Consider the following 72089-nt stretch of genomic DNA (forward strand, 5'->3'; position numbering starts at 1 on the left):
ATCCACGTCAAATCCTTGCCAGTTAAGATTTTGTTTTTCCTTACCCCATTGATCGGCTTCATATATATTTTACGTGTCGTAAATGCCCTTGTAAATATCATGATTGACAAAAGTGGACACGTGGTGACATGGGAGGGTTGAAGTGAAAGATTTGCTGTGTCAAGAATCAATTCGACAAGATATACGTCGCTATCAAGTAGGGCAGTAATCGAATGGTGGACAAATAATTCAACAAAACCAGAATCAGTTAAACTGGATATCTTGGGTAGGACCATACCAAATCTACCTTACTAAATAAAGCCTTCCAACTTGGGTCCCACGGACAACCCACCTTAAGTGCATTCTACGAGTCAATAGAAAGTCTTCTTGATAGGGAGTGTTTGGTTACCGATTTTAGTCGTACACCTCTTCATTGAGTTTGACACTTTTAACAATGTTAGCAAACACACCCCTAACCTATCATCTAATTGCAATTGTTTGATGAGAGAGCCTATCAACAACCATATTATTCTCTGCTACATAGGTCTGTCCATGGTAATAAACATTTTCTCTAAATTCTTCTTCTTTTTTTTAATATGAGATTTAATGATAATAATTTGATTTTATGAATTTTTATTAAATATATTTTTTTTTATATAATTTTTATCCCTTATCGATTTAACCCGTACTTCAATTTTATGAATATGGCCCATCTAATAATGTTGAGGCATCTGGCCTTCAAACCAAAATATCTCACCTAAGTCTCCTGTATATACGCAATACCCCAACCAACCACACATATCAAATAAAATTAGATAAATCTCTATGAGTAATCGTTAAAGAGGTTTGATCTCAAGACCTTTCCCTATTTTAAGAGAGGCCCAGGCCACTACACTTCAATTCGTTATATGTAATTTAATATTATAAATAAAAAATAAAAAATATATGCTTACTACTATAAATCAAGTTTATTCTAGAATAACAGATCACAAACTTGAATTCAAACCGATCAACAAATTATAAATGCTCTCAGGTATCATTAATTCATATAATAATATTGGACTTTGAGATAATTTTTGCCCCACAGAAAAATTATTCACGGATGTAATAGAATTCCGATAACCGATTCCACAAAATCTAATTAGGGTAATTTTGCAAATTGACAATATCCTAAATACACTTGAGTGCCTGTTATCGTTGGCTCCAAACTCGTGGATTGACTTTTATGTGAGCAAAATAAATATCTTGGACTTTAGCACTTGACGTCCATTTCAAGTTGCATTCTATTTTCTTTATGTATTATCAAAATAAAATAAAATAAAATAAATGGAACACAGACTGTAAATGCAGCCTACAAACAAGTTAGCTACACAAGTGTCACAAAAAAGTGGGAACTACGGGGGTCCTATAAAGCAGGGGTGATCGTGACCACACCTTTGCATTCTTTTTTGTGAAAAAATATAATTAAAAAAAAAAAAAAAAGCTCCTCGTTTGCTTTTAAAGTTTAAAGGATGGTATTTTAGGTAAAATTAGAACAAATGGCTTGACCGTTGAGGGGGAGACAACAAAAACAGAAGCTTTTATAGACAGAGAAAGAGAGGACAGCACAGAGACAGAGTGCCAGCAGCGGATGCAAATAGTAAAATTGATCTGCAGCAAACAAAACCCACTCATCCATATTTACTTACATCCACTCTTGTTTATGGTAAAATGGTAAAAATATGCCACACAAACCTGACGAATATCACTAGTAAAAAACCTGAATCACTCGTCCCAAACCCTCAACCTCAATTTAGTACTTTTTGTTTTAACAGTTATAATATTGTTGTTGGGGTAAATCTGAGGGTCAAACTTTTCAAATTCAATACGATTTTACAGTATTTACTATTCATTGGGTCTCACCTTCCCAAAGCTTTCTTAACCATATGATCTATTACATATGAGTGGTTAAAGAGTGGATAAATAATGGTTTTTAAATTCAAAGTTGATTGGGATGGGTCAAAATTGATTCATGGCCACTAAATGTGTTGAGTTTAGTCCCACATCAAATACAAATTGTCTTATCTCTCTCCTTCTAAGATCTTGGGCCTCTCCACTCATTACTAATTAATTTTGAGTTGGAACCTCCAAATTTATCAAAATGGGTTTTTGATTTTTATTTTTTTATTATTATTAAGCTAGGGTTGAAGGGACCCCTCTCTAATAATCGACGAGAATAATTACAACATACATCCTCTAATCAAATTTCTCATCAATTATAAAAGAACATTAATGATATGTTTGGATTGAGAGAAATGGAAAGATGAGAAGATAAAATAAATGAGTTTCTCTTAGTTGGATTGTTAAGTGGGAGAGAGAAGATAAAAAATTAGAGATAAGAGAAAAAAAAGTGATCGAGTTTTCTTTCCAAAAGTTGAGAGAAACATAGGGAAACCCTTTAAAAATATTTTATAATTCCAACTCTGCCCTTAAATTTTTTTTAAGACATTTTAAATTTCAAAGCTATCCCAATTTCTCTCTTACCAATTCAAACATGGTATAAAGAAATTGAGTTTCTCTTCTCTTCTATCTACTTCTCTCAATCAAAACATAATGTAAAAGAATCTTCCACCATGACTCCTTAAGCATGGTAAATAATCTATAATTCTATTTGCCTCACGCAAAAGATTTGAAAGTTCAAGAAAAGAATGTTGAAGCAATACTCTAATTCTCTTTCACCATTTGGACATACTTCAATGGATTTTCAACTATTAGTCGGTCACTAACTTGGTGGATCTCAAATTTGAGTTGATTCATCTAGGTTTTCACAGATTCAAATAAGTCAATCAATCCATTCCCTTGAAGATATTTGAATGTTGTGAAGAGAAAATTGCAATTATTGAAAGAGATGATAATGAGCAAAATGACAACTAGCAATGTCATTGCATCAATATTAATAGCGATCATGAGTGCATATTATGGGATTATTATCACCAACTGCAACATCTTTCGATGTTTCAAGTATTGTGACTCTTGATAAGCATAGGCCAATTTAGCAAGAATTAATCCAACTATCTAGTCTATAAAAACAAGTTAGAAAATTTATATTTTCTTTAGGAGTCGTGATAATCTGACTACCCCAAGTGGCACACTCAATCAAATTTCTTGACGTGACAAGTCTAGAAATCATAGATATGTACGCATCAGGATACACAATTCCCTCAAGATACACATTTTTATGGGAAAATGCAATTTTGTATCCCGAGGCGTACAGATCTACGATTACCAAACCTGTGACGTCAAGAGAGTCGATTGAGTGTGCCACATGGGGTAGTCAGATTATCACGATTCTTTATTTAACAATAGTAATGAGTTGTTGGATTTACACCTATAGCTTTGTTAGTTTGACAAATTGCAAAACAACTTTGAGCTCGTGAATTCTAGTGTGTTTTACCTATTTAAAAAAAAAAATCAACATTAACGAGTCAAAGGCTCACCAAAAGCAACTTAGGCTCGAGATCTTGAGAAGGTGACCTGAGATATACCTATGTGAAAGGCAATCAAACAACCATAACAATAATGATAGAAGAGAAATGTTACCACTCTTACAAAGAGCGAAGCTAGTAAGGAGCTCGTGGGAGCAATTGCCCCCACCAAACTTTCTGGGGTGGTTTTATATATCCTTTAATTTGATATACCCTTGTATTTTCCATTAATTACATGTCCCATCTATCCCTACACTATCACCTCTCTCCATTTTTAAACCCCCTCTCACTTTCATTTTTTTGAAGATGATGTTGTCTCTTGATTTGGGCCTCCTCTCGTACACTAATTGGAAATGACCTAAAAGTCATTTTTTTTCAATTTCTTACTAAAAATCTCTAAATTTCTTTTCAAAATCATTCGTCTTTAAACTCTTTAATTATATCATTAACTACAATTTGCCCCTACTACAGGAAAATTCTGACTCCTCCCCTTACTATCCTTATACACTAACTCTCATATTAAGGATTGGGTCTTGGATACATGTATAAAACCTAATATTATTATTATAACATCCATTGATCCATATTTACAAGTGGAGGTCGTGACGTCACACGTAGATAACAGTTTAGATAATTCAACTTTTGAATTATTGAGATCTTATTGATCATCCTTACAAAAATCAACCGGCTATGAATGTTATCCATAAGAGCCCCCACAAACATTCGTAGCGATCCAAATTTAGAAAACTTGGCTTTGATACTATACAACCGGTTGCCAAAAGATGATTAATTGTGTTCCAATCATTGATAAGCAGCCTTCCATGCATGTACAGCACGTGTACCATTATATAGGGTGTATACAACTTAGGAGTACGTTATATCTACGGTTTTCCATTAGTAATTATCATTTAAAATGGCAGGGAGAGCTTTTAAAATTATTTAGGAGAGTGATGCAGAATTCCTGAAAAGTAGGAGAAGCTATCACTTTGTAATTATTTAAGGGAGTGATGACACGTGTACATCATCAGCATTCTCCAGCGACAGTTACTTTATGAGAACTCTTATCCACTCTTTGTTTCCCTTAGTGAGACAGTATAAATATGAAAACTCAAACAGAAAAAAAAAAAAAAAAAAAAAAAAAAAAAAGAGGGAAAGGGGACCATTTAAATGAAGTAGTTAGGGCAAACTGATCTTATTTGGTAATTTTGGTAAGTCATTCTTACAAAAAGCTATCCATTCTTGTCGGTTATTAAAAAAGAAAAAGAGAAAAAATGAAATGGATCCGGATTGGTAGACCCATGAAAAAGACTAATAAAATACAAATGAAGACAATAATACGTACACTAATGCCAGGGTGATATTGGGATTTACGATTCTCACATTTTTGACGTGGAGGTGTGCACATAACTATAGATACTAATAAAAGCATCTACGGTTATGTGTGCACCTCATCCCCATGTCAGAAATGTGAGAATCTCAGTAAATCCAAATGTCACCCCCAGTACGACTCTAATACATATTCTACCCCCATTAATGAGTGTCGCGGTCCCCAACCCTAATGAAATACTAACTTTTCTTTTGAGTAATAATGAATCACTTGGAAAATTAGGTAATTGATTTAATTGTATAGAATTTTTAAACGACTCAATAGACATATTTGAAAATAATTTATTTTGGGTATAAGTTGAAAAAGTATTATGGTGAAATTAGAACTCCGATGGAATATGCACTTTGTATTTAATATTATTCTTTTGAAGACGACCTATACGTTTTATGGAACTGAATGTTGGTCCATCAAATAGAAAACATATGTATTAATTAATTGAAAAATTAGAAAAAAATAATAATAATATTAAACAAGTATGAAGAAAAGAATGTAGAAGTAACCACAGTCGATAACAAATTAAGAAAAAGTGAATTGAAGTTATTTAGTCACTTGAAAGGTGGATTACGATGCAATTAAAAGGGGTGAATAAATTAAAAATATTAAAAAAGATGAGATGAAGATAAATATATATACATATAGTGAGAGTGGAAATGAAAATACCTTGTAAAAGACATGTTTTTTTAGAAAAAAAACTGAGATACGATCAAGATAAACTCAACTAATCGAAATAATTGGTATTATAGTTTGATAATAATGAAGATGGTTATTTCTTTTAAGTATCATTTCCTTTTAAATCACAAACAAATGTGTTAAAAGGAATTCAAAGGATAATGATTATTAAGATTATTGTGGGTTGGTCATTGACATGAGATAGATAGGAACAACAACCACTGGGTGTTTGGTCGATTTTTTAATGATTAGTAATTAATTGGTTGAGGGGAATTTTGAACCCAAATCATGATATCAACTAAGAATACCACTTAGTTCGGTTTGAGGCCAAACTCAATTTTATGGGTTGCCAATATTCTATAAATTTAAAGTAACATATTTTTAATGAAAAAATAAACATATAATAAATATAAAATTTCATACAATAAAGCATTATTCTATTCATAAAAAGTCATTAATTTATCTATAAAAAATCATTAATCTATATCCTAACTCCTAAAATAATACATATATAAGTCGTATTCGACAACCAATATTTTTCTTATACGGGTTAAAAGTTTTGGATTAAGCTAATTTTTTTTTTGTTGAGGATGATCTGTATGGTGAGGAGATCATCCTTACAACAAAAAAAAAAAAAAAAAAATCAGCTCAATCTAAAACTTCTAACCCAAATGGTTTATAAGTTGAAGAATTGTGAACTATCAATTTTGACTGTTAATTTGTAAATAACTTTTGATGGGGTTAGAAATTTCAGAATGAGTCAATTTTTTGTCAATCACAATAGAGATCATCTTTACAAAAAATCAGGCCAATCTAAAAAATTTAACCCATATAGAACAAATTTTAGCTTCCTAATGTTGGCTGTCGAACTTGATCATATATATTACATAATGTTTCAGTTCTTGATTTGGTTCGAATCTATACAAGCTCAATCCGAAAACCAAACCAAATTGATCGATTTTCGATTTTCTTAACTCGAAACAAAACTACAACTTGTTCCAAACCATCCCAAAGCTATCAGTTTGGTTCAATTATCGATTTGAACCAGACCAAATTACACCCCTAATATCAACACTCACATACTTTAAGTAAGTTGGAATTAGGATTCTTATTTCTCTTTCTTTCGTCTCCCTTCACTCAATTGTCGCAGTACCAGCCAAGGATGATCAACTTTCTTCTCACAAGTTTGATCACCTCTCTCACTATCATTAATTTCAGTGCACAATGACCAAACAACCAACTAATTGATTTAGGTAACAGTTGGAGCCATCTATGAATCATTGTATTGCATTTATTCACTTAATGCTTTCTCACAACAATTGTAAGATACACCTAAGACAAGCTAGCGTATTTTGCTCATGCGATTCTTTAATGTTCCCCTCAAATTCAAAGCGATCAACAATCTCGATGAGTTGGATAAAGGAGTTGGTCCGACGGCCCCTACTATATAGGAACTTGATCATAAAGTTACTTTGGACAAACATATAGTTAGCTTCAACTCTTAGGGTCCATGATGAGATGGGACTTCTAAAGGTAAAAGAAGATGAGTTGTTGTTTTTTTCTTTTAAATTAAAAAAAAAAAAAAAAAAAAAATTGATTTGAAGTAAAACAAGAGGGAAAATGCCAGTAAGGAGAACCAAAAAGTAGAGCCATCTAAGCCCTGTGAAACCCTATATTTGCAGGGAGGAAGCATGTCCAAACTTTCCAGAGTACAAATCTCACAAGATATGTCCATCAATGCTTGGTCATGCTGTGGGTCCTTAAAATCACAGGTTTTCTCACTTTACAGAGAAGAAAAAAACAACTGATGAGAGTTCTTGGCATAAAAGGGGAAGTGAAGTTATGTGGGACCCACTTACAGCTCTCTTCTTGTTGTCACCCATGAAGATAAAAGGTCAAACAATTCCATTAAATGTCAATGGGGGATGCTTTTAACAGAGGGACTGGATGGTGACCACGTGTATAGTCACATTACCTTAAGTTTAGGTGCACCACACATATATGCAACCCTTGGGGGCCCACTTCTAGGAATGGCAATAATATTGGCTGAAAGATTTCAATGAACCCCAACCACCCCTTACGGTATGTTTGGATTTGAAAGAAATGGAGAATAAAAAAAAAAAGTCTCTCTCATTTCTCTAGTTTACATTATAAAACTGAGGAGGGGAAAATGAGTAATTTTTTTCCCTCTTCAAATCGGAGAGAAATGAAGGGAAAAAAAAAAAAAAAAACCTTATAATTATATAAAAACACTAAAAATTACAATTTTACCCTTTTTTCTCTTCACACTAAAGTTTTTTTTTTATTGTTAAACCAAAATAGATGGAAAGAAATTGGATTTATTCTATTTTCTTTTCTTTAAATGAGTTTATTTTTTTTAATCTTCATTTCTCTCAACCCAAACATGGCGTTAGTTTTTAGGACTGAGCCAAGTTTGAATCAACTTGAATGAGTCAAAATGGACTCGAAGACACCGAATGGTTTTCTACTGCCACAATTGATTGGGACCCCTTGAGTCGGTCAAGAGCTAGTTCAAATCACAGTTTTATTTATTTTTCTGAATTTTTTTGCTTTGTGACCAATGATTTGAGGAATGTGATCTAGGTTTTTTCTTCATTTCAAGTTTTAGTTTGTTTATTTGGAACGATTCATAGCTATTACAAAAATCATCAATGATCCTAAAAAGCTAAGTATCAAATGAATAGCCCCAATTTTTTTCATTTAAAATCAAAAATTTTAAGTTTTAAGTATATTTGAAGTCATTGTAATAGTGTGAGGATGATCTCCAAGATATGAAAGAAATATATCGTATGGTTGGATTGTCCAAAATACTCTTTATATGGGCTTAGAAGTCTAATTTATTTATTTTTTTGTGCACAAGATCCAGATCCACCAATCACATGAGCCGTGTAGTATTGAATGACATCTCTAATTCACAAAATTACCCTCATTAGGCTTGACATGGTTCACAGTGGAGGGCCTCTGAGCACTTGTGACGAAAATGTGTGGAAATTTTTTTTTTTCCCTCAAAAGACCTAAAATGGTGAAGTAATACAATTTTTAATTAAAGAAACAAAGGTGCAAAATAATATATATATATATATATATATATATTTTTTTTTTTAAAGATAAGAAATTCTTAAAATTGAAAAGAAAAAATTGATTTTAATAGGATTTAAGTATAAAGATATGCATAAAAAAAAATAAAAAAATAAAAAAACTTACTTTCATATATACATCCATTTAAATATGTCTGTAGAACCCAAACGGTTTTTCCTATGTTAATGTGCCAAGCCTAGAACTTAACATAGACTATGTTGATGGGCTACGGTTAGGGGCAATTAGATAAGGACAAGTAGTAGGGAGTCTAAGTGAGAATTCTTTTGAGGGGTCTTAGTGTAATTAGGTAGATCGAAGGGTAGAGGTAGTCATTTTCAAAAAACCTAACCAAAGAGAAATTGTCAGGGATGTCCCAACCAATACCAAAGGCTAGTTGGGCCGGCACGTGGGAAGAATTCTTCTCTCACTTTTTTTAAGTCATTGTAAAAATTCGAAATTTAAACTCTTTCCTCTCCTTGTGCTTATGTGGCATTTAATTATTGGCTAGTGGGTAAGAAATTAATAGATAAAATGTCCACGTTGGCATTATTTATATTATTTGTGTTTTTTTTTTCTTTTAAATCTCAATCATTAGATGGGATTATAGTCTAACGGTTACTATAAACTTTTCATTGTAATCCTATAAATAATAATGTATGGAAACTATAGGTAAAAACAACTACCTCACTTCCCAACTCTAATATTGATTCTTGCAAAAAGTCTTTAAGGTCTGTTCTTTACAGAAGCCAGCTCTAGTTCCAGAAGCTGGTTTCTAGAAGAAGTAGAAGTCAGGAGCTTGAAAAGCCATATTCAACAGAAGCTTGTTCGTTACAGAAGCACAGAAGTCAGAAAAGCCTGTTCGTTTTATAGCTTTTTATTGTTGGATTCTAATAAAATTACCAGAATACCCTTCATGTTGATAATGCACCCAGAATGCACAAAAAATGACTAGAATATAATAAATATAGAATTACACTAATATATATATATATATAGGGTCCCGTTCAGCACCCTAAGTTTTACCACACACTTTAACAAACGTGTTTTGTCTTACATGGGTTAGAAATTTTGGAATGGGCTGATTTTTGGTGAGGATGATCTCTATGGTAAGGAGATCATCCTCACCAAAAATCAGCTCATTCCAAAACTTCTAACCCCATCAAAAATGATTTATAAAAAATGGACGGTCCACGATTTTTCAACGTGTAAACATGGGGCTAAACATTTCGGCATGGGCTGATTTTTGGGGAGGATGATCTTCTAATCATAGAGATCATCCTCACCAAAAATAAGCCCATTCCAAAACTTCTAACCCATGTAGGACAAAAAACGTTTGTTAAAGTGTGTGGTAAAACTTAGGGTGCTGAACATTCCCATATATATATATATATATATATAAATTATTAAAATAATTATTTTCAATTTAAATAAATGTATAAATTTTATGATTTTATTGAAATTTCGGCAACATCTCCTCATAAAAATTAACATATGAAAATTTTCTGATAAAGAAAATACCTGCATAATATATAATCTGATATCTACATAACATCCTATATACACAAATCCAACATCCACATAACATCCCATACACAATCTAATATCCACATAACATCCACATACACATTAACATTCAAACAAATACATATTATACAGAAATCAAAAGTGTTACAATGTCATACAAATAGAGAAAAATAATTTTCATTATAATAATCCAAAGAGTCCATGCTTACATGGGTTTATCTTGATCTTTAATTTAGGAATTAAATACCGGGAGATAGCGAACCCACGTATTTTCCAAGATAGCTATATTTGAGAACAATTGATAAGCTAGAGATAGTATTATATCAACTAAAATTTTACATAAGGATAACAAAAATGAGAATATTCAGATGAATGAGTTGGGAAAAGTACTAAGAAAAACAAATAAAATATGAATATATTTAATGAAATTTAGGAATGCCTCCAATAGGAGATAAAATAAGATAATCAACTGAGATGGTTTGGCATATACAAAGATGACTAATAACAACACTAGTGAGATGCAACATTTTAGTGCAAGATCAAACTATTATAATTGTAAATTGTGCATCACCAATGGATGTGGTACAATTTAAACATATTCACACTAACCTATTTCTTTCTATGTAGGGGTAAAATAAAAGATCTCAACTGTGAATGAATTGATTATTCGCTTGCTCCAGTTTTTCCACTGTACAAGGCTAAGCAAAATTATTTAATGTCAAAGAGATAAGAGTAGAAGCTATTACTTTTATTCCGATTCAAAACAGGCGAGGTTCATTTACAAACCATTTTTCATATAAACCACTAAAGTATTTGGCTCACCAAGATCTGAAATCTGTCTAGCAAAATAGTCTCTATTTCCCAACAGTGGAGATGAAAAAAGTGCATTTACCCAATACTTATTCTATAAAAGATCCAACAGGTAGCTATCGAGTGAAGAATTGAAATATGTGATATCCAATGCATAATACTATAACAAAACAAGGATATTACTACAATGGCCAAAAGAACCAATGGCTTATATTCATGGTTTCCAATCTCGTTCGAGACCGAGATGACTCGAGCGAATGAGATGGATAGATGTGGCATCTCAAGTCTCAACAGTGTGGAATCTTGCGAGATAAATGAGATGACTTGCAAGAGATTTTCAAAATCTTGTCCAAGCAAATAGAACTCAGACGAGTCAACCTGGAATTTCTATATTTTAATTAAAACAATCATTTTTTTAGAATTTAAATACATATTATCTAAATAAATATGATCTTATGTCTAAACATTTTCTAATCAACAAATTTTATAAAAAAATTATAATTATTTGCATATAAACATATGTATATGAATATATAATGGTAAACCGAGTTTATTGGTTAATCTTGTTCGAGACAACTTGGTCTAGTCCACAAGCAAGATGAGACGTCAAACCGAATTTTAAAACTATGCTTATATTTCAGGATAACTAATCTATGAAGAAGAATGACATGTTTGCCATGTACACCAAAGTCTTCAATCTTATTGAGAGGGATAGTCTGATACTCCGAAACAGGCTCATCATAAGGCTTATACCCCTCAGGGTAAGTCCAAAATGCTCCAATTTCTACTTTTTCCAGCAGATACTGTTCTTGTTGGATCAATAACAACTGCCATTAATGACCTATTAATGTCATAGGCTAGTGACACCCTTCATGTAACCCAAAAGAATTATTGTAATTCCTCTAGAAATTCCCCTCATATAAAATTGGGTTAGAACCCCACAATCAAAACCAACTACAATGATTCCATAACTTTCCTATAAAGGTTGTGTCTAGCTCTTCCCAAATCTCTACAACAATTTTCTTACAAGGTTTTTTATTTTTAAGTTTGATTTTCTTAATCCTTGTACCAATCATAGACTTGAGGCGCAGAAACAACAAAACAGAGAAGAGAACTCTACTTAAATACCAAAAAAAAAAAAAAAAAAAAAAAAAAAAAAAAAAAACAGAGGAGAAGAAATCCATAATTGAAAATTCATGAAAGAGAAGTAAAATGGAGAAGGTTTCTACAAATTAACATCAAATAAAGGAAAAATAACAAAATCAAAATCAAAACCAAAACACAGGAAGGAACGAGAGAGAGATCGAAATGTCGAGCTGTGCATGTGGCATACCTGTAGTTTTTGTGAAAATACCGACTTTTGAAGCACAAACGAACAGCCTCTCTGGTTCTAGGGTTTGTGGAGTGAGAGCTTCAATGGTGGATGACGACGAAAACTCTTTCAATTTCGTTAAGTGCACAGAGCTTCGTATCTTTTGGTTATAAAACCTAGAAGGCTTGGGGAAGAAGAAGAGATCACAGAGAGGTTGGGACTGCAACGAGAGAAACGCAGAAGGGGTTTACATTCGTTGAAAGTCGATGACGAAAGAGGGTTTAGGTTTTACTTTCGTTGAAAATTGAAATAAAGATGGAGGGTATATTGGTCATTATACCTAAGTCGTTTTCAGTAACGGGCTTTGCGCAGAAGCAAAATTACGAAGCCCACTTTACACGACTCTAAATAAAAGCTACTTTTGGGCTCTTGTTGATTTTCGTGGGAGCCGAAAAAACTCAAACGAACGATGTTTAACTAGTTTTTTTGGCTCAAAAGCTAAAGAAGCAAAAAGAGCTCGCTTCTGAAGCTCAAACGAACAGCCCCTTAATTTGTGAGATTTTCCTACCCCAGTGCTCGAGTTAACAGGAATAAATCAAAGGGGGATTTCATAATTAATCTAAAAGTTAAATGTAGTTCATCTCTGTCCTCATTTCTATCTTTATAGTTGAAGAGAATTTTGATCTCTTTAGGTAACTTCTGCTGAACATCTTGTGATTTGATCCTTATTCCTTATAAAATTAAAATCTTTCTACCCCGTATATAATTCTAATTCTTTTTAATTCCTTATACTTTTAATCTTAATCTGGGAATTGATTGTAATTATAATCCTAATTAACCTAGAGATTCTTCCATTGGCACCCAAACTTTTACTTATTACACCCCAATTAAAAAAACAGATCAATCAATAATAAGTCTAAGTTGGGTTGTGAATAGAAACCCTCACTATATTTTTAGACTTCTATATCTTAGATTTGAGATTTTATATGTGCCCAATCCTAATTGTAAACAGCTGTTGAAATTGTTTCAATGTGTCATAACTCTTTGTAATGTTGAAATAATAACTAGAATTAAACTTTTGCAATGTTTGAATGATGTATTTTAATCTTAGAGTGATAAATAATTTAAGAAATTGGGGTGTAAAAAGAAAAGGTTGGGGTGCTAATAGCAGCTCTATAAGGAAAGTTATTTTAATTTTTGTGAATAGAAAAATTACGGCACATGACATACACATTGGAAGATAGAGCAACCGTTAAATAAAGAAAACTATTTTTACTAATAATAAAAAATAAAAATAAAAAAATCTATAACAGAATCCCGAATGGACCAATCACAACATGTCACATATATTTAAAACATCCTAACATTGGTCATTTTGTAAATTGTGAATACTCTTAGTACATGTGGCATCCTACAATTGGTCAATCCAAATTTATGAATTCATAGATTGGTTTCTTGTATAAACTTTTTCTCCCAAATACGTAGTAAATTTAAATCAGGCAGGACACGTAGCAAATTATATCCAACAGTGTGCGGGAATGTGGTAACAAGAAACAACTCCATGTCTCCTTTGTTATCATATTTTTCAGCATTTTTGAGACTTCTATTGGTATTGGAACAGCTAGTGCGTGTGATAGTCAATAATTCTTGCAAATTACAAGAGTTTGTGCGTTTGGAAGAGAGACTCAAGCAATTTGTCGACTCACTAACACTAAACTTCCTTATTTTGACGTATTTCAACTTTCACCTTAACAGTCTGAATGGTGTGCTCCTACAACAACATACTTTTATCTATGTGGCATGTTTTTATTGGAATTTGAACACATGAGACTTTGTACTACATGGAAATCGGCTTGTGTAAGAATCCTAAGTGTTATAAACTCTTATCATAACATACCATGTAGACACGTATTGTATAGGAACGAGAATGGTATACCATTCTGGATCCTGAATCTACTTCAATCCTTAACTTGAACTACCACTGTTATGTTCCACTAGTATTTTTAGAAAAAAACAGTTTCCTTGCCAACTTAGGGAGATTTCAAATCTTATTAAGGGTAATTGAGCTCAAATGGATTAGCAGATTGGCAAATCCAACACCACATCCCTCTAGATTTCTTGATAAAACTGAGATCCAAAAACACATTAAAAAAAAAAAAAAATTCCTTTTGTTCTTAATCCAAGGTTTTGAAAATCAATACTCATTTGTATGGTAATGATATCAATAAATCATACTTTAATTAAGCTTTTGTAAGACATTATGTCACAAATAACTTTTAGTGGAATTTCTTTATATCATAAGGAAATAAAAGATGATTTTATCGAAAGAAATGAAGAAAATTCTCATTGTTTTCATTATATAGATAATTAATTAATATAATTTATATTAATATGTTAAATATCGAAAAGGCCTCATTTAGAGTTTTCGCCTCAGGCCACAACTCGTATCAAGCTGGGCCTGCTTGTCTTCCCAAAATAGACCTGTCAATTTCAGGGGGAATTTCATTAACTCAAATATTTCACTCAAAAAATTGAGGTTAGAACTGAGCAGTAAGACCAATTAATGTGACCACGGTATTTTTTTTATTCTCTTCCATGAAGAAGAAACAAGCAACCAATTTGTGCAGAACTAACAAATTTGGGGAGAAATAAAGGATGAATGGATGGAAATTACCTGATCCAAGGAGTTTCTAAGCTTTGCTCTCCATTTCATCTATCATCCTTCCCATGTTACAAGGTTCATATTCATCTAATAATTGTATTCCATTTGAAGTACAACATCAAAGCATGGTTATGATACCAAATTTGACACACCAAACAACAAATGTCTGTGAGTCCCACATGGAGATGAGTCAAAAGGGCTGATTTTGGGTGAATGTGATCTCATCATGGAGACCAACCCCATAAAAATATAAAAATAAATAATCAGCTCTTTCAAAAACTTCTAACAATATCAAATATGGTTTTCAAGTTAATGGGAAAATGGAACCAAGGAATGCATAGGTACCCCTCCAACATGAGTGCATCACCAAGATTCCGTTAGTGTACGCATTTACATACTAGGGATTGGAGACCCTAAAGTTAAGAGCTCTTCTAGGTCAACAATCACTCTGATGAACAATCTAGTCAGCCAATCTGTTGACCTTTCTTCTAAACGGTAACCGTACAATCAAGTATGGTCCGACCGAAGATATATCTTAGGATCCATGAAAAGGTGATAGATGAATACTACACACCTTTTTGTCTAATGGATCCAGGCATTCACCATGCTACAGCTTCATAAAGGTTTGTTATGGTAAATCACACCTCAAGATAACGCCATTCAAGTTTATGCTAGGTTGAAAAGGGGTGTTTCAACAATTTCCCATTCAAATACCTGTAGTCCACAACAAAGGAAAAATCAGAATAAAAAACAACACACATTTCTTGGAGGATAAATAGAAAGCTAAAATAGGAGTACTCAGAATCTGTGCAGTGGTAAAGTGTTTTGTCAGATGCCATCCCATTAATGGTTGATGATAGTCATTATGGACATTATGTCAAACAGAGATCCTTTTCTCATGATTAGAAATCACTCTTAAACGATGAAGCATATTATATATGTGGGCAGAGACATTCCCAGCAAATCAGTCTTTAAATACATTAGTGTGATCGAGCCTTCTGCTTGTCAGAGAGCTCAGGATCACTGGATTTCTCTTCACAAACCTTAATATACCTCAAAGCCTTTAGCTTCTTCAGACATATAAAGTTGGGGAAGTTCGTGGTTGAGAGACAATCCATCAGTTATTGAGATTTTGAAATTCATCTCTGCCTTTTCCAGATTCAAGATTTCATTTAGCTGTCCTTGAGGGATGTGCTTGTTCTAAGCAACTCCTTGTTTTATGTGCTTTTGCCTACATCTAGGGCATCTGGAGGTGGTGCCTGACAGATTTGTGATGATGTAACAATAATCTGTCCTCCTTTGAGTTGAAAACTGGAACCAAGGGATTAGCTATTCATCCCAAAGAAGGATCTGAGTTTCTAAACTAAAGCTTTTCTTTTTTTTTCTTTCAAAAAGCTCCTTTGGGGACACTACTATTTTCTTTAAAATATGGTGACCAAATGTGAATGGAATACCTCTCCGGCTCTCCCAATCCCCAAAAAAATCAATTGAAGTCAGTGAAGATTTTTGGAATTCCTCGCCTGTGGATTTTTTGAGTCTTTCAAACCCTTTTCGGAGTCTCTGGTAGCCTGGTGGATGTTACACAGGAAACTCCTAACCTATCCGACATAAGGCTATCAATTGAAGGTGAGACATGTAGAAAGGGGGTCATCCTATAAAAAATCTCCATCCTATTTATGTTTCATCGCAACTGTTGAAAAATATTAAAGGGGAGACTGCAGGGCAGTTCTTGCTTCCTGATGTTGATTGAAAGGAAGAATGACAACATTGTCTTAGGCCTTTGTTTTACTTATAAGTAATAAGTAGCAGGGGGTGAGAGACTCTAACAAGGCAAAGTGGGCAGTCGACAGTCTTAATTTTTGTAATTATTGTGAAGCAAGAATTATGAAGTGAGCCAAGCACCTTTTTAGCATTGGGCTACAATTTCAATGTTTCCTTTCCACCAAACCCAAGGTCGCCACATCCATAAGGCATGGTCGAACTAAAGAAAGGGTAAAAAAAAATTGACATTTCTATAAGGAATTTCAACTAGAAAGGAGAAATCAACCAATTTCGAAAATCTCATACGGAAAAAAGTTTAACAATTTAGAAAAAGGAAAGGACAAAGCTTTTCAAAGGTAAAGAAAGGGAAACATTGACACTTCTAAAAAATGTTGCAACTCGAATAGTGAATTACCATTTCAAAAATCTTAGAAGGAGAAAATCAAATGTTTTTAAAAGGGAAATAACAAAGCATTTGTTGAAAGATAATAAAACATAACTTTGACGATTTTATAATATGTTGTGACTCAGAAGGAGAAACTCAGAAGCTTTAAAATGAGAAAAACCATAACTTTTGAAAAATGAAACTTGGGTAACACTAAAACTTATGAAAGAACGTTAGAATTAGAAAACACAACTCTTCAATTTTTGAAAATCTTAGGAGGAACTTGAATGAATTTAAAAGAGAAAAGACAACGTTTTCTTAAAACAAAGAATTGGTAACACTTAACACTTCTACAAGAACGTTGGACTATAGAGGAAAAATCTACCATTTCAAAAATCACACAAGAAGAAACTCATTTCCTTTTAGAAGAGAAACAACTAAAATTTTGAAATATAAAGAATGGGTATTTTAAAAACTTTTGAAAGAACGTTGCAACTCTAAAAGAAATCTCTTACATTTTCGAAAATCTTAGAAAGAGAAACCTCAATGCCTTTAAAAGGGAAACATTGACACTTCCGAAAGAGCGTTAGACTCAAAACGATAAATCTAACATTTTAAAAAATTTTGAGAAAGAGAAATTCAAATATTTTCAATTGAAGAAAAAATTCTTTTGAAAAATAGAGAAAGGATTTATAAAAAAATTCGTGAAGAGTTTTAGAACTCCAACGGAGAATTCAACCAGTTTAGAAAATATCAAAAAGAGAAAATTGAATGTTTTCAACTCGGAAATAGGAGAGCATTTGAAAATAAAGAATGGGTATGATTGACTTTTCCGAAAGAAGGGTTTATAACTAAAAAAGAGAGATCGACCACTTTCGAAAATCTTATATGGAAAAACTTTAACGAATGAAATAATTAAGCTGTCTAAAAGTAAAATTATGGGTAACATTCAAACTTCTGAAAAATGTTGGAACTAGAATAGAGAATCTACCATTTTTTGGAAATCTCATAAGGAGAAAAGTGTATGCTTTCAAAAGGGAGATGAAAAACCATTTGAAAGATATGAAACATATCCTTGACAATTTAAAATAACATTGTGACTAAAAGGAGTGATGCAATTAGATCAGGAAATTGAGACTAATTTGTGTGAAAACTTCAAGAGAAGTTAAGTTGGAAGAGAAAAATCTCTCTCAAATCTATTTTATTCAACTAAATACTTCTTTACAACTACATTTGATGGCCTATTTATAGGAAAAACAAAAACATAACAGCCCAAGTGAAATGACAACATTACCCTTAGATGAATGCTTAGTGAAGAAATAAGACTAAGAGAAACTAAAAACTAACTCCAACAACTAACTATTTCAGGTTGTTACTAACCAAAATAACAAACAAGTAACTAACTAACAAACTCCAATCACTAACTAACTTGGATTGCATCATTCTCCCATCTTTATTAGAACTCGACCACGAGCTAGGCGACATAATAGGGCAGCAAATGTTGTACACGAAACAAATTAGACATGTCTCAATATGGATGAAGCTCCACCCTAAGCATTATCATTGATGCACTCCGATATCTTGCAAGGTCCTACTTTGCGAGTTTTAAGTTTGGTGTATAAGCCACCCGACTGCCTATCTTTGCTTAAAACTACCCAAACCAAGTTGCCTGCATTGTACACAACTCTCCTCTTATGAAGATCAACAACTTCCTTATCTTTGTTGTTCAAACTCTCAATTTTGAATTTGATTTGTGCATGAAGATCCTTCATGTATCTTCAACCCTAGCAATTGTCCTCTTGTTAGTAGGTAAAGGAACCAAATCAACAACACTAGAGGGCTTTGAACCATACACCACTTCAAAAGAAGTATTGATAACTTCCGTTTGCCCATTGGTTTGAGGGTGAAAGGAAGTGCTGAAATTCAATTCAATTCCCATGACCTTCCATAAAAGACGCCAAAAATGACTAAGGAACTTGGCATCTCTATTGGAGACAATAGAAGTAGGCACACCAAACCTCTTTGAAGATGTGTTTTAGCAATATGTGAAGCATTCATAGTTTTCAGGCATGCCATGTTGGAGAACAGATCCACAATCACCATGATAGAGTCATTATTTCTTTGAGTGGGTGGGAGGCCCAACACAAATTCCGTACTAATGCACAACCAAGGTTAGTTATGTACAGGAAATGACAAGTATAGCCCCGCATTGGTAGCTATACCCTTGCCTTTTTGGCACACATGACACCTTTGAACATACCTTATAACGTCCCTTGTAATTTCCGGCCAAAACTAATCCTTGCACAACCAAGAGTCTTATCTCAGCCAAAATGACCCAGATTGTGTAACTCAATAATAAACTTTTCTTGACATTTGGCACACACAACTTCAATCCCTTAAAAAGAAAGCCATCGTTGAGTAGAAAGTCAGCATTTTTACCTTGATGAATTGTATGTAGAATAGGAGCAAAATAAGGATCCTCTTGATAATGATCCTTGAAACTATCAAAACCAGCCACTACATTCCTCATCTCTATCAATAAAATAGCTCTTCGACTTAACCCATCAATTACCTTATTAAGAATACCTAACTTGTGCTTCACAAAGAGTGAACTGTTGTAAGACATTCACCCACTTGGCATGTAGCTTGTTTGGATGAGATTGGCTATTGATGTACTTAAGGGCTTCATGTTCGGTGCAAAGAATGAACTCCTTGTAAGCCAAATAGTACCCCCAATGCTTGATAACTTGTACTATAGCATAGGACTCCAAATCATAAGTTGAATACTTGAGCTTGGCGCCATTTAACTTTTCACTAAAGAAATCAATGGGTTGTCCTTCTTGATTAAGAACACCTCCAATTCCAACTCCTAATGCATCACAATCTAGTTCAAAAGTCTTGTCAAAGTCGGATAAAGCTAGAACAGGAGCCTTGGTAAAGTACCTTCTTCAAGAGCACAAAACTATCTTGTGCTTCTTGTGTCCACTCAAATACCTTCTTCTAAGGCAATTCTTGAGAGGGGCTGCTAAGGTGCTGAAATTTCTACTAAACCATCTATAATAAGTGGCAAGACCATGAAAACTTCTCACTTTTTGAATGCTAAAAGGTGTAGGCCAATCCACAATCGCTTTGACCTTGTCTTCATCCATGAGTACTCCATTGGAGGACACCACATACCCCAAGAAAAACACTCTTATCAACAATAAAGCTACATTTCTTCAAATTTCCATAAAAGTTCTCTTTCTTCGACAAATCAAACACTTGTTGAAGATGGAATAGATGCTCCTTCAATCCACGGTTATAAACCAATATATCATCAAAGTAGACCACCACACATACTCTCATAAATGAGAGTCCTACTTTGTTGTTTTTCCACCAACAAAACTCGATAATAGGCCTCTGAAACAGTCCACAAATTTTGAAGACCAAGGATATCTTGAATCGAAAGCTTCAAGCGACTAAGATACCTTACGAACATTTGTTCTTCGGTTTCGTTCAAATCAACTATGGATATGAATTGATAGAACTCCATGGTATATTCAGTCATACACCCATGTTGTCGAAGATTGTGCAAGGCATTATACATGGTCTACATGGTAATTGAAAAGAAGAAATAGCTCCTTGAGCTTCTTCTTCATCTTGTACTAATCCTTGATCTTCCCTTTACCTCTTCGAACTCGACTCACTTGCATTGTTCTCACGATGCGGAGGCTTTTACCTTGAGCTTGATGCCAACTAATTTCACCTTCCGTTTCTCAAAAACCTCCTGATACTCGAAAACTCGTTCAAGAGTATTAAGCCAATCAATAAATTCTTCTATATAGACTACCTTGATATTATTTTCAATAAAAAATTACTATTCCAATTCATCCAAAAAGGATTTTCGAAATCGAAGGTACTCATTAAAAGTATATCATATTTGGACATAGAACGAGGAGTTTGAGGCCTTCGAGGTTGCTCCATTGGAGGTCGAAGCCTTTGAACCATTTCAGTTAAAGCCTCAACTGGTCTTCGAAGGTGTTCCATGTCCCATTTCCTTCCGGATTAATAGCGGCATTGGTGCATCTCTAACCACATTGATTTCCTCCTCGTGGGGTCGATTCATTTCGAATACCCGATGATACAACTTCAATGGTTGAGCAACAAAATTTTCAGATCTTAAATTGAAACACAAATTTGAATATTTGCAACTTCAATAGATCTGAAATTGAAAACAAATCTGAAAAATCTGCAACTTCACTAGATCTAAAATTCGATGAACTTCTCTCCAAATCAGACTGCATTCCCTTTCCTCTGATACCAAATGATGCTGAAAATTTAGACTAATTTGTATGAAATCTTCAAAAGAAGTTGAGAAGTCAAGTTGGAAGAGAACTCTCTCTAGAATCTATTTCATTCAACTAAAAACTTTTTAACAGCTATATTTGATGGCCTATGTATTGGCAAAACAGAAACATAACAGCCCAAGTGAGAAGACAACATTACCTTTATATGAACACTTAAAAGGTACAAAATAAAACTAAAGAGAAACTAACAACTAACTAACTAACTAACTATTTCAGATTGCTATTAACGAAAATAACTAACTATCAAACTCCAACCATTTACTAACTTGGACTGCATCAAACATGTATGGAAATTTGATAAGGAGAAAACTTGAATGCTATTAATTGCAGAATAAAAATTCTTTTATAAAATAAAGAAAGGGTGACAGAAAACACTTCTAAAACATTTTAAGAACATCAAAGGAGAACTCTACCATTTTAGAAAATATAAATAAGAGAAAATCAAATGTTTTCAAAAGGGAAATAAGGGAGCTTTTAAAATAAAGAAAGGGTAAAAAATTGACATTTCTAAAAGGTATTTTAACTAGAAAGAAGAAATCAACCAATTTCAAAAATCTCATAAGGAAAAAAGTTTAACAATGTAGAAAAAGGAAAAGAAAAAAACTTTTTAAAAGTAAAGAACGGAAAACATTGACACTTCTGAAAAATATTGCAACTCGAATAGCGAATCTACCATTTTCGTAAAAAAAAAAAGAGAGAATCAAATGTTTTTAAAAAGGAAATAACAAAGCATTTGTTAAAAGATAAATCATAACTTTGACAATTTTATAAAACATTGTGACTTAAAAGTAGAAACTCTGAATGCTTTAAAATGAGGAATATCATAACTTTTGAAAAATAGAACTAGGGTAACACTAAAATTTTCAAAGAACGTTAGAACTTGATAACACAACTCTTCGATTTTCAAAAATCTTATGAGGAACTTGAATGAATTTAAAAGAAAAGAAAAAAATTTCTTAAAACAAAGAAATGGTAAAATTAACACTTCTAAAAAAATGTTGGACTATAGAGGAGAAATCTACAATTTCAAAAATCACACAAGAAGAAACTCGTTCCTTTTAAAAGGGAAACAACTAAAATTTTGAAAGAAAGTTGCAACTCAAAAAGAAAACTCTTACTTTTTCAAAAAGCTTAAAAAGACAAACTTGACCGTCTTTAAAAGGGAAACGACAAAGTTTTGGAAAAATAAGAAAAAGGGAAAACTGATACTTCTGAACGAGTGTTAGACTTGAAACGATAAATCTAACATTTAAAAAAAATTTGAGAAAGAGAAATTTGAAAAATAAAGATAGGATCTGTGAAGACTTTTACAACTCCAAAGGAGAACTCAACCATTTTAGAAAATATAATAAAGAAAAAAATGAATGTTTTCAACTCAGAAATAGGCAAGCATATGAAAATAAAGAAAGGGTATAATTAACTTTTTCGAAAGAACGATAAAAAAAAATATCAACCAATTTTGAAAATCTTATATGGAAAAACTTTAATGAATTAAAAACAAAAAGGAAATAACGAAGCATTTTAAAAGTAAAAAATGGGTAACATTCAAACTTCTGAAACATGTTGGAACTAGAATAGAGAATCTACCATTTTTGGAAATCTTAGAAGGAGAAAAGTGTATGTTTTCTAAAGGTAGATGAAAAAGCATTTGAAAGATAACGAAAAATATCTTTTGACTATTTAAAAAAACATTGTGACTAAGAGGAAGAACCACACAAATTTTGAAAAATGAAAATTGTTTAAGGCAAAAACTTTTGAAAGAACCCTAAAACGCAAAAATTAGGTGGAACTTGAATGAATTTAAGCGAGAAGCAAAAGCTTTTTAAAAACAAAGAAATGGTAACACTAACACTTCTAAAAGAACGTTGGATTACAAAAGAGAAATCAACAATTTTGAAAATTTTAGAAGGAGAAACTCAATTGCTTTTAAAAGAGAAACAACAAAACCTTTGAAATATAAAGAATGGGTATTTTCGAAACTTTTCAAAGAGCATTGGAACAGGAAACTAAAAGTAGTACTCTTTCATTTTTGAAAATCATCAAATGAAAACTTAAACACTTTGTAAAGGGAAACAACAAAGTTTTGGAGGATAAGAAAAAAGGTAACACCAACACTTCTGAAACGATAGATTAGAAAGGGAAAATTCAACTATTGTTTGAAATGGAGGAACTTGAATGCTATTAATTGGAGGATAAAAATACTTTTGAAAAATAAAGAAAGGGTGACAAAAAAAACCTTTGAAAGATTTCTAGAACATCAAAGGAGAACTTTGTCATTTTAGAAAATATTGAAAAGAGAAAATCAAATGTTTTCAAAAGGGGAATAAGCAAGCTTTTAAAATAAAGAAAGGTTAAAAAATATTGACCTTAACAAAAGGTATTTTAACTAAAAAGAAGAAATCAACCAATTTTGAAAATCTCACAAGGAAAAAAGTTTAACAATTTTGAAAAAGGAAAGGACAAAGCTTGTAAAAGCAAAGAACAAAAAACATTGACACCTTTGAAAGATGTTGGAACTCGAATGGCGAATCGAAAATATTTGAGGGAGAAAATTGAATGCTTTTAAACGGGAAATAACAAAGTATTTGTTGAAAGATAATAAAACATAAAATTTGACAATTTTATAAAATGTTGTGACTCAAAAGGAGAAACTTGAATGCTTTAAAATGAGAAATACCATTACTTTTGAAAAATTATACTTGGGTAACACTAAAACTTTTGAAAGAACGTTAGAACTAGAAAACACAACTCTTCAATTTTCGAAAATGTTATGAGGAACTTGAATGAATTTAAAAGATAAAAAAAAAAAACAAAGTTATCAAAAATCAAAGAAATGGTAACACTAACTCTTCTAAACGAATGTTTGGACTATATGAGAGAAATCTACCATTTCAAAAATAACACAACAAGAAACTCATTTCCTCTTAAAAGAGAAACAACAAAAATTTTGAAATATAAAGAATGGGTATTGTCAAAACTTTTGAAAGAAAGTTGCAACTCAAAAAGAAAACTCTTACTGTTGAAAATCATAGAATGAAAAACCTGAATGCCTTTAAAGGGTAACAACAATGTTTTGAAAAAATAAGAAAAGGGGAACGCAGAATCTCTATTTCTTCCAAAAGAGAAAAAAAACAAAACTTTTGAAATATAAAGAACGGGTATTTTTGAAACTTTGAATGAACATTTGAACTTGAAAGGAGAATGTGAAACTTAAATGATTTTCAAAGGGAAACAACATAGTTTTGGAAAAATAAGAAAAAAGGTAACATTGGTACTTTTGACAACACATTAGACTTGACAAAGAAGATATAACAATTTTGAAAATTTGAGAAAGGGGAACTCGAATGCTATCAATAGGAAAAAAAAATGTTTTGAGAAATAAAGAAAGGCTAACGAAAAACACTTTTGAAAGATTGTTAGAACATTAAAGGAGAACTCTTACCATTTTAGAAAATATCAAACAGAGAAAATCAAATGTTTTCAAAAGCGAAATAAATGAATTTTTTAAAATAAAGGGTGAAAATTTGACATTTCAATTAAGTATTTTAACTAGAAAGAAGAAATCGACCAATTTTGAAAATCTCATAAAAGAAAAAGTTTAACAATTCAAAAAAAGGAAAGGACAAAGCTTATTAATAGTAAAGAAAGGGGAACATTGACGCATCTGAAACAAAAATGTTGGAACTCTAATAGAGAATCTACCATTTTAGAAAATCTTAGGAGTAAATTGAATATTTTCAAAACGGAAATAACAAAGCATTTGAATCAAAACTTTGACAATTTTAAAAAAAGTTGTGACTCAAAAGGAGAAACTCGATTACTTTAAAATGAGAAATACCATAACCTCTGAAAAAAGGAAATTGGCTAACATTAGAACTGTTGAAAGAACGTTCGAACTAGATAAAACAAATCTTCATTTTCAAAAATCATAGGAGGAACTTGAATGAATTTGAAAGAGAAAAAACAAAGTTTTCTAAAAACAAAGAAATGGTTCTAAAAGAACGTTGGACTATAGAGGATAAATCTACCATTTCAAAAATCACACAAGGAGAAACTTAAATTCCTTTTAAAAGAGAAACGATAATACTTTTGAAACATAAAGAATGGGTACTTTTAAAACTTTTGAAAGAGCGTTAGAGTTCGAAAAGAGAACTCTTCCTTTTTTGAAAATTTTAGAAATAGAAACTTAAATGCCTTTAAAAAGGAAACAACAAAGTTTTGGAAAAATAAGAAAAATGGAACATTGAAACTTCTAAAAGAGCGTTAAGACTCAAAACGATAAATTTTACATTTTTGAAATTTTGAGAAGGAAAAATTCAAATATTTTCATTTGGGAAATACAAATTCTTTAGAAAAATAAAGGAAGGTTATAAAAAACATTTTTTTGAAGACTTTTAGATCTCCAAAGGAGAATTCTATCATTTTAGAAAATATCAAAAAAAGAAAATCAAATGTTTTCAATTGGGAAATAAGCGAGCATTTGAAATTAAAGAAAGGGTAAAATTGACTTTTTTGGAAGAACAGTTTAACTAGAAAAGAGAAATCGACCAATTTCGAAAATCTTATATGGAAAAACTTTAATGCTTTAAAAAGCCAAAATGACAAAGCTTTTTAAAAAGTAAAGAAAGGGTAACATTAAAAATTATGAAAAATGCTGGAATAGAGAATTTACCATTTTTGAAAATGTTAGAAGGAGAAAAGTGAATGCTTTAAAAAGAAAAATGAAAAAGCATTTGAAAGATAATGAAACAGATCATTGACAATTTTAAAAAACATTGTACCTCAGAAGGAGAACTATACCATTTTCGACAATCTCAAAAGGATAAACTCGATTGCTTTAAAATGAGAAACAACACCACTTTTGAGAAAAGGAAATTGGGTAAGACAAACTTTTGAAAAGATGTTAAAACTCAAAAAGACGACTCTTCTAAAAGAAACGTTGGGCTATAAAAGAGAAATCTACCATTTCAAAAATCTCACAAGAAGAAACTCAATTGCTTTAAAAAGAGAAACAACAAACTTTTGAAATATAAAGAATATGAATTTTTTAGAGAACATTGGAACTCGAAAGGGGTATCTTTTTCGAAAATCAAAGAATGGGAAACTTGAATGCTTTTCAAAGCGAAACAACAAAGTTTTGAAAAAATAAGAAAAATGTACCACAAACACTTCTAAAAGAGCATTAGACTCGAAAGGGCAAATCTAACAAAAAAATTTTTAAGACAACTTGAATGCTATCAATTGAAAAAAATTCTTTTGAAACACAAAAAAGGGTAACGAAAACACTTATGAAAGATTGGAACATCAAAGGAGAACTCTACCATTTGAGAAAATATCAAAAAGGGAAAATTGAATGTTTTCAAAAGGAGAATAAGCGAGCTATTTCAAATAAAGAAAGGGTAAAAATTTGACAAATCTAAAAAGTATTTTAACTAGAAAGGAGAAATCGACCAATTTTGAAAATATCATACGGAAAAAATGTTTAGCAAATTAAAAAAGGAAAGAACAAAGCTTTTTAAAAGGAAAGAAATGGAAACATTGACACTTTTAAGAAATGTTGCAACTCATATAGAGAATCTACCATTTTCGAAAATCTTAGAAGGAAAAAATTGAATGCTTACAAAAGGGAAATAACAAAGCATTTGAAAGATAATGAAATATAAGTTTGACAAAAAAACATTGGAACTTAGAAGAAGATCAATCTCAAAGGGAGAAATACGATTGCTTTAAAATGAAAAATACATAAATTTTGAAAAAAAGAAATTGGGCAATACAAAAACTTTTGAAAGAACCTTAGAACTAGAAAAGACAAATCTTTGGAGGAACATCAAATGAATTTAAAAGAGAAACTACAAAGTTTACTAAAAACAAAGAAATGGTAACACTAACACTTCTAAAAAAACGTTGGACAATAAAGGAAAATTCTACCATTTCAAAAATCACACTAAGAGAAACTCAATTTCTTTTAAAAGAGAAACAACAAACTTTTGAAATATAAAGAATAGATATTTTTAAAGCTTTTGAAAGAACGTTGGAACTCGAAAGGAGAATTCTTCCTTTATCGAAAATCTTAGAACAAGAAACTTGAATGCATGTAATAGTTTTGAAAATTTTATAATAATAATAAAAAAAAAGTAAACACTAACACTCAAAAAGAGCGCTAGACTCGAAACAATAAATCTAACATTTTTTGAAAATTTGAGAAGGGGATATTCAAATATTTTAAATTGGAAAATAAAATTCTTTTAAAAATAAAGAAAGGGTTTTAAAAAATATTTCTTGAACACTTTTAGAACTTCAAAGGAGAATCTACCATTTTAGAACATATCAAAAAGAGAAAATAGAATATTATCAATTAAAAAATTAGCAAGCTTTTGAAAAATAAATGATAAAACTAACATTTCTAACAAAACGTTCCGTTTAGAAAGGAGAAATAGACCAATTTCGAAACGTAGAAGGAAAAACATTAATGATTTCAGAAAAAGAAAGGACTAAGCTTTTTAAAACTAAAGGAAGGGGCAACATTGACACTTCGAAAACTGATGGATCTCGAATAGACTGCCTACAAGTTTTGAAAATCTTAGAATGAGAAAACCGAATACTTTCAAAAGGGTAATAACAAGGCGTTTGAAAGATAATGAAAAGATAACTTCGACAATTTTAAACAAACATTGGGACGCGGAAGGTGAAACTCCATTGCTTTAAATCGACAAACAATAAAACTTTGGAAAATTAGAAAATGGGTAACATTGAAACTTTTGAAAGAACATTCAATAAATTTCAAGGAAAATAAAAAATTTCAAAAACGTTGGACCGTGAGAGTTGGAACTTGCAAGGAAAAGTTAAATTTTTATGAAAATCCTAGAATAAGAAACTTGAACGCTTTTCAAAGTGAAATAACAAAGTTTTATAAAAGTAAGCAAGAAGAACGCTAGACTCGAAAGGAGAAATCTAAATATTTTGAAATTCGAAGATGGAGAAACTCGAAAACTTTAATTTGGAAAATAACAATTCTTTAAAAATGAAGGAGAAAAAACACTTCTAAAAGTCCGTTAAAACTTCAAAGGAGAACACTACCATTTTAGAAAATACAAAAGAGTGAAAATCAAATGTTTTCAAAAGGGAAATAAACAAGCTTTCAAAAATTAAAGAATGGTAGAAAGGATAAATCTACCAATTTAAAATAGAAAAAATTTCACTGCTTTCAAAAGAGAAAATGACAGTTTTTAAAAGTGAAGAAACGGTACAATTGACACTTCTTAAAAATGTTGGAACATGAATGGGGAATCTACTATTTTCGATAATCTTAGACATACAAAACAGAATAATTTAAAAAGTGAAACAATAAAACGTTTGAAAAGCAAAGAAAGAATAACTTTGACAATTCTAAATAAATGTTGGGACTAAGAAGGAGATATGTACAACAATCTTAGAAGGAAAAGCTCAGTTACTTTAAAACGAAAAATGACTTAAACTTGTAAAAAAATAGAAAATGGTTAACATTCAAAGTTTTGATAGAATGTTCAAACTCGAAAAGACAACTTTTCTTTTTTCAAAAATCTTAGGAAGAGAAACTAAAATGAATTTAGAAGAGAAACAATAAAGTTTTCCAAAAATAACAAGAACAATTCTAAAAATACGTGGAACTATAAAGGAGAAAGGTATCATTTCAAACATCTCAAATGAGGACACTCGGAAACTTTCAAAAGAGAAACAATAAAACTTTCAAAATATAAAGTATTGGTAACTTCTAAAAAACGTTGGAACTCGAAAGAAGAACTTTTCCTTTTTGAAAGAACTTAGAATGAGAAACTTGAATGTTTTTAAAAGGGAAACAAGGATTTGGAAAATAAGAAAAAAGTAATACCAACACATCTGAAAGAACATTCCACCTGAAAGGGTAAACCTAACATTTTTAAAAATTAGAAAAGGAGAAGCTTGAATGCTTTTTATAGTAAATTAAAAATTCTTTTGAAATAAAAAGAGAGTGTGACAAAAAACACTTTTGAAAGATTGTTAGAACTTCAAGGAAAACTCTACCATTGTAGAAAATACTAAAAAGAGAAAATTGAATGTTTTCAAAAGGAAATAAGCAAGCTTTTAAAAAATAAATAATGGGTAAACCTGACATTTGTAAAAAAAATGTTTTAACAAGAAAGGAGAAATCAACCAATTCAAAAATCTTAGAAGGAAAAACTTTAACGATTTCAAAAAAGGAAAAGAAAACTTTTTAAAAGTAAAAAAACGAATAGAGAATTTATTATTTTAAAAAATCTAAGAAAGAGAAAACAAAATGTTTTCAAAAGGGAAATAACAAAGCGTTCGAAAGATAAAAAATGACTTTCACAGTTTAAATAAACATTGTCACTCGAAAGGAGACCTATACCATTTTTAAGACTAAATTGCTTTAAAACGAGAAACGACATTACTTTTGAAAAATAGAAAATGGGTAGCAATGAAACTTTTGAAAGAACGTTCAAACTCGAAAAAACAACTCTTCCATTTTTGAAAATCTTAATAGGAGGATCGTGAACGAATTTAAAAGAGAAACAAAAAGCTTTTTATAAACAAAGAAATGGTAACACTAACACTTCGAAAAGAACATTGGACTATAAAGGGGAAATCTACCATTTTAAAAGTCTCGTAAGAAGAAACTCAACTACTTTCAAAAGTAAAACAACAAAACTTTTGAAATATAAAGAATGGATATTTTTTAACCTTTTGAAAGAACATTGGAACTTGAAAGGAGAGCTATTCCTTTTTCGAAAAGCTTAGAATGAGAAACTTGAATGTTTTTAGATGGGAAACAAAGTTCTAAGAAAAAATTGGAAGAGGTAACACTGACACTTCCCAAGAACGTTGGACTCAAAACAATAAATCGAACATTTTTGAAAATTTGAGATGGAGAAATTCGAATGCTTTCAATTGGAAAATAAAAGTTCTTGTGAAAAATAACGAAAAGGTGAAAAAACAATTTTGAAAGATTGTTAGAACCTCAAAGGATAATACTACCATGTCAGAAAATATCAAAAAGAGAAAATCAAATGTTTCCTAAAGGGAAACAAGCGAGCTTTTAAAATATAAAGGTTAAAACTATATAAACTAGAATGGAGAAATCAACCAATTTGAAAAATCTCAGAAGGAATTTTTTTAATGATTACAAAAGAAAAGAACACATGTTTTTAAAAGTAAAGAAAGGGCAACATTGACACTTCTGAAAAATGTTGCAACTCGAATAGAGAATCTAGGAGAAATCCGAATGCTTTTGAAAGGGAAATAGATAGCATTTGAAAGATAAGGAAACATAACTTTGGCAATTATAAAAAAGGTTGTGACTCAAAAGGAAATATATACCATTTTCGACAATCTCGGAAAAAGAAACTCGATTGCTTTAAAACGAGAAACAATATAACTTTTTACAAAAGGAAATTAGTTAACACTGGAACTTTTGAAAGAACGTTAGAACTCAAAAAGACAACTCTTCCATTTTCAAAAATCTTATGAGAAGGAACTTAAATGAATTTAAAAGAGAAACTACTAAGTTTTTGAAATGGAAATAACTAAGCATTTGAAAGATAATGAAACATAACTTTGACAATTTTAAAAAAAGTTACAACTCAGAAGGAGATCTATACCATTTTCGAAAATCTCAGGAGGAATTTGATTGCTTTAAAATGAGAAACGACATAACTTTTAAAAAATGAAAATTTGGTGACATTGAAACTCTTGAAAGAACATTAGAATTCAAAAAGAGAACTCTTCAATTTTTAAGAATCCTAGGAGGAGGAACTTGAATGAATGTAAAAGAGAAACAACATTTTCTTTTAAAAAAATTATATATATCTATATATAAGACAACACTGGCACTTCTAAAAGAGGAATCTACCATTTCAAAAATCCCAGAAGGAGAAACTCAAATGCTTTCAAAAGTGAAACAACAAAACTTTTGAAAAATAGAGAATGGGTACCTTTTAAAGTTTTGTAAGAATATTGGAAGTCAAATGGCGGACTTAACCTTTTTCAAAAGTCTTAGAATAAGAAACTTGAAAGCTTGTCAAAGTGAAATAACAAAATTTTGAAAAATAAGGAAATGTTAACACTACTGAAAGAACATTAGACTAAAGAGGAGAATCTAACATTTTTGAAAAATCTGAGAAGGAGAAACTCGGATTCTTTCAATTTGGAAAATAACAATGCTTTTAAAAACTAAAGAAATGGTGACAAAAAACACTTGCAAAATATCATTAGAAATTGAAATGAGAAATCGACCATTTTAGAAAATCTCAAAAATTAGAAAATTGAATGCTTCAAAAAGGAAATAAGAAAGCTTTTGAAAACATTAGCATGTCATTATAACACTAAATCTGTTGAAAACATTAGCGAGGTACACACTTGCACTCAATATCTCCCTTTACAAATAAAATTGTAATAATTTGGAAACATGAAAGAAACTAATATAGGATGCTTTAAAAACTATGGAGCCCAATGCTAAAAAAGAAACTGACGCACTTCAATTAAGTTATGAATGTCACCAAGAGAAACTCAGTGATTTGTGAACATGATGTAACAAATCATACATGCCTGGCAAGTCAACCAAATCAAAGGCCAATTCTTAACTACACCACATATCATTGAGAAGAATAGAAGACGAGATTATATTAAAGGAAAAAAATTAGAACTGCTCATTAAACTACAAACAATAGATAGATGCATAAAAAACACAAGAATAGGTAAAAGGAAAGTGAAATACCTGTGATTAGATAATGCGCCAATGATACGTAATCCATAACTACTACAAGTGCTTTCAACATTTTTGAGTGCAGCAATATATCTTGGTATCTCTACTGCCAGTGCAATCACATCAAGGGAATAGTTCTCAATAATTTTCCCATGGAAATGATCCAAGCCTAAGATAAGTTACATCACATTATATAGTTAGTAAGAGCTATAGTAAAGGCATGGTAACTAATAAAACCCAAAATATTATAAAAGAATTTGAAGAAATCAGGGTAAGAGAACCAATGAAAGGGACAACTAGATCTATCAAATATAAAACGAGGTGCTACAACGCAATACAACAGTCCAATTCACAAACAAGGAAATTAGGTAACAAACGATTGATTCTGACTGCAAAACGACCATGCATCTGAAAGTAATATCATGTTCAATGTAGAAATTTATATTTTAGCAGTCTGACCATTTAAAGAAAGCAGATGCTAGATTTTAGAAAAGTACTACTTAGAAATGTGTTTATGATTATCCATCCTAAACCAAATGTTGAGCTATTTTCCAGATTATGTTATTAATGTATGTCATGCACACGTGTATACTCGTTACAAGCTAATCAATGTCACTTCAAACAAATTCTCTAAATAGCCTTCATTCGATCTCACTCTCAAGAAGGTGGTTCAAGTACCATTCGTATATCCAAGTCTCATGATATTCCTCAATTAGAAAAATAACTAAATTAAAATTAATCTATCAGCGATAAAACTCCAACCAACATAATGTACTATAAAGTTATCAATGCAATAAATTATTACAACCCAATTCCCTAAATTGTTTATCACACCCCAATTAAAGATTAAAACACCCCATTCAAACATTACAAAGATTTGGCTCAAATTATTATCTCAACATTATAGCACTTGTTCATACAATTCCAGTAGTTGTTTACAACTATGATTAGGCTCATATAAAATCTTAAACCCTAAAACCAGAAATAACACCCAAAAAAAAAAAAAACAAGAGAGAGCTTCTATTAGCACCCCAACCTTTTTATTTATTCTCAACCATTTATTAATTATATTTATTTTTAATTGGGGTGTAATTAGGAAAATTTGAGGTGCCAATAGCAGCTCTCTCTCTATATATATATATCAACCCGATTTTTACCAATTTTCCAGACATCGATGAATAAGAAACTCAATAGTATACCAAGGTCTTCCAATTAATAATGATTAAGTTAGGCCCAAATGCAGCCCACTACACAAAATCCGACAAAACAGAATCAAAATAGTCAAAAGAACAGAGAAAAGCAGATCAATCAATTATATAAATGCAATTTCTTTCTGTTCTGTTCTATAATATCTACTAGATATTGTTCAATGCTGTCAATTTAAAACTAACCAAATATCATAGGTTTATTGTTCAACTTGAGATTTTTCCACTCTCACAAGTTCTCAAGAGGTTGGAAACTTCTGAAAAGGTTCAGAGAGTGTTTGAGCAGTATGTACTACTCCGGAAAAATCTAGATGGTCCAATAATGTTTATGTTATAGTTATAGAGAATTCTAAAGTTTTCTGACTGCAAAATGACTATGTGCAGCTGAAAGTCATATCCTGTTCAATGCAATTTCTTTCTGTTCTGTTCTATAACATCTACAAGATCTAGAGAAGAGATCATCGAATTAAAAATCAAGTAATGGAATTGAGGGAGATTTCTGTATATAAAAAAAAATTAATGGAAAAGAGGGGGTACCTTAGTAATTTGGAGAACTGAGGGAGCCCAGAAGAAATTGAGCTTCCCCCACATATAGGAAGAACAATTGACGCCAACTTCACTATTTCCTCTCTACTCTAATGGTTTCTGGACGAAAGATTAGATTAAATTGGATTAGAGATTTGATTTCAGGTTTAATTTGGATCAATAAAGTACAATAACATGGTGGCTTAAAGAGAAATGGAGAAAGATCGAAGAATGGTCCGTACATTTTTATCTGCCCAAACCCTTGTGCACAGGCTTCTGTCTCCCGAAACAACCCATAAATCACTTATTTCGTGGATAATGGAGACGAAGGCTTCTTCCGTAAGGAGTAGAAGGAGAACGAATAGTGATCTTGAAGGTTCTCCATTATCGTATCCACCAACGACCCCGAATTGGAAACCGAATCCTCTGTGCGCTCCACCATTGTTGGCTAGCAGAAGCTCAATTCGAAACCCTAACTCTCGCCAAAAAGACTGATAACGATGCCAAAACTGCCTAGAAACTGACGCCAACTTTCACTATTTCCTCTCTACTCAACAAGGTGGCTTGCATACTACACACATACAGCGAAATTGAGAAAAATCGAAGAGGGTTCCGTACATTTTCCTCCGCTTAAAACCTTGCTTCTGTCTCCCGAATAGCCCTTAAATCACTTATTTCGCGGATGATGGAGACGAAGGCTTTTTTTGGTAATCTGAATCGAAGGAGAACGAATCGTGATCTTGAAGGCTCTCTCCATTACCTTCTCCAATTGGAAATCGAATCCTCTGTGCGGTCCACCATTGTTGGCTAGCAGAAGCTCGATTCGAAACCCTAACTCTCGCTAAAGTGACTCTAATAAAGATGCTAAATGCCTCTAAACTGATCTCTCTCTCTCTTTCTCTCTTGTTACTGTGACTTCTGATTGGGGTACCCATTTGGGCTTTTTATAGAGAACGAAAGGAGTCTTGGTTCGGAGTTCGGGGTTCGAAATTAGAAAGTTAGGTTCGGAAATGTCGAAAATTAGAAAGTGAGGATTGGGAAGTTGTAACGAACCTCTTGGTTCGGAGTAATTCGAAATTGATGAATTATAACGTATCTCACGCTCTTTCACGCGTATGACGTTACAATCGACGCTCTGCATTTCACGGAATCAACTTCTTCCATGATGTCCGTTAGTTACTTTAAGACATGTGAAAACAAATGTCACACGTGGATATAATCAATCACTCCTACGTGGCCATAAGAGTCATTTACGTGGCCAAAATTACCATTATAATTGGAGTCCTAATGATATGACTCTCCAAGTGGCATACTCAAATGACTATGACATGGTCAAGTTCGGGTACCGTATAAGTGTTTCTCGAGGTGTAAAGATTTACGGCACTTGAACTTGCCATTGAGTCATTTGAGTATGTCACCTATCATGTCATATTATCACACTCTCATGAGTATCGATTGTTTTGTCACATTTGCAATTTTATTTTAAGTTTTCAACTAAAGGTGCAACTTAGCCGGCATTGAGTCGTTTGAGTATGTCACCTATCATGTCATATTACCATGACTTTTACGAGTATCGATTGGTTTGTCATATTTGTTATTTTATTCCAAATTTTCAACTAGGAGTGCAACTTGGTCTACTTCAAACCGAGAATCGAACCAAATTGATAGTTTTGAGTTAGTTTGGTTTGCAAGTTGCGGTTTGATTCCAGTTTAAAGAATGAGGAACTAGTAAATTTGGTTCGATTCTTGGTTCAAGACTTTTATAGAACCAAACTAAACCGAGAACGAATCTTATTTAATAAATAAAAAAATTTAGTATGAAATATTTTAGGAGTTAAAACATAGTCTAATAATTTTTTATGGATAAATTAATGATTTTAGGAGTTAAGACATAGGTTTAGGTTTATTGTAAAATCATACCATTTTTGTTCTTAATATGCAAAAAAGGTCGAAATGCTACAATAACCGGTGTGAATGGACTAAAATGCCAATTGATTAACTTTTTAGTATTTTCAAACACATCCCTTGTCTTCAACACTCTAGATCGAACCAAAGAGGGCAAAGAATCATATTTCTCTTCATCTCTTTTTTTACCATGTCTGATATCTTGGATTGTTTGGAATATCCTCAAGAAACAAAGAAGAAGAAGAAGAAGAAGAGGGTAGAATCGACTCCTTATCACATTCTATTATTTCTTGAGAAACGAAGAAAAAGAGATTTTTCATATAGGAATACTTCTTTATCTTTTTTATTTTTTCAAACAAAATACCAAGGTTAATTATGTTCTAAAACAAATGAAATTGTTTGCTCCATTTTTCTAACTTCCATTATGTGAAAATGGAAAATTTTGATAGCAAAAATTGACGGGCCAAGGCCCACAAATTTTAGAAATTGAATTTTGATGGTCAAGGACAGTTGAAATTCTTGATGTTCTTAGATTTTTATGGCTTAGAATTGTCGAATTTTTCTCATCTTTCGTTAATTTGACAGTTTTAACCTATCGAAAAAAAAAATTTGACAATGAAAAATTCGATTCTTTGGTCTGTCGAATTTTATGAAATTTGATGGCCTAGGACCATCAAATTTGGGTTTTTTTCACATTGTGTTCTTTTGTATTTTGGTTGAAGATGAATTGTAAATGAAATTGATGTTCGACGATTTATAATTATATGTCAAGGTAGTACGTATCCAATATATAAAATCGACGAACTTCGATTGTAATGAAATTTATCTGAAATTTGTAGAAATTATTTTTAATGATTAAAACACCATCTTTTACTTGTTACACCCCAATGTCTTAAATTATTTATCACACCACAATTAAATATTAAAACACCATCTTCAAACATTGCAAAGTTTGGCTCAAATGATGATCTCAACATTATAACACTCATTGAAACAATTTCAGTAGGTGTTTACAATTATATTTAGGCTCAAATAAACTTTTAAACCCCAAAAAACTATAGATCTAGTTAAAAAACTATAGGCACATCAATTTTTACTTATTACATCACATTCACTTATTTTCATTATTTTTTGTTGGAGTGTAATTAGTAGAAGTTGGTGTGCCAATAGCAACTCTCAAAATTTATGTAATGAATGACACATTTTATGCACATGATGTATTTCAAAAGTTAAGTTGACACCATTGTAATAGTTGAGGTTCAATTGATTGACATACATTGAAATATTACTTTGAAGTGATCATGCTCAGCATTGACAAAGTCTCTTTAGAATTAAAATCATTTTTTGGGGGGATTTATGTTAAAAACTAAAAATTGAAAATAAAACTGTTGGAATCACTCATCATCATCCCAAATCTACTTTTTTCAACTCTCTTGAGTCATTTTTCACTCCCTCTTCACAGTTCTCCATCTCAAAAGCAGATTCACCATCGTTTTGACCATTTTGATCTTATTTTGAAGGAGTTTCAATGATTTCCTCACTTACTCAAAATTTATTGTCAAAAATAATCTAGATAATAAGGATTTCTTTTATTAATTTTTATCTTTCCTAAAGAAGGATTTTATAATAAATTGTCGATTCGGTGATTGTGCATACATTTAGAATGATTTTAGGAAATCAATTAGTAAATTTAGTATTGAACCTCATCGATTTTATGTTTTGGAAAAAACCTAAGGCATAATCATAGGTTTCGTACAAACCTAAGACATAATGTTTAGATTTCATACAAAATTTTGCATTATTATGATTATTTGTAGTTTTAATAAAGATTTGATATGAAAAAAAAAAAAAGTTTGCTTCCACATTAATACCAACTTCGAGATTCAATTTCAATGTTAGAACCATTGTCGAACCTAAACTCTATGGACGAACCCTAACTCTTGATGCGTCAAATCAACACATAGACAAGTTGAATATGAGCTATGATGATCAAAGATATGAGGAACAATCTTAACGTCACTTTAGCATTATTCTTACATAAGAGAACATAATATTCGACAACATGCATTTCAAAATTTTCCAATCAACAGTAATCAAAATCCGACATTCCCAAGTAATGGACCTTATTCAAAGGAACACAATTACAAGTAAAATGAAAGAAGCCATTGTTTAAAATACGATTCCAGAGTAATAAATAATTTTTTCCCATTGAATTGTAAATAATTGTGTTAAAAAAAAAAAAAAAAGTATGGAAATATTTTTAAAAAAAAATTATAATAATTATACAAAAGAAAAACACAATATCAAAACTAACACAGAAATGGCCCACATAGACCATTTGGCTCTTAATCCAACGGATTGATTAGAAGTAGTATCAGATACTAAGGAAGAATCGAACTTGAAATTAGGGTTTGACCCATAGAGAGCTTGAACCCCTTCCACATCATCCAATTTCAAGTCCGATTTCTTAATCCTAGGGCTCACGCTAGGGTACATCACTGCTTCCTTAACCGATGTGTGGCCCAACCCTAGTACATGGCCAATTTCATGGGTCAACACTGATTCCAAATCAACGGCTACCCTTGATTTCTCGGATTTAAAATCAACAGCCCATGTCTCAGCTGCATCAAGATGAAGCCTACCTCTTTCTGGTGTGAAAGCATGTGCAAGCACACCAAGAACCCCATCGAACGGCTCTCCATCACCATGATCTCCACGATAGAACCCAATCTTGATATCAGCTTTCCCATAATCTTCAATCTCAGTGAAATTTACTGGTATAACATTAGCCCACCGAACAAAAGCTCGTTGAAGGACGTTCCTTATATCCGAAGATTTTAAATAGTCGATGGAATTATTGGGTGATAATGCGTAAGTAAGCGTCATGGGAGTTGATCGAGTCCACCTCGGTTGCCCCGGGAAGTATGTGAAGTGCTGTGTCGTATGTAATACATGTGACGTATCACTTACACCACACCTCGGCGACATAATCTCCGAAAGGGTGGTGGAGTCTAGCTTTCCCGTGATGGGTAACCCAAGTTTTGATTGGTATTGTAGAAGAGCCGATTCGAAGCTGGCATCGAATATATCGGTGAATATTTTTGTGTCGGGTATTGTGAGATATCCGAATCGATGAAAGTAATTTTTGAGTTCGGACATGCCGAAGACTTCGCTACCTCTCTCGATATCGAGGAACCTCTCAAAACTGCTCCAAGTGGCGTTATCATTTCTGGGTAAAACAGGTATAGTTGTGGCGGAAAAGCAAGGTTGGGAAAGAAAGAGAAGGAGAAGGATGAGGAGGGAGAAATAACTGAAAAACGGAAACATGAAGATTTGGTATGATGGGCAAGGAAGGAATGAAGAAGGATTAGGAGGGAAATGGAGGAAAACTTTACGATAAAGTTAAGTACGATAAGACTTAAGAGCGATACACACGACAATGAATGATGTTAAACTTAAAAGTTTGGAAGATTCTTCCGTGTGTTTAATCATTGAGAGATTCTTGATTTATTGGTGGCCGAACTAACTGTCTGTCTATTTTCTTTCTTTTTTTTAAATTTATGATTTTTTTGAAGTTTACAAGAATGCCCTTGTGTTATCTATGAAAATAGTCAGGTTTGGTTGACTTAATAAGATTTCAAATCTTTCTAGTGGTGGCCCCATAGGGATTACCAAATTGGCAATTAATCTAATACCACAGCCCCATAGATTTCATCCAAATATGTATGCGGGACAACGATTCTTTAAAAAGAAAATTTAATGTTCTTAGAATTTGTCATCTACATCCCTATTGCATTGGATCATGTTTTTGGATGTCTCGACGTAATGAGGTTAAGAGGTAAAGAAAGTATATTTCATGAAAATATCTTAGGTTGCTTATTTAGTCGGGAGTTAATATATGAGAGTAAGGCTATCAATTGGGCCTGGCCCTTTATTCTATTGTGGCCAAAAAAAAGTTTGAATGCCTGCCTGTCTAAGGCTAAGTCCATCGAGTCAAGTCTACAACTCACAAGTCAACTCGAATTAGTAAGAAGGAGATGTGATCTTAGTCTTGCAAAACCCATCTCAAATCTTTCATAAAAGAGTCTTGATAATATGACTCACTAGGTGGTATACTCAAATGACTCCATGACGTGAATAAGTTTGAAAATCGTAGATTTGTACGTCTCGAGACACATTTGTTAAGGGGAAGTGCAATTGTGTATCCCAATGCATACAGATCTACGATATCCAAACTTATCACGTCATGTAGTCATTTGAGTTGCCACCTGGTGAGTCATATTATCACAACTCTTCATAAGATCAACACATTCGAACCAATTTCTAGTCGAGGCAAAGAGTGTTCAGTTTTATACTAGTCAACCGAGTCTTTTAACCATCAGTATATACCAATTAAATTTTTATTCAAGCTTGGAATTGGATATTCTTAATTTTATTTATTAATAATTTGTACATTCATTGGCGCCAACTTGTATCTGTAAGGGCATTTTGGATATTTTAATCGAACGAGAAAAGCTAAAAGTAGACGAAAGGAAGTTGAAGTGTTGAACTACTACTTAAAGCGACGAGACTAACGAGGAAACGCTTAGGTCTCCTAACTAATAACTAATAACTAGATTATATACGCCATAAAGAACAGGCGTCCGTTTCCACGTTAATAAACGGACTAACTATCAATTATGTCCCGATCCTGTACTCTAGGAGTTGGGTATCATTACCAACTCCATATGGCCATAACCCAATTTTTAGGGTTGAAGGAATAAGGTTTAAGATCATGATCTTCAGCCAGCAAAGGTAGGGTCAGATTGAAAATTGTCTAGCATATTTAACATGGGTGGGCCTTACAAGGCTTACCCCATCACATTGGTCAATTATTATATTGTATGTATGTGTATTATATGTAGGAGGTGCAAGTTGGTCTAGCTCAAATTGAGAATTGACCAAACCAAGAGCTTTGGATTGGTTTGGTTCAATTTATAATATACTTTGGTTCAGTTCTGGGTTAACAAAATAGAGAATCGATCAAGAAGATTCGATTCTTGGTTCATGTCTTGTAAGAACCGAACCAAACTGAGAATGGAATTCTTATATTAATAAAATTATAAATAAATATTATTAATCTATTTAAAAATTGTACCCATTTTTTATGAATAAATTGATTATTTTTTTATGGATAGATTAATGACATTTTTTGGTTGGATGGGATTAATGACTTTTTTTAATTGATGAAAAAACTATTGACTTTTTTTTTTTTTTGAATGGATACATTAATGAATTTTTTTTATTGATGAATAAATGACTTATTATATAAGATTTCATATTCATATCTATTTATTTTTATTAAAAATATACAGAAGTGAACCGAACTTAACTCGATTCGGGTTGGTTTGGTTCTATGGCAATTTGGTTTGGTTCTGGTTCTCACTTCGATTCTAATTTGGCTTCAAACCGAATCAAGTTGCACCCCTAATTATACATAGTTAGATGCATGATTTTGTAATAATAATAATAAAAAAATTAAGAAAATAAAGTTTATCTTTCACCATTATAATAAGAGAAGATCGAGTATTACTAGCCCAACACAAGTGAAGATGAAACGATGGAATTTGCACAATTTGATCATCGAAGGGATGGTACTAATGAAAAGCATAGGTGAAATAATTGTCCTTAAACATAGAGTTTCGATATTGGTTACATTATGAGACGTTCTAAATGCAAGGAATTTGGTCACAAGATGAGATGTTGCAAAAATCCTCCTTATGTTAGTGAGTCATTACCTAATCGACAATAAAGTGGCTATAATTCAACCTCGAGGGGTTGACTCAATGGCAATTTTGAATCGATAAACAGTAAAAGTTCGTAGGTCATGAGTTTGATACCCAACATGATGAGCATTAATTTCTTAGGGACCACCTGCGAGGGCGCACCCACACTTACCCGATGCATGTGATGTGAGGGCATTGCATGTGCCCCCGGACTAGTCCTTGGACAATACCATGATCTATGGACTGGGCAAAGCCCATATACGGGCCTGGACCCCTGTCTTTAAGGATTATCCATAAAAAAGTTGACTACAATTCTTTACTTGAACATTATTTACTAATATTCTTAATTAGTTTACTTATATGATTATTTGTATGAATTGGAGGTTTGATAGGAGGAGTTTGAAGATGATTGAAGACATGTTAATAGAAGTATATCGAGGTTGATTAAGAGACATCATTAATATATTTTGTTTGTAAGCAATTAATGGATAATTGAGTACTTAACTAATTGGTATCAAGTAATATTAAGTTGGCAATCCAATTTAGTCTACATCGATTCAAGTCAATTCCCCAAATTATCATCGATAGATCCTTTTGTTAATATTCCAAAGAAAAATTATATTGTCCAGAATTGAATGGAGGAACAAACTTTAGTTATTTGATAAAAAAAAATCTCTGACATAATTAGATTTTGATGATGATTGTTGACTCTTAATTGGCACTAATCTGTATTTTAAAGACACTACATTGATGCATTTACCAACCAGTTTAGGTCAACCAACCTTAACCATCAAATCCCACACAACCATAAGGAAGAAATAGATAATTCCCTAGTAGAAAATTCTAGTTAGTAGGACACCTTCTCCCCTGTTTTTTTGTCTAACAGCTTGACTTACTGAATGACATTTTTAAAAATAAATAAAACATTTATTTTTCTCTCCACAAAAGTATTAAATATAATCAAATAACTATGTGAATTTCTGATCCAACTCGGGGAATTTTCAAGTCGACTAGGCCAATTTGACATGGTGACTTGGTCAAATTTTCAAATTGGTTCCATTAAGTTCAGGATGAGTCATCTCGAAATTCAATCATGTCGACTTCACTTGATTCAAAATTGACTGAAAGCCAATTCAAGCATAAACTGAGATCAATCATGAATCTCAATGAAAGGAAAAAAGAATTGAAGATTCAAAAAAAAAAAAAAAAATCCACTTAATAATACACATTATTACATAATGAAATACTTTATTTTGCTTCCCAACATAAGCTTATTTTTATTGCAAATTTACTAGCTTTGTCTCAGTCTGCACATTTTCCTCCAGGCCCTCCAAATAATAACATACGTCCCCACCCTCCCCAGTTTTGGTACCCATAATCTTTCACGTTATGGCACAAAGTGAAGTCTACATATTTTTCTAAGTCTTCAGGATTTACCATGTCATTAGCTGCATTAACAATAAGAATTCGTTTTATAAAACTTGCCTTAAAATAGGGATTATTAGGGAAGTTTCCACTCCCCATCGGCAGATTCTTTTCTCTTGACGTGCCCTTTGTCAGCCCTCCCCAAGCAACGTACGAAGCACCTCCAACTAACTGTGGTAGTAATTCCTTCTCCCAATAACCCAAGTTTATATCTTCACCTCCAAATCCTAATTTTATTTCAAAGGTTTGATTTTCTTGAAGAATTCATTATTTGTATCAATTGATAACAAAGAATCGTGATAATCTGACTATACCTTACGTGACCGATTCTCCTGATGGGACAAGTTCAGGAACCATAGATCTGTACACCTCAGGATACAAAATTGCACTTCCCCATAAAAAGTATATCCTGAGAGAATCACGTGTATCTCGAATTTGTCACATCAGGAGAGTCAACTGAATGTGCCACGTGGGGAATCACGACTCAACATGAATTTTTTTTTTTTTAATTCAAAAAATATATAATGGATTCCCAATTGGGTAATGTGTATTTGTAAGGCCAAAATTGGAACCAATATTTTAGATCGGTTTTAGTTCTGGGATAAGTCGAACAGAACTGGAATGGAGATCTATTTGTTGACACCCTTAAATCAAATTATATAATAGATAAAATAAAATAATTATTTATTTATTTATTTATATAAGATGAATGATTTCAGAACGTATAAATGAGACTAATAGGAACAATAATAATTAAGGAGCATTGCATGCAAAGGAGAAAAAGAATTGATGTGGTCATAAGGTGTAGATTAGGATTAAATTACCTGACATATCAGCAATTTAATGAAATATTGAGTTCCGAAAAGTTGAGAGACTGGAAGTATAAGTCCTCCAATATGATGCGTTGGAGTAGCTTCCACAAAGCCATTGCAAAGAAGGTTGAAACAACCTGTTTTATTACCACCATCTGCCTATAGATATTTAAAAAAAAAAAAAAATCAAATCTATTAGTCAAATTTAACATGTATTAAATTTATTAAAAAATAATTTAAAACTAGAACTGTATTAAATTTACTGTCCAATATATAAATAATCGAGTTCTATTGTCAACAAATAATCCTGGTGCCACCTGTGAAATTACATGTTAGTTATGTCTAACCCAATGTTTTAAATCTAAAATGTTTTCATTCCAAATTTTAATGAAAAATCAAATATAATTTGAATATGGATGAAACAAATAAATACATATAACTTGTTAAAATAATTGATGACTTACCATCCATCCAGCTTGAAGACTATTGCGCAAATCGTGTGGACCATTTTCAATCCACATTTGAGCTGCACTTCTTTGACCTGTTTCCACGTGTGGATTGTATAGATTGATGCGGCCATCGAGTCCCTTATATGTCATTTTTGTACCTTTTTTTGTTCTCATTATCGCATACTGATTGACAAATACATTAATTAGAAGATAATTTGATAGTAAGTCAGAATTGACTTATCTCAGTCATCTCGTGTTGTAAGAGTCAGATCATTTAAATTGGTTTAAATTCATTTAATATTACATATTTAGATAATATTTTCTTATTATAAGCCGATTACTAGTATATATTTATTCACAAAATCTATACTTTTATATAGAAAGCTACATTTAAATGGACAAAAAAAATTATTTCGATTAGCCAAGTTTTTATAAGGTCAGTCGATATTTTCAAAATATAGGATAAGTTAACTTATACATTGGACGATGATCACTTACATGTTGACCAGGGAACTCAGCTGTAAGTGGATGAATATTTGCAGTACTATATGAATTTGAGAAAGATTTAGCTCTTATTAGATCTTCCTTTCGAGTCCTTGGGATTGGAACTGTTCCTTCTGGGCAATCGATACTTCTTAGTATAGACTTTGAATATTGATCTACTGATGAAGTTTCATCACTCAACTCTTTTGGACGAGAAGTAGGTCTCATCTGTATAGAAAACTCGAACAAAAAAACTTGTAAATGTGTAAATTTCCGATCGAACGAAATGATATAGGGAAAAAAAGAGGGGTGGATGTATAAGATACCTGGATTTTGTGATCCTTGAGTAGAGGATGATCCAATGCGGGTTGCTTGTAGATGTCAACACAATCGATTACCTCGCCTTCTTCGGTTTGAGAATGTATTATTAATTATAAAATTCTATTAGAGCATTATTTTCCAACCCAAATTCAAACACAATAGTGATTTATTTTTATTAAAAAAAAAAAACAACACCTATGAGCCGTGGTAGGGGCGGATTTAAAGTGGGGGCTGTTGGGGCACTAACCCCTACAAGAATTTTCAAATTCTATGGATCCCCACAAGAACTTAAATTCCCGCTCGAACGAAATAATATGGGTCGGACGTATAGTAGGTTGGATCGGTGTTATCCATGATCAGATCTGAATTTTTATCAGGATCTGAATCCAACTTGAATCCTATGTGCTAAAACCAAATCCGAATTATGACATGCTCACTGAAACCGAATACTACCTGACCCGAACTGATACAAAATGTTGATTTGGGTTGGATCTGGCTGGATTTTAATGAATCGTTTGACTTGTTCCTTTTTTTTCCCTTTCCTCCCACATTGTTCCATTAGAACCCTTTCATCTGATAAGAATCCATGTTGTTAGAAAAGTAGGATGATATTTTGAGAAATCTAAAATTATAGATTTTAAAGCACTAAATTATTTGGATCTAGGCTGAATCCATGTCCAACCCATATCCAATCCGTTTCAAGGGACATCAAACAATATTCGACCCCTTTTTCATTCGGATTTACTCTAAGGATCCAAACTTGCAAAATTCGATTGTCAGACCACTCTGATTTTGCGTCAAGTCCAACCAATCTTATACCGTAAGTGGAACTACCCATCTACTTAGCCAATCTCGAGGGTTGGCCTTCAATCATCATCCTTAAAACTAGATGTGGAAGGCAGAGGCGAAGCCAGGATTTTGCTCATGTGGGGGCAATGAAGGGTAAAAAAAGTTTTGTGGGGGACAATTAAGAGTGGAAATTTTTTTTGTAGAGGCAATAATGGCAAATTTTTTTATCCGGTGCACAAATCTATTGCATTAGTTCACTAATCGATGTACTTTGAAAATTCTTGGGGTGGTGTAAGTGCCCCAACTGTAAATCTGCCCCTGATGGAAAGTTAGAAAAACAAGGAAGAAAGTAGATGTATCAATTCACATCTATCTCTACTTAAAATCTCATCTCGAGGCAATGTTTTAGTTGGAAGAAAAATCAAGACCATTTTGACCAAAACATTTTCAGAAATCAATGTTTCATTCCAGTCTCAGCCAAAAACCAAATGTCCCCGATGAAATATTAATAAAATAAAGGTCCCATCCTTTAAACCATGGAAAATTAATAATTTCTTAAAAATCTAGTAAAGATTATGCAAATTATTTACTCCCCTAGTTTGAGGCAAATAATAAAGAAGAAATAAATAACAACTCCATTATATGTATGAGTCGTCATAATATGACGCCCCCATCACAAAACCATAGATCATTTTCTTCGGCATACACAACACCATTAATAATCTTCTTGTGTATCTCAAGGCATTTGATCTACGGTTTTGTGATGGAGGGGTTTATCAGAGGGGAGCATGTGTTCTACATATAAACACTACCTGAATTGTCTTGATGGGGGGGTTTATTGAGACTCGTGAGTTGTCTCTCAAGTCCAAGTCTTCTTCTTTTGAGATACTTCTCCCTCCTTCCACTCCATAGTGGCTCAGACTAAAAGACAATGCTACCAACAACAATGCGTGAAATCCATCAAAGCCATAGATTGAATCTTCAATTCAATGCTTTTTTTTTTGATTGATGAAGTGAAGCATGATTCTTTATTTAAAGAGAGTACAATAAATGCTATTGATCTTTATAATAAATATCATTTTAAATGTTGTATTGTTTTTATTAGGAAAACTTAAGCACGCATTTATGACATTATCTAGACGCTGAGTAACTTTACGATGAGGAGGGGCGGTGGTGCATCGAAACAATAGTGAAGGAAAAGCAGCTAGAGGTCATCTAATCATTGGTAAATCTTTTTTTTTTTTTTTTTCGATGGGCCAAAAGCATCAAATTAATTGAAGATGGGAGAAATTCAATATCTCTAAGTCGTTTAATCCAAGGAACATAAAATATTCAACAGCCTTGATGTGCGAAGATGAATATTAAGTCGACTCAATTTTGGCCCAGTTATTCCATCAAGCCCATTATCACTCAAATATGGATATGATGAATACTTATTGGTTTTTCCTTCATTCGTTTTTCGATGCACCGTCCCTCTCATCTCTATATAGTGTGATGATGATTGACAATATAGAAAAACAAACAACAAATTGATACTCAATCATACTTTCCTAAAGTTTAAGTTAGAATATTAGATTAGAGTATTAGATATGAAGTAATGTAATAACATGTATTGTGATACACCTAATCATATTTTAAGATTAGATCAAATAATTGAAGATCAGAATAATATCTAATTAGATAAGATAACATTCAATTGCAGTTAGGATTTCTTTTGTTTTTTTTTTTATGTAAGCCCTTTTTAGATGAATTAAGTTAGTAAAGAAAAAATATATTTTTCTTTATTTCACATGGTATTAGATCCTTGATCTTCTGATAAAGCTTAAGGTCCTGATTACATCCTCGATGCAAGCAGGGCAACATGTCATCTATTTCACCATTTTTTGTTATTACAAAGAATTGAATTTTATAAAAAATATCAACCTCATGTCGACTTCTCATGCAAGGAAGCAAAGTACCATTTATTTAACCTGTTTTACCAAAACATGAGCTCAAAATTAGAAAATCCTGAAAATTGTAAATTATTAAAGTGGTTTAACTAAAATATTTTGATTTTGTAAAAGATAATTTACTATTTTTGGAATTAAAATGGATACTGTGAACCAACTAGCATTGGAGACAATGACCAAGGCATCCCACTTAAAAGGAGATGTCTTTAGTTCAAGCTCCCTTGTTGGTCATCCACAGATATTTATCGCTGTTTACCTGGTATGTGTGGTATGTGTGATTTGGATGAGATCTGGTGCTCTAAAGAGTTTAAATATAAATTAAAATTTATTCATAATTCTGAACGAAAGAAAAATTAAATAAAAAATTTATGATTAAATTTTTTTTTAAAGGCCTATGTATCAATACATAACGAAATACTTTATTTAATTTGCTTAAGAACATAAGCTTACATTTATTGAAAATTTACTAGTACTTGTTGTTTTATACTCCACAAGATCCTCCTGGCCCACCAAACGAGAATGTTTGTCCCCATTCTCCTCCTTGAATCCCATAATACACCAAGGCATAACATGTAGGCTTATCTAATCCTGTTTCCAAGAGAGATTCTTGAGGATTTACTAAGTAATTAGATGAATTAACAACTTGTATTTGTCTAAATGAACATTCATGGTTATAATGACCGTCGGGGAAATGTCCACTCCCCAACGGTGGAAAATTTCCATTTGGAAGACCCTTTGCCAGCCCACCCCAAGCAACGATGGAAGCACCTTCAACTAAAAGTGGCAGTAATTGCTTCGGCCAATAACCGACTGCTATATCCGTATTGCCGTGAAGGAACCACCAATTTCCAGTACCAGGATCCTGTATAATTAGAAAATAAAATGTCACATAAATCAATAAGTAAGGGCTCCGATTTTTATCGTTATAGTTGTCGTTAGGAATACTATTCGGAATAATTCTAATCATAGTTAAAAACTCATTGAGTTGGCTATGAACTGGGTCAATTTTGACTTAACTCAATCGATTGGATTTTGATCGAGGTGACTCAGTCCCCAAATTCAATGGAACAAACTTCCTAAGTCAATCCAATCAGAATTGTTATGATAATATTTTTTTGTGGAGAACAAATAATAAATATTGTTATTTATTTTAAAATATATAGAAAATTTTCACTCGAATTAGCCAACTACACATGGGTTTTCAAACTGACTAATATTTGATCGAATATCTTTATTATTATAATGAGAGAAGGCAAAGTAGAAGTGTTTCAACACCAAAATTTACTAATCTTCAAAAACCTTATAATCGATATTTTAAATTATAAAAATACCCTTTAAAAAATATCTCTTTGCACATGCCATCTTCTAGTATAATTAAATGACAAAAATGGTCATAGAACTCCTGTTGTGAACCAAAATCATTTATTGGAACAATGTGTAAAGTTAAGTAAATTACCTGAAATATCATCATGTTATCAACATATTGAGTTCCATTATATATGGAGGTCGGTTCTAGAACGTCTCCCACTACATTATCTTGGTTAACTTGTACAAAGCCAGAGCAGAAAAGGTTGAAGCAACCACTCCAACCACCATTTACCTATTTGATATGAAAGACATGTAATCTACTGGTCAATATATATATATATTAATAAATTTATTTAAAAAATAGTTTAAAAAAATTAAAACTTTCAAACTTACTGTCCAAAATACAAATGATCGAGTTTTATTGTCACCAAATAATCTTGGTTCCACCTGTTAAATTACATGTTAGTAACACATCAAAATGGAAGAGTTCTATCTTGGAAGGGGCATATAATGTCCAAATCAATGTTTTAAAATATTAAATTAACCGAGTTTCATAGTCCACTCAGAGAGTTCGGTGTTGTTCCTGGTTGACTCAGTAAATCAACTCTTTTTTGGATTTGTATTCAATCATGCTTTCAGGAAGTTGGATTGGACCAATAAGTCTTTTCAGTATAATTTTAAAAGAGAGGTGCTATTGGCACCCCAACTTTTACTTGTTACATTCCAATTAAAATAAAATAAATAAAAGGATTTTTTCCAAAACGTGCTTAACTTATGTCCAAATTCCAGTTTTGGTACACTGTTCATTTTAATTCTCAAAACATGCATTTTGAGTGAAGTCGTCACTTTTAAAATCAATGAATTCCTTGGTATATTTACGAATTTGAAGATATTAAAAGTGATGAACTCATGAGTTCGTACGTTATAAAAATGATGAATACATGTTTTGGGAATTAAAATAAGTACTGTACCCACCTTGAAATTTCGTCATATTTAACGCTTGAAATAGAGATTTACCCATAAATAAATCAATGATGGAAAATAAATAAAAGTTGGAGTGCCAATAGAATCTCTTTTTTTATGTCTATATTTTTATTTGTTAGAGTTAGGATTTTATATGAGCCTAATCTTGTTGTAAACAACTACTGAAGTTGTTTGAACGTGTTATAATGCTTTGTAATGTTGAGATAATAAGTTTTGTACCATTTTTACATTTTAATCTTTAATTAGGGTGTAATAAATAATTTAAGAAATTGGGATGTAATAAGTAAAAGTTGAGGTGCCAATAGCAACTTTCTTTTAAGATTTGACTCCATCACTGAGTCCAGTCAAGTTGAAAACTCGAGAGTTAACTTTGATATATATATATATTATTGAGTGTATATTTTCCTCTACTCTCAGACGCGTCATACCCTAATTAAGTCTCGTGACCCTCTTATATTCATACATAGTTCCCCATCTTATATTCATAGATCTTCCCCTTTCCACAGATGACTCTTGGGTGGGTCATATTCTTTGTTCTTCACAAAGTTATTGTTTATAATTGAATAAGTCCGTTGAGATTTTGATTGGTTACGTATATAAAATTTTTCACTGAGTTGACGTGAAAAATTTTCAAATCATTTTGACTAGTTAGTTCTATTCCATGAGTTTGGGGGTTCGGGTTTGGAAATGTTAAATTATTTTTAGAGTATTGATAATCTGACATAGCCACGAAGGCAACTCAATCGACTTACCTGACATGACGGGCTTGGAAATCGTAGATGTGCTCTCCTCAGGATACATAACTACAATTTCCCATAAAAAGGTGCATTTTTAATCCCAAGGAGAGCACATCTACAATTTCCGAGCCTGTCACATCAGGTAAGTCAATTGAGTGTGACATGTTATCATGACTTATTTTTATTATTCCAAAATTTTATGAAAATCAAATATAATATAATAATGAATAAAAGAAAGTATATATATATACATACAGTATGGATAAACAAATAAATAAAAGAAAGCATATTAGATGACTTACCATCCATCCCGCCTGTAAACCATTGATTTGATTACCTTGACCATTTTCAATCCACATTTGACCTGTACTTCTCTGATCTTCTACCACTGTTGGATTGTAAATACTGAAAAGGCCAGAGACTCCCCTATATTTCTGTTTTATAATCTTTTTCGATCTGAGAATAGTTAACTGAATCACAAACAAAGTAGTGAGAGGATGGAGGAAATTACTAAAACAGCTATATATATTTTGAATAATGCTGAAGTGACCTCAAGATTGTACCTCACATCACACATCCTGACGTGAAAGTGTATGGGAATGATAGATGATTTTTATTGAGATACAAGTAAAAAAGCATCTATGATTCCTAACGACTTTCACGTCAAGATGTGCGATATGAGGTACAAGTTTGAGGGCACTCCAACACGACTCATATATTTTTTTTAAATTATTGAATCACCCATATATATAATTTATGAATTATGCCATATCCGAATGTAATCATCTTCCTTTTTTATATATTAAAAAAAAGTTATCTAATGTACATATAACTTGATGAATTTATCCTAATACTAAACTACAAATGTGATATCTATATATATATACCATATCCGAATGTAATCATCTTCCTTTTTTATATATAAAAAAAGAAGTTATCTAATGTACATATAACTTGATGAATTTATCCTAATACTAAACTACAAATGTGATATATATATATACACACAAACTAAATTGTTTGCCCATCTTTGTGGTTAAGGGGTAGGAGAGGAAAGATAATAAAATTGACTGGGTATTTTTATAAAGTGGGAGAAGAAAAAAAATAATGAAGTTGAAAATTATATTTGACATTTGTGGTAAGATCAAATCCCAACACCTCTTTGTACGAGGGTAAATGAAGTGGGGACAACCTTGTATTATATGCCAGAGTATGTCTGCATTAATTCTCATTGTGTGTGTGTGTGTGTGGGGGGGGGGGGGGGGTTAAAAGGGTAGAAGGAAAAATAGTTAAGTTGGAGGGATACTCTAAGGGAAGAGAAGAGGAAAGATAATATTGAAGGATATTACTGGAATATGGGAGAAAAAGAAAAAAAATAATATATAAAGTTGAAGAGATATTCTTAGAAAGAGGAGTAGAAGAGGAAATGCAATGAAGTTAAAGATATTCTTGGAAATGAGAAAAAAAAATTTTGAAATTGTCTTCTAAATACATTATATATGGGGAGCTAAAGATTGATAAAAAGGAAGGAGAGACAACCATCCTTTTTTTATTATATAGAGCACAGTTTGCACGTGTTTATCAATACTAGCATCTCTTTTGGTGTTAAGGGGTAGAAGAGGAAATACAAAAAAGTTAAAAGAGGTATTAGTAAAAAAGGGAAAGAAGATGAGAGACAATATATAAAGTAAAGTAAAATGGTATTTTTTTAAAACCCAACCCCTCTTATTGGGGGATAAAAATGGGGATTAAATCGTTGGATTTTATTATATAAATATACTTGAGAGTTTACCGGTGCTTACGGCACGGTCATCCTCTTTGGGGTTAAGGGGTAAAAGAGGAAAGTCAATAAAATAGTAGGATTATTATTATAATAGAAGTAAGAGTGTAAAGGTAAAGTTGTGAGCACATTATTGGAAAAAAGAAGAGTAGGATAAAGACAATAAAGTTTGAGGGATATTATTGAAAAATGGAGAGAAGATAAAAGAGAATGAAGTTGGAGGGGTATTATTAAAAAGGGGTACAAGAGAAAAAAAAATAAAGCTGAAGAGTATCTTTGAAAAAGGAATAGAGAAAAGAGAATAAAGTTGAAATTATTCCTCAAAATGCATGCAAGATTGAATTTAAACGGCTCCTTATGAGAGATAAACATTGGATTGTGTCTTGTTACATAGAAGATAAACACACATCACCCATTACACTCATTCCCATAAGATGCACGTCTGAAAAGGAAAATTTTGTAAAACATTGCAAGTTGATTTACTTATGGTTGCAAGGAACAACTAAATACAAGAAAATCATATCCACACACATAAGATGTGAATCCAAATTTGTGTAAAACAAGGACTATAGTCTCATTTTAGCCTCAACTAATGCATACTTGAGCCTGTTTGTATCATCTCGATTTGAATGAGTTAAACAATTTAATTCAATTTAGATTTATTATATGTATCTAATGTTGCTATTGCCACACTAATTTTTTACTAACGCCACAGCAACAGTGTGCAATTTTTTGGGTGATTTATAAAGGAATTGGTGCGGTGTTAGTAAAAGTTGGGTGGTGTTCGAAGACCCTAAAGTAAGCCAAATATTTTTTCAATGTATGGGTTAGAAGTTATGGAATGGACTGATTTTTTTTTTATGATTATCTCTATGATAAGGAGATCACCTGTTCCAAAACATTTTTCCCCATCAAAAGTGATATACAAAAATCAGATGGTCTATGATTCTTCATCGTGTAGACTAGGATGAGGGAACTTAGATTTTAGATGATGATCACTTACATGTTGACCTGGGAACTTGGTTGAATGTGGATGAATATTGGTAGCATATGAATTTGAGAAAGATTTAGCTCTTATTAGATCTTCCTTTCGAGTCCTTTGAATTGGGACCGTTCCTTGTGGGCAACCTATACTTCTTAGTGTAGATCTTGAATGTTCATCTATATATGAACTTCTTCCATTAATCAATCCTTTTGGACGAGAAGTTGGTCTCATCTGTATAGAAAACTCAAACAAAGAAACTCGTAAATATTTACATAAACAGGCCATTTCTTTTAGGGTTTTATAGATTGAATTAAACAAAAACAAGAGAACAAATATTGTGGGTTAGAAAAAATACCTGGATTTTGTGATTCTTGATCAAAGGATGATCAAATGCAGGTTGTTTGTGGATGTCAATGCAGTCGATTACAGCACCTTCTTCGGTCTAGAAATACATTAAGACCCGTTAAATCCTATACTAGAGCATTATTAATTTACCAACCCAAAGAAATATAAAAGTTGATTAATTTTCTAGAGCTAAACCCAAAACTCTAGGCAGAATCAGAGGGCATAGAGTGAGTTTGCCACTATGAATCAAGATCTTTCGACTCAGAGTAAATTAAACCTAGTCAAGATCGATCTCTTCTTTTGAAAAACTTCGCTTATTTTTATAACTTGACCGAGTCTATCTATTTGGATTGGTGTTTGATGGTTCACCATTGGTTAATAAATTTCAAATTTGGGAATTCACTAGAGGGTTAAGTGTTAAGAAAATAGGTGAAACTGAGGTAAGAAAATGAATCGAAAAATCAAACATAAGATGCAATCACACAAAGAAACATAGAAATTTTACGTGATTCCCTCTAGATTGAAGTACGTCCACAGATCACACCGATTCTACTATGAAGAAAAACTCACAGTTACAGATTACACCATTTCACCAAAAATAAGAAATATAAATATCCCAAAAAGTCTAATTAGGATTTTATAAAATATTGGTAAAGTTACAAAAAATACCCTTGATTGAAGGCGTGACTAGATTTATAGTACTTTCTTATTGACTAGTACTATCAGGCTCCACAAACCACAACAATTGTCCTAAATGAGGATCTCTCAAGCTCTTTGTGGTGTTTCATCCCATTTAAACATGTATGTATGTATGCATGTATGGAAAACGCTAATGTCCAAGACCTAGTGGGGACACTAGCATTCTTCAGATTTTGTATTTCCCAAAAAGCCTTTACCATTTTTGTCTTTTACTATAATAAAAAGATATGGTATCTTTGTATATATAAATATTATTTTTGTAAAGAAAATGCTGGTGTGACTTTAAAATTCACTCTATTTCACACTTTACTCATGTGGATGTGTACACAAAACCATAGATACTTTTCATGGAGATGCGAGTGAAAAGCATCTAACATTTTGTGCCACCTCCCGTCAACAAAGTGTGAAACAGAGTGAATTTTAAAGTCACTCCAACACAACTCTTTTTGTAAATATCACATCTCTTAATGGTGTTTTAGTCTTTGTGGTATAAATACTTTTTCAAGAATACCACCAAGATGTGTGATATTTTGTGGAATACCATTTCACAAATACCAAATTACCCTCCTCATTTTGTATTAAAAGTAAAAAATGCTTAGGGTATTTTGAGAAATTTAAAGTTGTGGAAAATGCTTACATCATGTGAGATCTACGACGTTTTCATTCCCTTATAGGAATTTAAACGTCTACAATAAACAAAATCGATTGAGATCCTTTAACTCACTAAGAAACATGAAATCCAACTACACAAATCTGTTTTAGATATACATGCCATATCCTTGGGAGGCGTGTATTATTTGAACCATTATATTTCTTGTTGTTTTTTTTTTAATTTTTTTGTTTTTATGGATCACAGGATCCAATTTAATCATATATTTTTCGATTAATATCATTTTGATGGATTGCTTTGTCTCAGTTCACATTATCTCTACATAGGAAAAAAAAACAACAACAACAACATTTAATTCCTCATCTTGAGTCAATGTTTCAGTGAGAAAATTTGAGACCGGGTCAAACGAAACATTTCTTGATAGTCAACATTTCAGGGCTAATGCCGCGTTCCAGTCACGACGGAAATTGAAATATCTTGAACAAAATAGTCCAAAAATGGTAAGAATCTTTAAAACCTACGAAAGAAAAAATTCTTAGAAAATCTAGGAAAGATGTATGGAGATCAGTGTTCAGTACAAATTATTCTCCCCTACCTTAGAGATGTGTGGCAATGTTGTTGTTTAAGCATAAAAAGAGAGAGCTTCTATTGCCACACCAACTTTTGCCAAGGCCACCCCAAACGTGTGGGTGATTAACATATGAATTGGTATGGCGTTAGCGAATGTTGGCGAGGCAATAAAATCTCTCTAAATAAAATAACAACTCTAAAGAGGTATAAGCACATCAGTAGTACCTGAATTGTCTTGATGGGCGGTTTATTGAGACTCTTGAGTTGTCTCTCCAACTCTAAATCTTCTTCTTTTGAGATAAATCTCCCTCCTTCCACCCTATAGTGGCTCTGACTCAAGGACAATGCTACCAACAGCAACTGGATGGAACCCATCAAAGCCACAGATTGAAGCTTCATTGCTTCTTCTTTTTTTCATTGATGTAGTGAGGCTAGCTTGGTTCTTTATTTAAAGAGAGCAACATAAATGCTAGTGTTGTATAATAAATATGGTTTTAATTGTTGTTTTGTTTTTATTTGGAAATCTTAAGCAAACATTTATGGTATATTTGCAAGCTATCCTTACTTCATTGATCATCTAACTCCCGAATTTGAAATTTAAATCCAACAGTGAAAATTAATTTTCTTCAATTTTCTTGTATATGAGCCCTAAATAATGTCCAAGTAATTTGAGGTGCAATGGTGTGATAAATCAATGATTTAATTGAATTGCTTTTAAATGAGATTACTTCTCATGCGTTATCGGAAACTTTCTTTTTTTGTTGCATCTCTCTGGGTGGAGTTTGAACCGTTTGTTTATCATTAGATATTAAGATCCATATGGGGCCAAGAAAAATATGAAGAAAAAGGCAAGTTGGTTTCTTAAAGATTAGAGCTCATTGCATTTTGAAGATTGAGTGATTTAAACCAAAAAAATTCTTAGAAACTGTCAAGCTTGTTCAATCACTCTGTAAAGATAAATCGATTTTGATAAGATACTGGCTGAATAAACAAAGGGATAACTTTTTTAGTGTTCTAATGTTTCGAAACTTTTCAAAGTCCTTTTAGCGAAAAACAAAAATCCACTAGAATAATATAATTGATAAAATGGGCCATTTTTAAGGGTTATTGGGTGTTTCAGGAAACTTTTCTCTAGATCATGTCCCTGCCCTTGTTTGAAACTCCAACGATGAACTTCACGATCATACGATCATACGATTAATGGTAGGCCGACATCCTAACTAAAGCCCGTTCCCTTCTCCCCTTGGCAAGAACCAGATATGATGAAGCAATTCTTAGTTCCCACTTGTTGAGTAGAAAAGCGAGTATAACCAGTTTGTATATAATATCTTCCAACAAATGCTTGTCCCCTAGAACTCCCCTCCTTTCCTTGGAATGTTTATTACTTTCATTTAACAATCCCATTAGCCGTACTGCACCCCATGGGAGGCGAGACAAATCTATTTTATATCCTGAAATGCCAGATTATGAAGTTTAAGCTAATATCTGTGATAAAGTGCGAGTATTTCCACATGCCATACAACGGAATTTGCCTTTTTAGACAATTTGGCTGGACTTTTATGGTATTGCATCATCAGTTTGGTAGTAACATAGAAGTTCTGTAAACTTGATATTGAGATCACCTTAGCAAATGGGCACAAGTAAAAAAGTGCAATTATGATTTTTTGTTGCGAAAGGCCAAATAAATTGTTTGCAACCAAAATTAAGTTGCCTTCTGGTAAGAAACTCTACACCTTCACCAAAAGGTATATGGTTCATCAAGTTGCAGTGTCACCACATGTCACCAATTAGGGCAATGCATTATTTCTAGATCACATCCTCACAATCAGAGAAACTAACAAACATATGAGATCCCCCAGTGTTCAAGGCAAGAGTTGCAGATACACAACCAACCTAGACTATCTATGAGTCTTCCCCAAGCTCCACCCGCAGATTGTCATAGGGATAGACTTTTGGTGCCTGGTAAGAAGACAAAAAGAGAGCATCGATAAGTAGAAGATTTGGAAACGGTTCCACAGTTGCAGATGACAATATAACATTCTCAACACTGTGGACGGAAAAAAGAACCACTATATAATTACCTTAGGCTATGATTTCAGGCAATCGCAAAAAAATTAAAAAATTAAAAAAAGGTCAGCACAAAGGTGAACTAAAATTCACTTCTTGCCTAATCTAGACCAACTAAGTAGACTCAAGTCTCCCCAGCACTAAGTAATGTTTCAAGTGAGAATCTTTATGCATTGTGTAGCAGGAGGGACTCAGGAGTTACTTCTTAGCTTATCAAACACACAAAATAGAGAAGTTGCTTCTCATTGGTCAAAATTTTTTTTATTGATCCTGTATTTATTATTATTATTATTATTTTTTGATAATTTTTACTATTATTTTTAATTGATAAATCTATATTTATTATTGGCAGGAATGATCAACATATGCATTAAAATGGGAGCTTGCATCCACTCAAATGCTTATTCTGTTTGTGTAGGGGTGGGCGGGGTGGGGGCCCACAATATTGTCAGGGAATCCTACTTCGCACAGAGTATAAAATGGTGATGCCAGAATGGAAGGAAACTTAACATACAACTCCACAAAGGACGGGCATAAAAACTGCATTGCTTCTACCCAACCCAGAATGCCAAGTGCATGTTTGGATGTTCCATGCTTTCCAGACTAGTCTAGCCTAGCTCAGTTCACAGCTGGTCTGTAATCAACCTAGAACTAGTTTAACTTGCTGTCTTGTTTGGGTAGCACTTCCCTTAATTGTGTATCAGAGAGCAGAAGGAAGAAGTTCTGTTCCATGTCAGTGATGATGCTTGGTAGTGCTAAATGGTTTGAAACCTGTGTTCTACAGTCATGAACTGAAATTTTGGACCCAACGTTCTAAGAAATCCAGTTAAAAGAGAAGAAATTCAACCAGTTCATAAAGGAGATTGACTAGAAATTAAGGTTTTGTGTGTGTATGTGTGTGTGTGTGTGTGTGTGTGTGTGTGTGTGACAGAGAGAGGAATCAGTTCCTTGACACAAAGGTTTCCAAAAGGACACCTTTGAACTGGTTTTGTTAACAAGACTGGAAATGACAGGGACCAACGATGTAGGTCCAAAAGGTTACCAAACACCTTTCAAGTCAATCGGGAATGGTTTGACCTTGCCTGGTCCGATTTTGGGGTTTCCAAACAAGCCCTATTGTCTCCTTAGTGGCTGAAAGCAAATCTGGCTACAGATAACCAACAAAATGTAATCCTTTCTTTTGATAGCGGCAATAGCATCAATTGAACCTTAGACCTTTTAGATAAGGTGCTAGGTTTCCAAGAGCCAACAATGCAATCATCTCTTTAAGTCTTTTTTTGATAGGTGTCTCTTAAGTCTTAACAAGACACAATGATTATAATTGCTTCCCTAAACAAGGCCTTGTTGTTTCCCTAAACAAGGCCTTGTTGTTTCCCTAACCTCTCCCCCATCCCCTCTTCGTACCAAAATGTGCAAATGCAAGGATCATCTCTCCAAGAGTAAAGAAACCTCATCACCCCTGGCGTCTTCTCCCACAGAATTTCTAGTGGCCATCTTGGACCTATAAACCATTAAAACTTCTTAACCTATCAATTTTTTATTAGAAGTTGAGAAATTCTGGATCTTCCATTCCACAACCAATTTAACTCAACATTTTTGGCCTGCTTACAAAAACTAGATCTCGACAGATCTTCATATGGAAAGAGAAAAATATTGGAGTGTCCTTTAATTAGCTGAATAATATTTTAAAGACAGAAAATGCAGAAGAACAAGAAATCACTTTGTACTCATGCAAAAGAACAAGAGAGGCATGTTGAGATGAACCAACTAATGGGACATCAAACTTTGCCACACTAAAAGTATGGAAGAGAATGATGGAACAAGGCTAAAGACAATATATATATGAGTACCGTTCAGCAGCCAACGTTGGGGAAGCTAACACAGAGCCAACGCCTTTGTCCTATATGAGTTAAAAGTTTTGGATTGGGCTGATTTTTTGTGAGGATTATCCCTAAGGTGAGGAGATCAGCCTCACAATAAATCAGCCCAATCCGAAACTTTTAAGTCAAATGGGACAAATTTTGGCTCCCAATGTTGACTGTCGAACACTATCCTATATAAGAGAGAGAAAACCAACTTGGTTTTATGCCAAGGAGGTCAGCGATAAAGGAAATCTTCTACTTAAACACACAATGGAAGAGTTTCTAAAGATAAAATGAGAGGAAGAATTTCCACATGGTTTTTATTGATGGAAGATGTTCAAATGGATATATTTGAATTCACGAAAGATATGTATTAGCGAGATGTGACATCAAATGGTCATTCAGATGAGTTCCCAGTTATAATAAGCATATATTACAATCGGCTCAGAGACCATGTCTTTCCCTAGCCATTCAGGTGTTATCTTAAGCAGAAACGTAAGGCCATCAATGAGAAGTTGAAGGTTTGGAACAAGAAATCATTTGGAAGAGTCAAGGTCAGAAAAAAGAATGTATTCAATCAGATTAAGAGGTTGGACAAGGAGAAAGAGGGGAATTTGCAACTCAATCAAATATTAGAAAGGGACACTTTGAGAGTGCAATACTAAAAGCTCCCAGTTACGAAAGAAATCAACTAGAGACAAAAAGTGGTTGAAGCTCCCAGTAATAAAAAACAGGGGAATTTGCAACTGAATCAAATATTAGAAAGGGCCAGTTTGAGAGTGCAACACTAGAAGCTCCCAGTAATAAACAAAACCAAGTAGACGCTCCCAGTAATCAAGTGGTTGAAGGAATGGGATTGTAACACAAAGTTCTTCCCATATGACCAATGGCTATCGCAGGAAAAATCTAGAAGATAAAGATTCATGGAAGGTGTAGTAAACTTTTATTGGACAATATATTAGGAAGACTTTAGTTTACACCCTGCCCTAGACAATAAGGACTTCAATGGAATTTCTAATAATCCCAATCATGGCTTGAGAGGCCTTTTGAAGAGGAAGAGGTGTGCCAAACTATTGGGGAATTGAGTGGTGACAAAGCTCCTATGCCTAGAAAATTTTCTATGATTTTTTTTTTCAAGAAGTGTTCGGGTATATTATAGGAGGGCAATTCATGGTGTGATTATCTAGGACTTCTTCAACAATTGCTTCTTAGATTACAGATCAAATTGCACCTTTATCGCTTTGATCCCGACGATCAGTTTGGAGGAAGCAACATATAAAGTCATCTTGAAGTTGCTTGCATCAAGAATCAAAGCAATTATACTTTGCAAAAAAGGATCAAAGCAATTATGCCAATTATCATTGGACCGCATCTAGGATCTTCCATTAAAGGAAAACAAAGGTGGGATGGAGTACTTACCAACGGATGCATTGACTCGAGGGTGAGTCGGGAGTTTCCAGGTTGATATATAAAATTGATCTTGAGAAATCATATAACCATGTGAGTTGGAATTATTGCAATAAATGCTTGGTTGAATGAGCCTCAAGTCAAAATGGACTGGGTGAGTTATGAAATATCTTTCCAAGAGTGGTAAGTTGACTATTCAAGAAAACTCTATCAAGCATCGCAATATTCTTCCTTTTATTATCTCCATATGTTATATACATGCCAAGAAGGTTTGAGAAATTATTTAGAAACCTTTTCAAAGCACGATAAAGACAATAATTGTAAATTTCATCAGGTCAGTTGGACGGGCATATGTGTATGAAAAAGCAAGAGCGTTACATATGAGGAATTAGAGACTCGTGGACCGCCCTCTAGGGATTGGCTCGAACTGAGATAGTTGTGAAAAAGAGTCAATTCGGGCTAAGTTTGGCAAGCAGGACCTTTAGGTAGGAGAGTGGGGTAGCATGTTATTCATACGGATGCAGGGTATGGAAGGGTATACTCAAGGTTTCCCAAAGTTTCATCAGAAAATCTCATTCATATTGAAAAGGGGAAATAGGGTGTGATTTTGGGAGCAACTACGTTGTGCGGAGGTATCTCTTATGGAGAAATTTACTTTCTTAAATGATTTGTCAAATAAGAATATGTCAATAATATACAAATTAGAATAAGGTTGGGTGAAGAAGGGAAATAATGATTGGGAGATGGCTCCATCTCAAGTCTTATTGAATGTAGCATCTCATTTAACCCAAAAATAGATCGTTGGATCTAGGAAGGCAACCGTTATGAGGTTTTCTCGGTTTTATCATTTTATCAGTTTCTTTCTAACATTCCATCCTCTATTTTCCCTTCTACTGTGATTAGGGGCTACACCATAACTTCAGCAAATTTCTTTCTTTATTTGGTTGGATTCTTGGAATGGTATTCTTAATATGGACAATATAATTCGACAGCATTTTATCTCCGCTCTACCTCGTTACCCCTTTTGTAAGTCCGACGGGGAATCTATGAATCACATTCTTCTTCATAGCTCCATCTCCAGTGAAATTTGGGCTCACTCTTTTTTAATCTTTTTAACATATCTTCAAGTTTTTTGCTCTTTATCAATGCCCTATTGGAGGTTTTGCTTCAACTATGCAATTTGTTTATGGCATCGAAAAGGATATTATGGACCATTATTCTTTTTGTTGTCTAATTGGAATTTCAAGAGGCAAAATCACCTCATCAGATTATTATCTCTATTTTTTGGTGTAAAGCCTATAAGGAGTTCAAAGGAATCTTCCTCAAAGATTTTAGTTTTAAATAGGATTCTGTTTGTAATATCATAGACTTATAACTAGCATGTCTTATGGTAGCTCTAATAAGGTGTAGCATTTTTTCCCTTGCCTTGTACTCAAGTTGGTCATCTTGACTCCCCAATTTTTCTCTCTATAAAATTTAACTACTAAAAAAAATGAAGTAATTTCTCATATTCAGAAAAACAGTCCATTGGTACATGTTATATGCAAATGACATAAAGTCCATTGATGAGACTAAAAAGGAGAATTAAAAACTAGAACTCCTAAGGGATGTTTTGAAGACAAAAGAGCTTCAAAATAAATGGACCATTATTTTTTTTCACTTTCAGGACCAAGACCGATTAAAAAGAGTGCATCTTTAAGGAGAGCATATATAAAGAGGTTACGCAAGTAAGAATTGTTGGCCATGAAATACCGCGAAGCATCTTTGCTCATGTGTAGCTAATCCAAAGAAAGTTAAAAAATGTATGAAGAACAAAAAATAATTGTTGAAGCTCAACTTCGAAAAATGTTCTCAAGCCAACCCAAAGCTGCTAACATTGGAGAATCACAATAGCCCAAATAATGCAATGCTCAAGGTTTTCAATACTCCAATTGTGACTAAAGACTGCAAAATGCAGAGTATAAGGATCTTAAGGCTGCAAAAATTTTAAATTGCACCTTGTATGGTGGAGAAAGACTTTAAAGAGGCAAAATTTGCACATAGCGTTCTAGAGGGTCCTTTGAGGGTTGCAACTAGTGTGAATGGTACTAAGGATTTATAAGGCAATCAAATATGTGAATTCTTGAAGTTGTCCAATGAGGATGTATAATTGGACACAAGAAGGCTTGTGTATGGTATTGTTGTACACTAGATGAAACCTTTAGTTAACTTTTGTTTCCAAAAATAATTTATTCCCCAAAGAGTGGCAACACGTGTCCGGTTTGGATGAAGTGTCACACAGGCTGCTTCTCTATGTGGGATTTCTTCTTTTGTTTAAGTGGCAATGGAAAGAGTTGTCAGTACGATTGCACTAAAGATGAGGGGTGTCTCGTCCCATGACAATCAAACAAATGTCCAATTCTTATCAAAATCAAATTTAACAATTGGAAGGAAGGTTAAACCACCGAACAAAATTTGTGTACAAATAGGTTGTCTTCAAACCTATGTTTTTATTTGATCATAAAAATAGGTTGTCGTCAAACCTACGTTTTTATTTGCTCATAAAAAAAATTAGATCTTTTTATATATCAAAAAACACTTAGATCATAGCAAGCAAATTCTAGGCATAAAGCATGGATTTCAACTTACAAAAGGGATCTTAGAGGCTTTGTCATTCCAAACAGCTAAAAGTCCGAGAGATGCAAAGAAACTCAAACCACCACAAAGCCAAGCCAATGCTTCATACTACAGATACAACCTTAGAAGTCAAAAAATTTAAATAAAAAAGAAAAAAGAAAAATCTCAAAACCCAAAAGTCAACAGATTATAAACATCAAAATCCTAGATTTATAAAGTTATCATCACCTTTCCAACATTCTCTGCGATACGATCTATGCAAGGTTCAGGGAATGGAGTCCCATTATCCCAAACAAGTTCATCATTTACAGGAACCTGAATCACAATAAGAGCGATCGAATTTTTCAAAGAAATTTAGTTTCGGATGATCAATTGGTTGCCAACTGAATGAAATCAGACAAGATTAGATTTAGATTTCTAGGGTTTTAACAAATTTGATTACCGGTTTGTCTGGGATGAGGTGTCTGCCAACAGGGAGGCCCATACCAGATCGAAGGTGAAGAGAAGAGGAGATTGATCGACTCAACACACCATTGCCACCCATGATCCGAGACGCTATGATGGTTAATTTTCCAGCCATTTTGTTCACTCTGCGAGAATTTTTCCTCCCAAACCACACTGACCTTTCTATTTGGGGGGAACATTCCGGGTTTTGGTTTATATTAGGGATGCCCTTATATGTTTTAAAACTGATGTTATGCCCCTTGATCTTAGTTTTCTTTAAGAGACTAATGTATACTGGCCTATATGCCCTTGATTATTCCCCCTCCCCCAAATAATCATTCTTAGGGCTGTCAATGGGCGGGTTCGGACCAGGCTTATCTGATTCCTAACCCGGTCCTAAAGAAATGGTTTTTGCTTATATGAGCCCTCTTGAAGTCGTAACCCGACATTAAAAGGTTGACATCGTGTTCGAGTTGAATAAATAATAACTATTTAATAAACAATCATTTTGGTAAAACAAATAATTATAAAATTGGACATATACCCGTTTTGGAAAACATCAGACGAACATGTCTCATTCAATAATTTTTGCAACATGAAAACCTGGTAATTTTGAATAATTTAGAAAAATTCTCATACAAAATTAACCTAATTAGGTTTATTAATGTTAAAATGCAAGATTAAGCTTGCCCTTAACTTAAAGTTAACAACCCTTTTTTAAAATTAATGGTGAAAATTTGATTTTAATAATTAAACTTTTAATATAAAAATGTCACGGGTTCAATGCAATGATAAAAAGGGACTACTTTTAATACTCAAAACGATCATTTGTTACATAACTCATGTTTTGGAACCCAAATGCCCCCACTTACAAAAGAAAATTTAACACTAAAAAATATTCTTATAAATTAAAATTTTCTCTTTCCCAATCTTTTACACAATTTAACAAAGGAGGAAACTCTCCATTTTCTTTGTCAAACAATCATTGGAGCTTTCCACTAACGATTCTCACTCTTTCCACCAACGATTCTCACCTTGGAGCTTTCTTTCTAATGTTTTAAAATTAGTTTTATGCTCTTATCAACCTTAATACATTTATCCTATAAAGTTATGTAAATGAAAAATGGTAGCAAAAAAAACTTAATGATTTCGCAAAATCTTTAGAGTATAATTTCTAAAATTTACTTATTATTGAGACTTGACTCTAAGAAATTCAAGTCTTGGCACTGAGAGAGTCAAGTCTCGACACTAGAATGTATCTCTGGGTTGAGTCTCAACATTACTTATCATTGAACCTCAATGAAATATTTTGTTTATTATTCATCAATATTCAATGATAGGTAACGTTGAGACTTGACTTTGAGATACATTCCAATGTTGAGTCTTAAGTTTTGACATTGGGTAAATTTTAAGAACTATACCCCAAGAAATTTTGGAAATCAATTAATTTTTTTTGTTATCATTTTCTATTTGTATAACTTTGATGAAGAAATATATCAAAGCTGATAAAAATATAAAAAACGTCCTTAAAACATGAGAAAGAAAGATATGAAAGAGTAAGAGTCGTTCATGGAAAACTCCCATGATCATGAAATAAACATGAAAGAGCACATATCTACTAGATTTGTGATCGTTTTTAAAATTCAGAGGTTTGTTGATGAACTCCAAGGACTATTTGATGGAGAGAATTGAGAATTGTCTCCCTTGTTTGCTAGTATAGAGAAGATTGGGAGGGAGGATATTGTAACGTATAAGAATATTTTCTAAGGATTTGGAAATTGTAAATGGGGCATTTCAGTAAAAACATGGGCTAGTGTAACCCCACTCCCCTCCCCCACCACCCAAAAAAAAAAAAAAAAAAAAGGGTAAAAATAGTCCCTTTTTGCTAGCGTTACTTCCGGTCAAGATAAATCTAATCTTGCCTTTTTCAAGGGATTTTTATTAAATTATCGTAGATTTTACAAGATACCACGTGGCAAGCTATGAAATGAAAACGCGGGACCCACCAGATTTCCAACGCTTACGTGGCACGCTTCAATTTATGTTACGGATAAGCCTGTAATCTGACTAATCTCACGAGTTCTTCCAACTCTCAGCAATTCGAAGACGATGGCATCTTCTCTGTGTCTCACCAATTTCAGAGTTCTCGAAGTCCCTAAATCCAAAGCCCTGATTTTTGGTTCAAAACTTTCGAATCCTCCATTAATGGTGTCTTTTCCTCTTCGATCACAGCAGAAGAAGAAGATTTCGAGAATCTCTGCTTCTGTCTCGACGCAGGAAGTTCGCACTAGTCCGGATGATCTTGTCGCCTCCATTATTAACAAGGTTAGAAACCTTTTTAATGAAAAGATCTTTAAAAAGGAAAAAGCATGTGGAGTGTGTTTGAATTCGAAGTTCATGTTCTTCGATTAGTTTATGAAATGTAATTGAAAGATAAAATAGTGTGTTTGGTATTTGGGGTGTCTGGAAATTATAATTTCTGATGGAAGTTTCATGAGTGGTCTATAATCCGAAATTTAGCCTAATTGACGATTCGTAGTGATTATGATGTGAAAATTTCATCTTAAATCAGGAAGATACGTAGAAAGTTAGAGTTTTAAACAATTGGGGAAAAATTTCTAATCTGGTGATTCACCTGTGTCATCTTGGTATCTTTGGTGAACGAGCGAGATTCTTAATGAGAATCACTGACTTGGAATTTGAAAATTTTGGTTCTCATGAAAACTTAGTGCATTTGATTCTTTAGGTGACTGGATCCGATGGAGGAGTTTCTTTAACAAACGAAGAGCACAAAGAGGTATCCGAAATAGCTCAGCAACTACAGAAGTACTGTGTTAATGAACCAGTAAAATGCCCACTCATATTTGGAGGTAAACTCAATTAATGGCTTATGATTAATCACCAAGTTATGTCATTTTTCCTTGTTTCACTCGTTTAAGCAAAGAACCTTCGATGAGTAAAGATCATGGTTTTAAATCTCGTCCGAGACTGAGACGACTTGTCTGATATGTCTTGGTATCGTCCAACAACGAGACGGATTGACAAGTCAATGTATCGGACGAGATTTAAAACCCACATTCATTTTTCTCATTGTTGAACAAGATGTCTCAAACGTATCGGAAAACTTGTCCGAGATGACTCGGTCTCGCTCACGGACGAGATGAGATGTCAGAACGAGTTTTAAAACCATGGTAAAGATTCCACTTTCATAAACTGCTTTTTATTGATAAAATAATAAATTGAAATGATATATGGGATGGCGAGCATATCTTTGTTTCTTAACCGAATTAAAGCAACATGTAGTTAACTTATAATTGCTCAACCATTTTGCTACAAATTTTAAATGTCAGTATATCACTATTCCATCTGGAATTTGCGATTTTGTTTTAACTTTAGAAGCTATTGAGACCTAAGGATCAAGTATGCAATTGTTACTATGAAATTTTTTAATCCAATTAATAAGGTCATATCTGAAACATCTACCACTATTATGCTCTTTCACAGAATCAATGTGAATCCTACTCAATATTCATTTTTATGATTTCTGAAGTTACTAAATGAAGAATGCAGATTCAGATTTCCTGTGAATTTTTAGTTTCCTTTGAAATCCTCCAATATCTGCCCCATGATAATTTAATGTTATTCAGACTGGGATGTCGTGTATTGTTCGAGGCCAACATCACCTGGGGGTGGATACCGGAGTGCATTGGGTCGTATGGTGTTTAAAGCAAAAGAAATGATTCAGATTGTGGAAGCTCCAGACTCTGTGAGAAACAAAGTGTCTTTTTCTGCATTTGGTTTCCTTGACGGAGAGGTTTCCTTGGAAGGTAGATTACTCTATCAACTGCTGCTTGCATTTCTTTTTTATGGTTAGAAAATAAAAAAAATAAAAACATGAAGAAGTGGTTCTCCATATTAGACATTTTCCCAGGTAAAGATCAAATGTTTTGGTTATCTAACAATCCAATCTATTGGTTCTTGACATGCCATATCTTCTTTTACCCACCAAATTTGCGGGAAAACCTGAATAGTTATGTTTTATGGTAATTCAAACAGGACACTCTCCCATATTTGTGGTTTAATGCAATTTTTCCTCAATTAATGCTCTTATGATGTTGCATTTCTTCTATTGCTTTGAATGTGACTTAGGCAAACTGAGGGCAATGGATGATAAATGGATTCAAGTTGTATTTGAGCCTCCTAAACTGAAGATTGGGGCATTGGACCTTCAGTACGGTGGGGAGAGTGAGGTTAAACTGCAGATAACATATGTAGATGAGAAGATTAGGTTGGGGAAGGGATCTAAAGGTTCTTTGTTTGTATTCCAAAGATGCAGATAAGCTTCTAAGGGTCACGGCATATTGGTAGAATTCATTTCTGCAGTAATGTTCATTTTCTTTCAAGCCAGAATGTAATTTTTCTTTTTTTTTTGGCTTTTCATGTATCATGAATTTCTCTGTATTAGTATTTGCTAACGATTGCCTTTCTAATATTTCAGATCTATGTACTTGTACAATTTAATATCAAAGTTGCAAACAAATTGTATTATAAAAGTATAAGATACTACTTGTATTGCCATGATATATGAAGACATGTAGACATCTATTCCTCGTAAGAAAATCTGGCAGGGTGATTTCAGCCATTTCACGGGTTGAATCTCCCCATTGAACGGGATGGACGGAGCTTGCATGTCTCCCAAAGCTCAACTAGTGCAGGGTAATAAAAGAACTCAAATGAAAAAGGAACAATCCTATTTTGGAAAGATCAAGTACCCATTTTCATCAATACTGCATAAGAGATGGAAAATTTTTGTTATACAAAGTTTGCATAATATGATCACAACTACTTGTTCAGCGGCAAGCATGGTGGATATGAAGGGCTTGCTTGACCCACAATGTAGCATGGATGCTAATCTGTTCAGCTGAATGCTTAGTGGTAGTGATTTTTTGGATTTCCTTTTGCTTGGATGCATGCTCAGTATGGATGATCAATGTTTTTATTTTTATTTTTATTTTTTATTGATCCGGGAGTCTGTTTTTCTAATGAGATCAATAACTCGGCGATGACAGGAATTGAACCTGAGTATAAGGTATCGTCTTCCCAATGATACTTCAGAATTATACAATTATTTTAGAGAGTTTCTATTGCCACACCAACTTTTGCAAATGCCACCCAAAGATGGGTGTTAATTCCTTGGTGATTTACATATGAATTGGAGTGGCATTAGCAAAAGTTGGTGTGGCAATAAAATCTTTCTAATTTTAACCACCCAATTTTAATTCAATATTCCCCTCAATCTCCATGCTAGGGGGTGTCAATGGGTACACATTTATCTGAAACTGAATTGGAACCGAGATTTTGGTTCCCTTTTCATTGGAACTAACTAGAGTCGGGTTCAAAATTGAATCCAACCAATTTATTTTGTCATTTTTTATATACATGATTTAAGGGTTTCTTTTATTTTAAAATTTAAACGTATCTAGAAATTTTTTCAATTTTTTTGTGAGTTTCATACTTAGTATGAGCATTAAATTCTTCAGTGGCCACCCATGAGGGCGCAACCTCACTTGCCTGGTGCGTGTGATGTATGGGCATTGCATGTGCCTCAAGCCTAGTCTTGTCCTAAATACGAGCTTGGTCCGCTGTCTATAAGATACCCGATTATATACATATATCTTCAATTTTTTCATACAAATTAAGCATTGGAGCTTAGAATGTACCATCTCTTTCAAAAGTTCGATGAATTTTAAAATTTGAATATATATATATGTATATTCTTAGTGGAGCAAATTATAACTAAATTGATATTTTATAAATAATATGTTGATTTTTTTTTAAGGAATTTTTTTTATATTTATTTTCATTCAATTCTTGAGTATGGGTGGTATTTTTTGGTGGTTCTGATTCGGATTCCATTTATTTTAGAGTTAGAATCGGAAAAATATAATGATTATGATTCTAAGTTCTTTAAGAACTAGGTCGGACCCATTGACACTCCTACTGCGGACTTAATGGATAATAAAATTGGGCCAACAAAAATAATTGAATTAGGCAATTGTAAACTAAAGGTATGTTTGGTAACATTTCTGTAGTCTAAAATTCGAAGTTTGAAGTCTAGTTTTTGTTTTTTTAAATTTGGTTCTGTAAAAGTTGTTTATTTGTCATTTTTAAAAGCTTATGCTTATAAACATAATTTTAAAATATGATGATCATTTTGACAATATTACTTTTTTGTAATTCTAATAAAGATATAGAGAGATCTTATTGTATTAAATTCGGAATTAAAAATATAGGATTTTCGATCACAAAACGAGAGAAAAGAGAGAGATTTTTACAATACTGTTGTAGAGGAATGAGAGGTAGAAAAGTTAAAGAATTTATATAAAGAAGGGATAAGTGGTAGAAATCGATATTTTGAGGAGGGTATTTTAGAAATAAAAAATAAATTCAGAATTCAAAAATTTCATTCAGCGTCCTCCCATCGCTGAACCAAAACTTCTAAATTTTAGTTTTTAATTTTGAAATCTGAATCGAAACAAACATCAATAGAACTCCTAAAATCTGAATTTTAAAGGAAGACTATCTCTGTTCAGACTTTATAAGTGTTAACAAACACAAACTAATTCTTAGTCCCATTGCCTAAACTTGGTCGAATATTTGTGATTAATTTTTTTTTTTTTTAATTTAAATTTAAAATGTTTGTGATACAACGAACTTTTGTGATTGTTTAATTACACCACAATTAAAACAACAATTATTTTTAAAATACATATCCACATATTTATTTATTTTTTCAATAATTTCAAGTTTTTCATTGATGTTGAAATCGGTTTGTCCGCTTTGAGAGGATATTCAAGTCGTTTGAGTCCATGGTTTTAAAACTCGTCCGAGACCGAGACGTATCGCCCGAGTTAACTCGGTATCAGCGGTGAACGAGACCAACTCACAATGAGTTATGAGACGAACGCGTCTCGTGAGTTATGCGAGTCGTCTCGGACGATATTTTCGCAAAACTCGTCCGAGACAAACGAGATATCCGAGATATTACAGATTTTACATTAACTCGCGAGACAAACGAGTTGTATCGGACGAGATTTTCAAAATCTCGTCCGAGTTAACCGAGACACCGAGTTTTGTGAAAAAAAAAGTTAAAAATGAAATTTCTATTTTATTTTTACAAGCAATAGCTATTGAGTGATATTATTACTTTCTTGTGATAAATACTTAAATGTATTTTTGATAATTTGTTTTATTTTTTCTTTAGAATTTTTTGAAAAAATTTCAGTAGAAATTTATACTAATCTTTAGGAAACATGTGTTTTATTTAATGGGTAGCATTCAATGACTAACTTTTTGGCAAAACATTTTTCAAAACATGAGTTAGAAGTTTTGGAATGGGCTGATTTTTGGTGAGGATGATCTCTATGGTGAGGAGATCATCCTCACAAAAAATCAGCTCATTCCAAAACTTCTAACCCATTTTACAAGTTGAAAAATCGTGGACCGTCCATTTTTTGTAAACTATTTTTTATGGGGTTAGAAGTTTTGGATTGGGCTGATTTTTGGTGATGATAATCTCCTCACCGTAGAGATCATCTTCACCAAAAATCAGCCCATTCCAAAACTTCTAACTCATGTTTTGAAAAATGTTTTGCCAAAAAATTAGCCATTGAACGGGACCCTTATTTAATTACCTTGAATTTGATTGATAGGTATATTATAATTTTTTTTTAATTTTATATTTTTTGAGGGGTTCATTTTTTTTAATAGGAATCAATTCTGAATTTCCTGATTTTTTCAGATTTTTTAAATGGTTAAAAACCATTGTTTTAATGTTGAACGAGACGACTCGACGAGACGTATCGTCCGAGTCAACTCGGTATCAGAGGTGAACGAGACGAGACCAAATAC

The 72089-nt window shown here is 32.8% G+C and overlaps 4 protein-coding genes, 1 long non-coding RNA gene and 1 pseudogene across 6 annotated transcripts; 1 reads left to right on the forward strand and 5 right to left on the reverse strand.

Moving 5' to 3' along the window:
- Positions 1 to 12080: 12080 nt before the first annotated feature.
- Positions 12081 to 34784, reverse strand: LOC147380591 (uncharacterized). Of its 2 annotated transcripts, XR_015175237.1 has the most exons (5): positions 34109 to 34784; positions 33879 to 33986; positions 32149 to 32305; positions 14919 to 15620; positions 12081 to 14725 (listed from the first exon to the last, which is right to left on the reverse strand). It is a non-coding gene; the product is annotated as an uncharacterized LOC147380591 (long non-coding RNA). The 2 variants fall into 2 exon arrangements; XR_015175236.1 differs by lacking the exon at positions 12081 to 14725 and having other exon boundaries at positions 14882 to 15620.
- Positions 34785 to 38023: 3239 nt separating this feature from the next.
- LOC147380592 (metalloendoproteinase 1-MMP pseudogene) lies at positions 38024 to 39123 on the reverse strand (annotated as a pseudogene).
- Positions 39124 to 42838: 3715 nt separating this feature from the next.
- Positions 42839 to 44933, reverse strand: LOC147380593 (protein neprosin-like). Its single transcript, XM_086431497.1, has 4 exons — positions 44721 to 44933; positions 44238 to 44405; positions 43786 to 43932; positions 42839 to 43147 (listed from the first exon to the last, which is right to left on the reverse strand). The coding sequence occupies exons 1-4, from the start codon at positions 44931 to 44933 to the stop codon at positions 42839 to 42841; spliced, it is 837 nt and encodes a 278-aa protein (XP_086287623.1).
- Positions 44934 to 48181: 3248 nt separating this feature from the next.
- Positions 48182 to 56204, reverse strand: LOC147380594 (protein neprosin-like). Its single transcript, XM_086431479.1, has 7 exons — positions 56008 to 56204; positions 53914 to 54000; positions 53577 to 53789; positions 51096 to 51263; positions 49466 to 49519; positions 49221 to 49364; positions 48182 to 48626 (listed from the first exon to the last, which is right to left on the reverse strand). The coding sequence occupies exons 1-7, from the start codon at positions 56179 to 56181 to the stop codon at positions 48246 to 48248; spliced, it is 1221 nt and encodes a 406-aa protein (XP_086287605.1). The 5' UTR covers positions 56182 to 56204; the 3' UTR covers positions 48182 to 48245.
- Positions 56205 to 57423: 1219 nt separating this feature from the next.
- Positions 57424 to 64370, reverse strand: LOC147380595 (NADH dehydrogenase [ubiquinone] 1 beta subcomplex subunit 8, mitochondrial-like). The gene is made up of 4 exons (XM_086431489.1): positions 64177 to 64370; positions 63963 to 64049; positions 63747 to 63842; positions 57424 to 57741 (listed from the first exon to the last, which is right to left on the reverse strand). The coding sequence occupies exons 1-4, from the start codon at positions 64312 to 64314 to the stop codon at positions 57685 to 57687; spliced, it is 378 nt and encodes a 125-aa protein (XP_086287615.1). The 5' UTR covers positions 64315 to 64370; the 3' UTR covers positions 57424 to 57684.
- A 1869-nt stretch (positions 64371 to 66239) lies between these two features.
- LOC147380596 (Plastid-lipid associated protein PAP / fibrillin family protein) lies at positions 66240 to 68739 on the forward strand. Its single transcript, XM_086431494.1, has 4 exons — positions 66240 to 66503; positions 66925 to 67048; positions 67826 to 68005; positions 68328 to 68739. The coding sequence occupies exons 1-4, from the start codon at positions 66288 to 66290 to the stop codon at positions 68516 to 68518; spliced, it is 711 nt and encodes a 236-aa protein (XP_086287620.1). The 5' UTR covers positions 66240 to 66287; the 3' UTR covers positions 68519 to 68739.
- The last annotated feature ends 3350 nt before the right edge of the window (positions 68740 to 72089 follow it).

This window comes from Akebia trifoliata, unplaced genomic scaffold, assembly GCF_017979445.1.
Source record: "Akebia trifoliata isolate Shusen 1 unplaced genomic scaffold, ASM1797944v1 Contig01285_ERROPOS320191, whole genome shotgun sequence".
NCBI lineage: Eukaryota > Viridiplantae > Streptophyta > Magnoliopsida > Ranunculales > Lardizabalaceae > Akebia > Akebia trifoliata.

Coding starts and splice junctions, on each gene's coding strand:
- LOC147380595 (XM_086431489.1), bottom strand. CDS start 64,314: ATGGCTGGAAAATTAACCATCATAGCGTCTCGGATCATGGGTGGCAAT. Junction 64,050..64,176: donor ACCTCATCCCAGACAAACCG/GTAATCAAATTT, acceptor ATTGTGATTCAG/GTTCCTGTAAATGATGAACT. Junction 63,843..63,962: donor TCGCAGAGAATGTTGGAAAG/GTGATGATAACT, acceptor TTGTATCTGTAG/TATGAAGCATTGGCTTGGCT.
- LOC147380593 (XM_086431497.1), bottom strand. CDS start 44,933: ATGAGACCTACTTCTCGTCCAAAAGAGTTGAGTGATGAAACTTCATCA. Junction 44,406..44,720: donor CTGAGTTCCCTGGTCAACAT/GTAAGTGATCAT, acceptor TTTGTCAATCAG/TATGCGATAATGAGAACAAA. Junction 43,148..43,785: donor TTAAATTGCTGATATGTCAG/GTAATTTAATCC, acceptor TATTGGGAGAAG/GAATTACTACCACAGTTAGT.
- LOC147380594 (XM_086431479.1), bottom strand. CDS start 56,181: ATGAAGCTTCAATCTGTGGCTTTGATGGGTTCCATCCAGTTGCTGTTG. Junction 53,790..53,913: donor TCAAGAATCACAAAATCCAG/GTATTTTTTCTA, acceptor TTTTCTATACAG/ATGAGACCAACTTCTCGTCC. Junction 49,520..51,095: donor GTTTACAGGCGGGATGGATG/GTAAGTCATCTA, acceptor GTAATTTAACAG/GTGGAACCAAGATTATTTGG.
- LOC147380596 (XM_086431494.1), top strand. CDS start 66,288: ATGGCATCTTCTCTGTGTCTCACCAATTTCAGAGTTCTCGAAGTCCCT. Junction 66,504..66,924: donor TCGCCTCCATTATTAACAAG/GTTAGAAACCTT, acceptor TTGATTCTTTAG/GTGACTGGATCCGATGGAGG. Junction 68,006..68,327: donor CGGAGAGGTTTCCTTGGAAG/GTAGATTACTCT, acceptor AATGTGACTTAG/GCAAACTGAGGGCAATGGAT.